Source organism: Capricornis sumatraensis, chromosome 3 (genome assembly GCF_032405125.1).
Source record: "Capricornis sumatraensis isolate serow.1 chromosome 3, serow.2, whole genome shotgun sequence".
In the NCBI taxonomy this organism is placed as follows: Eukaryota; Metazoa; Chordata; class Mammalia; order Artiodactyla; family Bovidae; genus Capricornis; species Capricornis sumatraensis.
Window position 1 is genome coordinate 49,748,960 of NC_091071.1, and position 68,498 is coordinate 49,817,457.

The following is a 68,498-nucleotide window of genomic DNA, read 5'->3' on the forward strand; positions in this document are numbered from 1 at the left end:
AGCCTACATCCCTGGGACAGGCACTGGCCTCCGGGGCAACAAAATGCTGTAGCATCCTTCCAAGCCCCTGGCATGACTTTGGGGAGCCGTGGGGATGGGATCAGTAAACCCAATGCATATTTATTAATTTCGAATAAGTGTCATTGGTCTGTTGGCACAGTTGTCATTGGTAGGTTAACCTTCTTTCCTTTGAATAATGACCATTCATCTTTCTTCTAGCACAGAATAGGAGACCGACCACCCAGGATAGAGTGTTTGGAAAGCCTGGGGTGTGGAGTCAGAGGTCTGGTTCCAGGCCTCTGTGTCTCACTTGTAAAAGGTGAAAAATAATAGCTCTACTTCATAGGGCTGTTGCCAAGGGGGCACTTAACAGAGTGCCAGGCACTCCTCAGCTCTCAGTACGGTTCGGCTGTTGTTATCATAATAATTATCCGCAGATTAGAAGACCCAGCGTCTGGTTAGCAAGTGACTAGGCAAGAGGAACAGTTCCCCGGTGGCGTCTCGAGAACCCCGGTCGAGAAGGGTGAACCTAGAGGCCAAGAAGAGGCCGAGCGTCAAGAAGGGGACCCTCGGTGAGCGCGCTCCTGCGCAGGCTCCCGGATTCCCGGGGCGCTCAGCAATCGCCACCCGCTTTATCTTCGGTTTGTGAAAGGACCTTTCTCCTCCATCTGGCCTCTTTTCCTGGGCCGCGGGAGGTATCTACTGGGTTGAAAGAAGGGCTCGCAGCGGCGTCGGACCCTGGGCGGTCGTACTAGTTCCCGCCCCGGGGCGGTGTCAGCGAAGTGTCCTGGGAGTCCGGCCAGCCGCTGCAGCCGCGGCGACGGTGGGCGCCGCCCCCTCCCCGCCGGCGGACCGGTTCTGGCCCCCGGGGTGGCCCTTTAAAAGGCAGGGTCTCGGCCGGCGGGGGCGGGCGGGGGGCGCTGACCGGCACCCGAGGCCCGGCCCCTCCTCTCTCCCTCCGCCTCCCTCCGTCCGTCCGGCCCTCCCTCGGTCCCCGCGTCGCTCGCTCGCTCGCTCGCTCGCCGGGCGCACGCTCCGCCTCCGCCAGTCGGCTCGGCGGTCTAGTGCGCGGCGTGGAGCGGGAGCCCGGGGCCGGAGCTGGGGGCTGGGAGGTCCGCCCCGCCACCCGGCGAGCCTGAGCCGCAATGGCTGAGATGGGCAGCAAGGGGGTGACGGCGGGGAAGATCGCCAGCAACGTGCAGAAGAAGCTCACCCGGGCGCAGGAGAAGGTGAGGGAGCCCGAGCCCCTGCCCCCGCGCCGTCTGGACACCTGTCCTCTACCCCCGCGCCGGGGGCTGGTCCTCGTCCGCGGCCGGGCGCTGTCACCTCCAGACGAGGGCTGCCGAGGACCTTGGGGGGTCCACAGGCTGCGCCCCGCGGCGCTCTGGGTGTCCCCCCGCGTCCGCGTCCTCCGTCTCTTCACCCCCGGCGGGGGCAGGAGAGGGCGCAGCTGTCTCTTCCCCCTCCCCCCTCCCCTCCACCCGCAGCTCCAGCCGCTTTGTATCTTTGCTGCTTGTCTGCAGCGGAGAGGCGGCCCCGGCTCTCGGGGCGCGAGGTCCAGGCTAACCCCGCCTGGAGGCCGAGGCCGGGAGGCTGGGAGGCGAGGTGGCGCTCCTAGCCCTCCCTGCGGGCGGGGCCGGCGCTAGCCGGGAGGGTGTCGGCCCCTTGTCCCCAGGGCCGCTTAGATCCGGGATTCCCGAGACTGTCCCTCTGCTCGCGAGTGCCGGCGCGGCGGCTCCAGGCCTCTGAGCGTTTCCTGCGCCCGCCGTGCCCTCCTCTCCACCCGCCTCTCCACCTTCTGTCCCCGCGGGCTGAGGGAGCGGTCAGGTTTCCTTTCACCAGGGGTGCCCGCGGCCTGGAAGCTCCGGTCCGGCTCCCGCGGGAGGGGAGAGCTGCGGGCCCCTGGGGAAGTGCCCTCGCCCGAGAAGGGGCTTCGCATTTCCGGCGCCCGTGGTGAGGGTGTCGGCTTTGGCTTTGGGAGCCCGCGGCCGGGTGAGGAGCCAGCCGGAGCCGAGAAGGCGCGGCAGGCCGCCGCAGGAAACACGACCCCTCGGCCTGGAGAGCCCCTGGTCGTAGGCTGGGGGATGGAGCCGGGGCTTCCCGTGGCAACCTGACTGTGCAGGAAATGCAGGGTTTGGGGGCGGGGGTCCGCGCGCGCCGGCTTTCCATCCCCAGCCAGCTCTGGTTTATTGAATTGGATCGCGCCAGTTGCTGACGCCACTTCCCCTGCCGACTCCGACTCTGAAATCTGAGATCGCAGAATCTGTGATCCTACCAGGGTGCCCCCCCCCTCAGCAACCCCCGGCCGGGTCTGTCCCCTCTCCCGCCCGACGCACGGCCGGTGGGAACCCGGAGACCGGCCGGCCTCCCCCCTCCGGGCTGTGGCTGTTTATAAACAATGACTTTTGCAGCTGAGACCTGCGGGCTCCCTAAGGATGCAGCCACGTGATCGTCGTGGGTGGGGGGCGGCGGCGGCCGCTGGAGCTTCCCCCGCGCTTCCCTCAGAGTCTGCCTCTCATCCCCGTGGTCCCGGACTAAGGAGGTGGTGGGTCGAGTAGAGGGAAGGGCCCTCAACCAGACTCCAGATCTGGCCTGCCCCAGCTGTCCTCCTCCCCTCCCCAGGGCGGGCGGAGGGATTAGAGCCCCACAGATAGCTGGCTGGAGGCTGGGACGGCTTCAGTTGCCCAGACTGGGGGGGTGGGGCAGATGCGGCTGCTCTTGCTCCCTCCTTCCCACCCCCCTCCCCCCATGACTGGCTAATCCGTTTAGGTGCCTGGGTCTAAGCCTGCTTCCTGCACCTAAGGGGCTGAGGAAGATGAATGGAAAGCCGAACGAGGCTGAGGCCATTTCCTTGCCTCCGTTCCAGTGATGTCCCAGCCCTCCCTTTGCTCTTGCTGTGTCCCCCTTGCCCTACTTGCCTTGTTTCTGCAGCAGTATCTTTCAGGGATTTCAGGGGTGGCAGGCCTGGGCCGTCCACATCCCTTGCGGGTGTGTGGTGACATGTTTCCACTGACTCCCCTGGAGCTGCTGCCCCTCCGTCTTTAGCCTCTGTTCTGTGGCCTTGGGCCGTTGGCTGACAGCTGCTCAGCTGTAGATACTGGCCTTGGCCAAGGGCTGGCCCTGCCGGGACTGGAGTTGCTTAGTGCTGTGGCTGTTCTCTGCCCCATGGGCTCTGGTTGGGGAGACCCTCCCCTCCAGAAGTCAGAGCGGCAGCACAGGCCACCTGGCTGAGTGGAAAAGTAGCCTCCCCTGTTGGTCCAGGAAGCCGGGTGCCTCAACCCACACCAGTCTCTCCCCTCTGCCCTTCAGCGGCTCAGTCTGTGTCGAAGCCTGGCTGCTGCTGGCCTGGCTGCCTCCTCAGCATCTTCCGGCGGCCTTCAGGACCACATGTAACTCGCAGTGTCAGTGGTCTCATGGGCACCCCGCCCCCCCACCTTGCCTTGGACAATTCCAGTTGTCCTGTTGCCATGTCAGGGTATTTCCTGACCAGGGACAAGCAGGAGCTTGGCTGGAGGGCCTAGGTAACATCCGTGTAGGAAGAAGGGCCCCATCTCTCCTTTTCCTTGCCCTCGATTTCGCCCCATCTCCTCTCAGCCCAGTCCACCAGGATTCAGAAGGGGACTGAGCGGGGGAGGAAAGCTTGCTCACTGGCGCCTTTGGAACCAGCTATCCTATCCCCTAGTCCAGTGAGTCCCTCAGGGGGCTTGCCATTGCTCCTCCACCTGCCAGCCTCCACCGCTGGTCTGGGTGCTCCCTGGGGGTTGGGCAGATCTGTGTGCGTACCCCACATTCACCTGGCCCAGCCAGTGCTGAGTGATGGTTAGGAACAAACAGGGGTGTTTGGGGGCTTGGTGTGGGACCCCTGATGCTGGGTGGGTGATTTGACCAGAGTGCTCCTCAGCCTTCCCTCATTCAGCAAATCCCACCAGGACTTGTGTGGAGTGCCTGGGCCTGACTGGGTCCAGGGTGCCGAGGGGAGCAGGGTGCACGTGGCTCTGGCCAGCAGGGAGCTAATTGTTGCTGTAAGGGCCTGTGGCCTCTGGCCCTGGTGTGAAGCGCTCACAAGACCACACTGGGGGACTCCCTGGGGTCTGCCAGCCCAGCATGGCACTGTCACAGCTCACCTCCCAGCCCCCAGCTGCCTGCAGGGTGCTCAGTACCCTGAGGTCATCTTCCCTTCGCGCATTTGGCTTGTCGGACCCTCTATAAATGACTCTCTCCATTTTTGGGCCTCAGTAGGTGGCTGGGCAGAGTCAAGTTGGGGTGGAGCCTGGGTCAGATGACAGAGAGGATTAGGGATTGGCGGGCTGGGTCTTGGTGGGGACGGGATGGGACAGTTGGGGAGAAGGGACAGCTGGGGTGGGGGTAGAATCTGGCCCGCTTGCCCCTGAGTTCCACTGCTCAGAAGTCCTCATGGGGCGTGTGTGAGGGAGGCCAGCCTGTGCTGGAGGAGCCGGACCCATGAAGGGCGCAGGAAAGGAGACTGTGCACCCCACCACCCCTCACTGCCGGCCCTGAATTGCTGGGAGTGGGGAGGACCAGCTTGGAGGCTTAGGGCCCAGGGCTGTCTGTGGACAGAATAGCACTGGCGGGTCACAGCTGATGCCCCCTAGAGGGAAGGTGCAGTGGCAGTTATCTATAGGAACCCAACACGTGGCCGTGATGGTGCCACGCTCGTTTGGATGGCCAAGGTCTCCCACGCTGTGGCCACGGACCTCCTCAGTAGGGGCCAGGCCTTCTGCTCAGAGTGGCCTTGAGAGGAGCCCGGCCACACGGAAGGGTGGGGGGCAGGGAGCCCGCCCGGGTCTGAGGCCCCAGGCTGCAGCCAGTGACTCTCTTCCCCTGAGATTCCCCGCTGCTCTCCCCGTCGGGGTGCCTCCCGCTCACCCCCGAGTGTCCTCCCTCGTGCCCACCCCCACATCGGCTTTGCCTCCATCTCTCTGCCTCGCTGCTCTTGTCTCTTTCCTCTGATCCTGCACACGCTTTTCTGCACCTCTCTAGGCTCGGATCAGCTTCTCTCTGAACCCGAGTTATTTACGTTGTTGGTTCCTCTTGCCAGTGCTGGAGGGAAGGCTCTCCAGCCAGGCGTCATCTCTGGGTGGGGTGTTTCTGGGGGCTCAGTGGACATTTGGCTGAGGTCCGTGGGTGTGGGGAAGTTGCAAGCATGGCCTCCAAACTTCCTGGGCCCCAACAGGCTGGGTTGGGCTGAGCCCAGGCAGAGCTGAGGCCCTCCTCTGTCGACGCTGTTGGTTCATTCAGGGCCCAAAGCAGGCAGAGGCTGTTTTGCCCAGTTTGGCTCATGGGGCTGCCTGGGGCCTGGGGACGGTGTTGGGGTGGGGGTGGGGGTGGGGGACAGCTGTGGGCCAGGGAGTGTGTGTGGAGTGGAAGAGTGAGCTGCTGGTCACTAATGGAAGGTATGGGGTGTGTCAAGAGGTGGCTGGGGGGTAGATTTGGGCTGGCTTTGCTTGAATCTTGAACGCCGGTGGGATCTGTGAATTCCATGGCTTCTCAGAGAGGCTGAGGCCTTGACTCTTCACCTCTGTCTTCTCAGATGACCCCGCTGGGTCCCCTTCTCACCTCCCCTCTCTGGTGTTGCCCAGGCTCCTGGCCCTCCGCTCAGCTCGGCCCGCACAACTTGTGCCTCTGATCCTCCTGCCTGCCTTAGCCTGGCCTTGCCTGTACTTTTTCCCTGAGGTTCTAGAACCTCTGTGTCCTTCCCCCCTGGGTCTTGGGGTCGGTATGTCCGAGGCAGAGCCCAGGCATGGGCTGGGTAGGCAGACAGCAGTGGCGCAGGGCTCCGGGCTCCTCCGACCAGCTGGGACCTTGGGCAAGTTTCAGGACCCTCCTGAGGCCGGTTTCTTCTGTGTGAGAAGGTGATAACAATGGTCCCCTCCCCACACCTGTTGTGGAGAGGAGGGCCTTGGACAACAGTCAGTCACAGACCAAGTCTCAGTGGGCAGAGCCACACCGTGGCCCGAGCCGCACCGTGGCCCAGAGGCCTGCCTTCCCCCGGCCCTCCTCCTTGCCCTTCTCCCTGCAGTGTCCATTACAGGGCCCTGCAGACAGCTAATCCCTGCTGAGCGCTGGATGGATCAGCCCAGGGTGGAGTGTGTGCATATGTGCATGCCCATGTCTGTGTGTGTGTGTGCAGAGGGGCAGCATGTGATGGGGAAGGGCATCGCACAGTTTTCCGGGTCGGGGTGGGAGTGGGAATCTGAACTCATGTACGTATAAATCCTGTGGCCCTGGGTAAGTGTTCCCCCCGCCCCCAGGCTTCCCTCTGACCATCAGTAAAGTGACCACGGGGTTTACTTCTTCATTTACTCCGAAAACAAATACTAAACACCCACTGTGCGCTAGGCGCTATGTGGCGAGGGGGATACAGGGCTGAACAAAGCCAAGTCCCCACCACCTGGAGCGGATGCTCTCCCCTCCTCCCAGGGGGTAGGCAGTCTCGAAACGAAACGTATGGTGGCAGGTAGATACAGGGCAGGGTAGCCTTTCCACAGTGGAATTTGATGGTTCAGGGCAGTCTTTCCCGAGCACCCCAGGGCCAGTGCTCACATGGTGTAAGGGATTGGTGGGGGTGTGTGTGCGTGCAGGTGTGTGGGTGTGTGCTAAGCCGCTTCACTCATGTCTGACTCTGTGTGACCCCATGGACTGTAGCACTAGGCGCCTCTGTTCATGGGTTTCTCCAGGCAAGAATACTGGAATGGGTTGCAGTGCCCTCCTCCAGGGAATCTTCCTGACTCGGGATTTGAACCTGCGTCTCCTGCAGCTGCTGCATTGCAGGCAGACTCTTTACTGCTGAGCCACCAGGGAAGCCTCTGGTCGTGGAGAAGCTGGGCCAAAGCTTCTGGTCTCCAGGTGAGAGAGCACTTGGGGGACCAGGGCTTCCTGTTGGATGTCACCCTGGTAGGTCACCCATACGTAAGCTCCTTTTTTGGCAAGTCTCCCTTTGGGATTAAAAGTGCAAAGAAAAGGGCACTCATGCTGAAACCACCCTGCAGGGCATTGACGGTGCAGGCCAGGGCAGCTTGGTGGTCGTAAGAAGGGAGGTTGGAGGGGACAATAAAAGGGAAGGGGCAGACACTGAAGACGGCCCAGCCTGTGGAGGACCGTTTGCAAAATTTCCACATCAAGCGGCAGCGCGAGGTAGTGACACAAGGCAGTGACAGCCATTCGGTTTCTAGAGAGCTGGGCTTGAATCCCGCTCCACCAGTTACCTCCCTGGGCAGGCTGCGATGAGCGCTCTGAGCCTCACTTTCCTCACCTGAAGTCAGTGGAGTGAGCCGCAGAGGATGCTGTGAGACTAACTGGACACACAAGCGAGGGGCAGGGCTGGTGGTTCCTGTGCCGGGAGCTGGCTGGCACCCTGGGCTCCTGGGGCCTCCCCAGAGAGGTTGCCAGCTCCCAGAGAGGCAGGGAAGCTGGCTCAGTGCCAAGGGCTGGCAGGGGTCAGGGCTGGGGAATTGAGAGGAGAAAGATAGGCTCTTCCTGCTCCTAGGGAAGCCTTTGTCAAATATTAACTTAAAAATAGCCTGATTTTGTTGCAGACCTGCTGAGTGCCAGGTGGTTGGTGAGAATTCTCATCCCCCTTGCAGCCTGGGAGGTCATCATGATTCCCACTTGGCAGATGAAGAAACTGAGGCTCAGAGCAGTGGTGTCACTTGCCCATGGGCTATTCTGGTCCACTGTCTAAGAGGTTGCGTCTCCCTTGGTGACTAGGCCCTCCGGCTGGGGGAACGCCCGAGACACGCACTGCAAATAAGACGTGGGTCTCCACCCAGGAGGTGGCGCGAGCAGTGTCAGCTGATAGATTTGGGTCCCAAGACCTTCTCCCCCGTTAAATGAGGTCTGAGGCTGCTTGTGTGTCCCCGGGTCCCCACCTGGCATCTAAGTTTATACTTCAGAGTGTGGTCTTTCTGTTTGGACGTATTTGGTAGGCCTTGGGTGCTAGTGGTGGAGAATCTGCCTGCCAGACATAAGAGACATGGGTTTGATCCCTGATTCAGGAAGATCCCCTGGAGAAGGAAATGGCAACCCACTCCAGATTTCCTGCCTGGAGAGTCCCATGGACAGAGGAGCCTGGCGGGCTATGGTCCACAGGGTCACGAAGAGTCAGATATGACTAAAGGGACTTAGGACAGATGGACGAGGTGAGGGGACAGCCTGGGGTTTCGTGGGGCAAGTCTAGGGACAGGAGTTCCTGCAAGGGGGGACAAATAGTGGGGGTGTGTGTGTGTGTTTTCCCAGATATGAAGGCTGTCTACTTTGCTCAATATAAAGGAGCACACTTTATCCTGAGGTTGTACCTACTTTTGTTGATATTTTTGCAGCAGTGTTTCTCTCAAGAAATGATGGTACTACTAGCTGTTTCCTATGTTCTTGGGGAGGAAATAGTCACAGTGTTGATCCCTGCCCCCCCAAGCTGAGAAGATTTTCCTGGGGTGGAATCTAAATGTCTGGGGGCCTCTTGCCCTGGGGCAGTTTGCTGCCTACCCTGTGAACTGGCTGCCAGGAGTTGGGGTGGGTTGGCTGTTCTCCTGGTCCGCGCTTGAAGCTCGGCGGTGTCTCAGCAAGCCCCTGGAACATCTGCTCCGCGCGGCTGGGTGCTGTCTGCTGCAGTCACTACGGTGCCCCCAGCTGTGTGCACAGTAGGCGCTCAGTGCATCCGTGTTGCCTGATGCCTGGATTCTTCAGGGGGATGGAGAAAGGCAGATGGCTGGCAGAGGTCCTGGAGGTCATGGGTTCCGGGTGTGGGTTGGGAGGGGTAGGGGCAGTGTGGCTGCAGGATTTCACGCCTCCAGCGAGCACAAGGGGTGTCAGAGCCCAGGTCTTGGGGTCAGGTTCGGGGGCGGGTGGGTGTATGCTGGCCCTGGCACAGGCCATCCCCAGGGGCCTGGGCATCACACACAGAACTTCCTCCCACAGTAGTCTCAGGGCTGTGAGGATGCTGCCCTGAGCCACGGGTTGCAGGGCTTGGGCCTAGATGCTGGCCTTCTTAGGAGTGGGCTGGGCCCTGCTGGGGAGCCCTCCTTGGCTTTGGGCCAGTTGCCAAAGAGACGTTGGCCTGGGTCATCTCTTCCGATATGAGAAAGCTTTGGGGTGACCGGGGTCTTGGGGCTTACGGACCTGAGGGTCTCTGTGATTTGCCAGCCCCAAGACTCATGGCCGCACTCAGACCCCTCGGCCTCCTGGACCTCACCTTCAGGCCCAGGCTGTGACCCAGGGCCCAGGGCCACCCCAGATGGGGTAGGAGCGAGCCCACAGCTTGGATGGACGGTGGGGGTTGGAGCCTGGTGCTGCGCATGGTGCCCTTGGGCGGGGGCATGTGTGTCCCCCTATGCTGTGCCCAGGGGCTTTCCTGGTGGCTCAGACAGCAATGGATCTGCCTGCAATGCGGGAGACCCAGGTTTGATCCCTGGTTTGGGACAATCCCCTGGAGAAGGGCGTGGCAACTCACTCAAGTATTTCTGCCTGGAGAATCCTATGGACCGAGGAGCCTGGTGGCTACAGTCCATGGGGCTGCAAAGAGTTGGACACGACTGACTGACTGCCATATGCTGTGCCCAAGCCTGTGGTGATGGGCTGGGTCCCTGCTGCTGGCCCTGCTCAGTGGACGAGGGGCTCGGTGGATGGGTGGCGAGTTGGAGACACGCCTGCCTGTGCAGTGTGAAGGCTGCAGCAGGGTGGGAGCTGAGCCCCAGCGGCTGGGGAGTGAGTGGGTGGCAGCCGGCGGCAGGCAGCAGCCACCCGCCGCCGCAGTGCTGGGGGCAGGGACTCGCCACTGTTGTCACTGCCGGGCTGGGCTGGGGCTCTCAGGGCCCCTGCAGGCTGCCCCCCGATCCTGGAGCCCCCGGGCACCTTCCTAGGGACACTCGAGCTGCTCCTTGCTTCAGCTCCTGGCATCCTGTCGCCTCTCTTCCCCTTGCCATTCTCTGGTTCTGAGGGCACTCAGAGGAGGAGAACGGGCCCTGCCCTCAAGGAGCTCCCAGCCCCACACTCCGTGCCCATCGCAGCACTGGGGAGAGCTGGGGGAAGGGCACCGGCACCTTCCATAAGGCCTGGGCAGTCAGGAAAGACGGCTTGGAGGAAGTGGCGTGCCCTCCTGAGGCAGCCAGAATCCAGCTGTGCCCAGGAAGGCAGGGCTGGCGTCCTGGAGTCCTCTACGTCAGGGCTGGGGTCGTGGCCTTCCCGGAAGGCTGCTGTACATCCTGCATCCCCTCCCACTGCATGCAGGCCTGCCCTTCTGTGTTTCAAGGCCCCAGGGTGGCACCGTGGAGGGGATGACGCTGCTAAGCTGGCAGAGCTGGACAGCTGCGAGGGGTCAGTGGGTCAGCTCACCCCCGGGGCCAGGCACCCCGTTGCACTCGCCTTTTGAGACCAGACCAGATGGCCAAATGGAGGCCCCCTTGGTCCTGGATCAGAGCCGGGCTGGGTCCTCAGAGGGTGAGGGGTCATGCCAGCTGGTTGGGATCCTGGCTCTGAGCGCAGATGGCCGGGTGAGGAGTGGACGAGGCTCAGGGCGAGCAGCTGGCTGGTGAGGGGTCTGGGTTCCCACCCAGGCCTGTGCCTGAGGAGCTTTGCAGAGACTATGGAGCCGGAAGGGGGCTGGAGTGAGCGGAGAGCCTTGCCAGCCCTTTTTCCAACAGCTGCTGCTACTTTCTTTGGACCCTTGCTCAGCTCAGCCTCTCCCTGGGACTGCAGCCAACACACTGGAGCCCTGGGCGGGCCGAGGCCTGGCACTGGGCACTGAGGTCAGACCTGGCCCCAGGGGGCGAGGCTGCAGAGACCCCTCTAGGGGACCCCTGTTGCTCCCTCTCCACCCCCATGTGGCCCCCTATCCCCTTATCTGCTCGAGGCAGCACCACCTCTCTCAAGACATGCCGTCCAGCCTATCAACAACTACCTTGGGACCAGATGTAGGTGGTAAGGTGGACGAAGATGGTGACCTGGGTTGGGCCCCTGGCATGTGGGCAAGAGTCAGGGAGAGAGACTGAACAAGGAAAGAGGAAGAAGGAGGTTGATCGCAGGAACTACCCGCCTGCTCTGGGGTCCTGGGCAAGTCATGCCTTCTCTGAGCCCGCCTTTCCACCTCTGTAAATGGGAACGGGGGTTCCTGCCCATGGACTTGTGGTGAGAGTCCAGGAGGAGGTGATATGATCAGGGCTTGCTGGGGGGGAAACGCAGGTTCTGTTCCAGGGAACATCTTGGGGAACCCCTGGGAACCCACAGGTAGGGACTGTTCTGGCTTTTGTGTTTTGAGCTGTTTCTCTTTGCTGATGACCAGATTCTTGAAGTTGAACTGCAGTGCAGTTTCTGTTCCCTTTTTCCCCATATAGTCTGAAAATGCTAAATTGGGAAGGGTGGTATCGTTTCCCACAGGAGGGAAGTCAAAGCGCCCCCTGAGCCAGAGCTTGATTGAGTGGGTTGGGGCAGGGGAGGGCAAATGGTTCCAGGTGGGCTGGGTCGAGGGGCCTCCCATCCCTCATTCACTCATTCATTTGAGGAGTCAGAGGTGCAGCTAAAGGAGGACCAGAGCTTAGAGACCTGGGTGGAAGCCTGGCTTGGCCGCCGAGCCTCAGTTGCTCATCTGGGAACTGGGAAGCATGAAATTCCCCTGGCAGAACAGAGTTCTACTGGGTCCAGCTGGGTTTGGATGATTCTGGAAGGGAGTACAGGTGAGCATCTCTGCGGCATTTCGTGGGTTTACTCAGAGCCCTCCCACCTGCCATTTTTCGTTTGTTCTTTTCAGTGACCAGTGCGGTCGGCACGACTGGATTATGGTACCACTGGGGAGATGAGAACGCTGGAGCTCAAGGAAGCCCTGGCATCCCCCCGCCCCCTGTTCTCCGACTTGGCTCCAGGCTGGCCTTTCCTGGGAGCTACCACCCCCATCCCTGAATGAGGGAGAAGGTGGTTGGATGGTGCTGGAAATAGACTATTGTAGTGCAAATATGAATGCCTAAGTGTTTTCAAATGAAAGCCAGCATGTGGGGGCTACCTTTGTGGGGCAAACACCTGGGGGAAGGGGTGTGTGTGTGTATGTGGGGAGGAGGTTGGGGAGGAGGCTGACACACTGGAGGAGAAGGTGACCCTGCAGAAAAGCCACCTTGGAGCTTTTCACATGGACCCTGGTTCTCCTATGGCTCCACCATGGTGGTGGGGGAACCTGGCTTCACAGAGGAGTCACGGGGACCCCAGAAGGTCAACGTCGGATGTGGACAGGGCTGGCCTGACACAGCGCTCCTTAGGGGGCCTCAGTAGAAAGAGTCCCAGATGCCAACGCTGTGCGGGGAGACGGGGGTGTGTGTGGGGGGGTGGAGAAACAGTTGGGGAGGGTGCGGGATTGGGGATGAGGGCCCAGGGTGGGGGAGGGGAGGGACACTTGAAGAGGAATTAATGGTCAGAAATACAAGTTGAATCTTGATCTAAACTGAGAGACGGAATCTGCAATTAATTGGCTGCATTTGCTGAACCTGGGACAAGATGAAAATGTTTTCCTGAAATATAACTTAAGCCAGGAGTGTGTGTGTGTGTGCCTGTGTGTGCGTGTATCCCCACCATGGACTCTGTGGAGCAGTCTGCTCTGGAAGTGGCCTGGCTGAGCTGGAATGTCACCGTCTTCCCAGGTTTACCAGCCCAGGCCTCCTGCTGGAGGGGACCTTGGGCCTGGAGCAGGCCACCGCTGAGAGGGGTCAGGGCCCTTCCTGTGGGCTGGGGGTGGTGCTGCCCTGGAGCTGGTGGGCCAGCTGGGGGCCGGCCTGGTGCCAGAGCAGGGGCGCTGCCCCGAGGTGTGGGTGCTGGGCTGCCTGGCCTACGGGAGAGCTGAGTCAGCCCCGCAGGAAGCCCGTGGTCAGCAGCGGGCAGAAGCCGGTGCCTGCGTCCTGACTTAAGTCACTGCAGTCTCAGGTCACCCTGTCCTGCTGCGTGCGCTGAGAGACCAGGGCAGGCCTCCCCACAGCCTGCAGCCAGCACAGGGCTCTTCGGAGCCTGGTGGTTGGTGAGGGGCCGGGGTGTGGGGCGGCTCTCAGCGCATGTCGCTTCTGATGCCCTCCTCTCCCCTCCACTGGGGACTTGGGTCACTTACTTGACCTCCTCATTTCGATTTGCTTCTCCATAAAATGGGGTGACAGTGCCCCCTGCTAGGCCCAAGCCTTGGATGGTGGAGTCTGTGACCCTGCACCGAAGTGTGCATAGTAGGCCCTTAGCGCAGTCAGTTGGGGTGAGGGGCTTCTGTGCCCCAGGAACGGGAAAGTCTTAGCAGAGTATCTCTCACAGTGTGGCGGGTGGAAAGCCCACGTTCAGATCCCAGCTCTGCTCCTCCCAAGGCCTTGACCTTGGGCAAGTTACCTGTCCGCTCTGAGCCTCGGTGCTCTTGTGTGTGAGGGTTTAATGGGGGACACGTGCCTCCATTTCACGCCGTAGGACACTGGAGTTTGGGGTGGGGGTGTAAGGTGCCTTAGCGGGCATGGGGCGTTCTGCTTGCGGGTCCTGTTGGACATTCCTGCCCAAGTCCGGACCAGCCTTGGCCCAGCAGTGGCGGAGGTGTGCTGGCTCAGCTTGGGATCCAGATGGTGAGGCCATGGGGGAAGAAGAGAGAGGGAGAGCCAGAGGGGGCCTAGCAGGGGCCAGGTGACACCTGGACCCCTTCCCATTGTGCTCAGCGCCTCCCCCCACCTGACCCGGGCTCCTTGTAGGTAGCAGGAGTCCCTTCCAGCTTTCAGCTGCTCCGTAAGTGTCCAGAGTCATACCATGGCCTGGCCAGGGATCTGCCCCTGGATGTTCACCTCAAGCCATGCCCTGCTCCACTCTTTTCTGTTCTTTGACACTTTCCTGTGATTTTGTCTTTTTTTTTTTTTAATCGGTGACTCTGGCAGCTCAGCTTCCCCTTCCTGTTGAATCGCGTTTCTTTTGGGAAGGAGGGCCCTTGGGGAGGAAAGGGCCAGGTAAGCTGCCTCAGCTCCTCTCAGGGAGGGATGTGGTCTCACCCCGAGGACCTCTCTAGACCGCAAGATAGACTCCAGGGCTGATGCTCGGCCTGTGTCCTGATAAGTCAGAGATGTAGGGGCCCTTTGCGTCCACCTGATCCTCACCTCTCCACTTGGAGAGTAGAGATGGGACCCTGAGTGGTGACTGCCCAGGCTTCTAGCAGCCCCCTCATTGTCCCTTGTGGTCTCAGGCTGGGAGGGAAGGCCCCAGCTCCTGATTTCCTGCGTCTGCTGGGCTGGGAGGACCAGGACCTTCCCCTCAGGCCTCGCCTTGCCCACCATGTTTCTCTGCTCCACCCCAGCCCAAGAATAGCGGTGCAGGCTTGCAGGAGAGAGCCTGGGAAAGCCCTCCTGGTGTCCTGAACAGTCACCGCATCTGCCGGGGCGGGGGCACCGCCCAGCTTCCCATCCCTTCTTGGCCATTCTTGTTTCCTGTGCTCACCTTCACCCTTGCTTGGTCTGTGCTCCCTCCCAGCCCCTTCCCAGCCTTCTTCCAGCTCCCCCACCCCCAACCAGGGGAAAGCAGTGGGCCTGGGCCTGGGCCGGGAGAGGACCACCTTGTTCTGAACCGGCGAGAACCTGAGTCCCCACCCTTTGACCCACCACATCTGCGAAGTGGAGCGTCCTCACAGGTGCTGGGGACTTGGAATCAGTCCACGGGCAGAGGTAGGGGAGCCCCTGGGGCTGCCCCCTGGGCAGCCGGGGGCCTGGGAGTGACCGCGGGACTGAGGGTGGGGAGGGGTGGTGGCCCTTCCCACTGCAGTGTGGTGGGTGGGGTGTGTGCCTGCGCTTTTCCTTGGCAGGACTGGGTGGAACTATTTAAAGCTGACTCTGGGCATCAGCTCCTGTGAATGACACAATAATAAGAAAGCAATACTGTGTTGGGGAAAAAATACCACGGCTTATGTCCTTTAGGTACTTGTTAATCATTCCCGGTTCACAGATGTGGCTATGGACGATTCCGAGTGGTAAAATGAAGGAATAGCCTGGTCGCACATTAGGTTGAACAGACATAGGCAAAGGGCTGAGGGCATTTACAGGACTGAGTGAGTTCATGTACCTGAGGTGAGATCAGGAAAGGCTGCCTGGAGGAGGTGACATGGAGGAGGTGACTTGGCCTGGCATCAGTGGGGAAGAGATTTCTTAATGAATATTGCGGGGGTGCCCGTGGTCCCTCCCGGGTCAGACTTGGCCCCAGGCGGGTGCGTGGAGGCAGGACCTTCCGCTGCCCTCCCCGGGCTCTGGCTCCGTGCTCTGCTGAGCTGGGGGTGGGCTCCTGCTTTGCTGCTGCTCTACAAGGGCTGTCCCCTCACCCAGCCCAGGAAGCAGCTGATGAGGGGTGGTGGGAGCTGGCCGGGCTCGAGGGGTGGATTCCACCCCTCTGCTGATGGCCAGCGTCCTGGCGCCTGCCTGGAGCTGAGAATAGCACCCACACTTGCACGGAGGGGACAGGTGGGCGGGCGGTGGCTCTGGTGGGGGGGCGCGGTGCTGACATCTCTGAACAGGTGGCCTGGAGGGCTGGGCCCAGGGCAGGGCTGCAGCGTCCTCACCCAGCCCCACCCAGCCCCTCCTCAAGCGGCCAGCGGGTGGGCTTGTGGCACTGCTATCCGGGGTGCCCTGGCTGGGAGCCCTCCCTGGCTCCTCTGTAGCGTGGGCTGTGTCCGGGCTCAGTGTGGGAGGTTAGGGATCAGGGCGCCCCAGGGCCGCGCGTGGTGGCTGCTGCAGGGCATCAGAGGCCAGAACTTCCAGCTGCTGTTTGGGCTCAGGAGCAGGGTTATGGTGGTGGGGCTGCTGGCAGGGTCCCGGCAGAGCCGGGGGGGTCAGGGGGAGTCTGCTGAGGGAGGTGGGGCCAGGAGCGGGAGGTAGGGCGCGGTGGGGCGAGTTGTCTCCTTGTAAGCCTGGGTGAGTCATGGGGAGCTCGGGGCACCAGGCACCAGCGCAGAAAGGCATGTGTGGGCTGGGCTGGGGAGGGACAGGGGTTAGAGAGGGCGGACTGGCTTGGGTGGGCACAGTCCTAGGTCACCAGGGGTCAAGGGGCGGCGGGGGGTGGGGGGAGGCCAGCGCCCCGCTCTGTGCTAGACCCTCTGACCTACACAGCCCGAGTTCATCCTCACACTTCCTTGAGGGAGAGGTCTTGGCTCAGTTTTACTGATGAGACTCAGGGCTCCAAAAGATGAAATTCCTTGCGCAGGGATACACAGCCTGGACCTGCTCCTTATGTCTCCCACCCCGCCTTCGACTCTCCACATCAGAAGGGGTCCAGAGGGCCCTCCTTTCTTTCCTTTCTCTTAGTCACCGGCCAGACCAGGCTTGGAGCTGGTTGCCAGGGGTGGGAGCCACTGGGGGGCCGTGGGTGAGGAGGGGGGCCTCAGGAGCCCAGCGGTGGGCCTGCCTTGGCCGCCCGTGCCCACCTCCCTGCCCAACATCTCTGGGGACATCCAGCTAACAGTGACCCGCAGGTTCCTTTCCTCTCATTGCTCACTTTTGCTGTCCCCCTCACTTCTCTCCCTGTCACCCCATCCTTCACCCCTCCTCACCTTGCTCCAGCCTGCTCTGAGGTCTGGGCAGCCTGGGACTTTGAAACTGTGAGTCAGAGCACAGCTCTCCAGACTTCCTCCTCCCCGCTGGAGTCTCGAAGCCCCATGGCCCTGCCCTGGCTGCAAGGCAGTTCATACAGTGCTTACAGCCTCTGCAGCCAGGCTCCCTGGCTGTGTGACCCCGTGGAGTTTTTAAGGCAGTGCCTCAGTTTCCACATCTGCAAAGTGGGGTAATAGTAGTACTTGCTTTGTGAGGTTATAGAGGGGATTGCTTGAGGAATCGTGCAAAGGCCTCAACTCCTGCGTTCCAGGGCATCTTCCTTCTCCGCCCACCCTCCTGTCCTGTTTCACACTCTAGCCTTGCTCTTCCCACCCCAGGGCCTTTGCAAATGCTGTGGCCCCTGCCTGGCATGCTCTCTCTCCTTCATCAGGTCACTTTCCTGAGCCCCACCCTTTCCGTGCCCTGCACTGTTTTTGTTCGATTGCCACTGGACATGCCTCCGTTGGAACACTGACCCCTCCAGGGCAGAGATATTGCTCTGCTCACTGTAGAGCACAGCTGGGCAGCTGGGGGAGGGCATCGCAGACCACCAAGCCTCAGCTCCAGTCCCAGCCCTCGGCGCCTAGGGGCCAAGTCCACTTCCCCTTCTCTGTGAGGGCCAAACCCATGGGGGATGGTGGGGGGTGAGCGGGCAGTGAGAAGTGGGGCAGCCTGGGCCCACCCCGAGAAGCTGGCGAAAAGTTCCTTTGCTGCCCTGGAGTGTGGGTCAGGTGGGGTGAAGGCTGGAAGGGTGGGGTCTGGACGGCAGGGTGGTGCCTGAGTGCTGAAGGAGGTGGCTTTCCCCTCTGGGTGGCCCTGGGCCTTCCAGAAGCCCTCCTATCCTCATGGAGGCCTCTCCTGGAGGTTCTGGGTCTGTTGACATCTAGGAATGCACTCAGCCTGATGGGTGGTCCCAAGGGGAGGAGGCTAGTCATGGCCAAGCCTGGGCCGCTCCTGCCCCCTCTCGGGGCTCTAGGGCACCCCTTGTGGCCTGACCTCCCTCCCCAGGCTCCCACACATGGAAGGGGGCTCCTTTTGCGCCAGTGGGTTTGGGGACCGATGGCTGTGTTCAGATTCTAGATCCTGTTTACTTACCCCGGGACCAGGGATGTTAGGCCTCAAGTTTCCTCATCTGAACACCTCCCTCTCTGAGAGAGTGCTTGGCAGCCTCTGGGGATGCCTGTGGATTAACGACTCCTTCTGCCTCGTGGGTGCCGCCTCACCCCACTGGCCCAGCCCAGCCCCCTCCTGGAACTCCCAACCCCTTCCCCACTTTGGCCCCTGCCCCTCTGCTCCCCTGCCTCTGTTCTCAGCTGTTCCAGCCTCCCCCACCCACCGCAGCCCACCCTAGCTTCCTCTGGGGTCTGGTGGCCTTGCTCTGGCTGCTGGCCACTAGCTTATCTGCTGAACAGGCTGGAATGTCAGGCTTCCTGGGAAGGGGAGCGGGGAGAAAGGAGAGGAGGGCAGGGTTTCTCAGCTGGAATCATTTGGAAACTTCTTACCTGGGGTCAGAGCCCTTCCCTTCCACCTGGCAGTGGGTGTGCAGGAGGAGACCCCCCCATCACCACCCCCTCCCAGTCCCTACCTTTCCCAGGGGCCTAGCTGGGAGGCTGGGAGAGGCTGGTTTTGACCAGACAGTTGTATTTCAAGGCATTGTTGTGGGACTGACATACACTGCAGCCAAGTCTTTATGTACCAGTTAAGGACGTAAAAAAAGAACCCAAACATCACTTTTTACTCTCACCAGTATTTCAAAAGGAAAGGGAAAATCACTAAAAGAGGAAGGATAATTTTAGAGTGACAGTCTCCCAAGAAAGGCCCTTTGGCTTCCTCAGTAGGTCAGCCGTTCTTAACCAGGGGCCCACGGGAAAGGATGATGAATCTCTGTGGACTGGTGTCAGAGGACAACGACTTCCAGAACATGAGGACTTGTGAAAAAAAAAGATTACTGTGGGATGAGGCCTTGGAGATTCAGGGTGGGTGGGACTTGGAAACATTTTTTTTTGTTTTATATTTCATTGCAAAAATCCTTGCAAACTTTGCATTCTGATACACAGTCTTTGTTGCTTATGGCACAAAAGTGGTTTCTTCACCAGTTAAGTCTTTGGAACACAGGTGGGGCAGGAATGTTTGAGTGGGCAGACATGCTGCCTGTCATCCCCGTTTAAGAATCAAAAGTCGAGGGAATTCCCTGGCACTCCCGTGGTTAAGACTGTCACTGCTCTGAGGGGCTGGGTTCGATCCCCGGTTAGGGAACTAAGATACCACAGACTGCGAGCTGCAGCCCCTGGCAGAAAAAAAGAATCATCAGTCGGGTCTGGGCGTTGAAATCCATCCCACTTGTGGTCCTTGTTCTGCCGCTCTTTAGCTGAGCTATCTCTCTGAACCTGTTTTTTCATCTGTAAAATAAGACCCAAAGTCACACCTTTGTGACTGGATGTCCTGGTGATATGAGCCCACCTGTAAGGGGGTGTCAAGGGTGCTGAGCCCCCTCAAGGTGAATCCTTGGTGCAGGCTCCCTGGGGTTGTGCCTTGCAGTGTGGTTTTTTGTGGAGCTTTGAAGGAGGAGCAGCGGCAATCCAAGGGGAGCTTTCACTGGCAGGTGGGTGGCTGAGAGGTGACATCTCATGGTGCGGGGTCCCCTCAAGAGTGTGAGCTGAGCTCAGAGCACTTCCCCAAGAGGAAGGTGGGATGACAGTCACCACCTTCTAGCCACCAGCCTGGGAAGATGGAGGTCCAAGGATGGGGGTGCAGAGGAATCAGGGGAGGGGTCTCTCTCTTGGGGACAGCCTTGTGTGTGTCCTGGATTAGGGAGAAGGATCTGAGTCAGAAGGTCCCCGTCTCCTCTGAGATGCTCTTGCCCAGAGCCGGCCCTTCCCGGGCCATGAGCCCGGCGGGTTCCCCTGGGAGCCTGTTGCTTTCTCTTTCTCTGGTTTTCTCTCCAGCTCCCTTCTGCATTCTGGACTCTTCTTCCGCAATGTCTCCTGGCCTCTACTCAGCTTCTTGCCTGGCTCTGTGGCTTCTGGACGGTTCCTGCCACCTTCCCACTGTGCTTGGAGTCAACCGAAGGGTCATGGGCAGGAGCCGTGTCAGGGAGCGTGTGTGTGTCTGTGCAGACAGGTCGGTGAGCACCAGCGTGTGGACACGTGAGGGTGCAGACGGGCCCACTTGGGGGGCCTACGTTGGGGGACATTCTTGCCTCCTGGGGGTGGAATGCTGTTCCTGGCTTTTGCCCAAGGCCAGCATTTTAACATTTATCTTTCTTAAAAAGTCACTGCCCTTTTGGGAAGTCGACAGGCTGAGTCTGACACCGCAGGAGGGCTGAGGAGTCTTATCGGCCAGGCCTCTTGCTGTGCCTTCTGGAAGCCCTGTGTTCTGGGCTCTGCTCCCGGGCAGAAGAAGCCTGAGCTGCTTCTCCCCACTGCCGTTCACAACTGGGCCAGGGAGGCCAGGCCCCTCAATCTAGCCCCTCTCTGCCCGGTCCCCTCTCAACGCCAGGGCACAGCGACAGCTCCCAGGCTACAAACTGTGTCCCCCTGGCCACCAGATCGCCAGTCTCAGGCGTAAGTACTGTGGCTCTGGTGGCAGAAACATCCAGCATGTCCGTGTGCGTGAGCTCGTGGGCCCTCAGAGGGAGAGGCAGAGTTTTCCTGGTTGGATGACAAGGTGAAGCTGCCCCCCCGGTGCAGTGACTAGCCAGGCTGTGGGCAACAGCTGTACCCCAAGAGTGGCATTCAGTGAAAAGGGCCTCGGAGCCAGGAGCCCTGGGCCCTGTCCTGGCCTGTCCACAGCCTCTTCACTCGAAATGGGGGTGCCAAGGCCTGCTGGAGGAAGAGGCCCAGGGACCCAGACTGCAGCTTAGTGCCCAGAGGGGGTCAGCCAGGCCAGCCGCCTGGGCCAGAGGCCCCTCTGCATCCCCAGGGATCAGTCAGCGGGTGGTGTGGCCTCAACCGTGACCCAGTGACGGACCCAGCGGGCAGCTGCTAGGGCCCTGAGTCCAGCCCACTTGCCACAGCAGACGAGATCTGAGCCACACTTGCTCGGCGACCACAAAGCTACCAGACTCTCCTGGGGTTGAGCGGTGGCCAAATTCCTTCCTTTTCTCATTTCTAAAGTAGGGGTGAGAATACTCAGAGGAGGCCAGGCATAAAAACGGCAAGAAAGGACTAGGACTGAGATGCCCAGAAGCAGTGAGCACACCTCTCCTTGAAGGGAACCCGAGCTTCTTTGGGAAAGGGCTGATTGTAGGCCCAGGGCAGGGACATACCCCCCTGAGCATGGAACATGTCACAGTGTGAGGAAACAAGGACATGCCCAAAGACTAGTGGAGGCACCTCCTCAGGCTCCCACTGGCCAAATTTAGGACAGTTTGAACATCAAAAAGAATAATGATAGTAATAGGCTATAAAACATTGAATGCAAAATGGAGGCAAGAGTCCATAATGATGTCGCTATAAAGACATGACCTGTATAGAACACCAGGTAATATGGAGGAGGGTAGAGGCCCTCAATAACAGTTAGTCCCGGCAGAGATGAGAGATGCGGAGCCTCTCAGACTTTCATTTGCACACAGGGCATAAGGGGTCTTGTCAAAACGCATTGTCAAATCCAACAGTTCCAGGGCAGAGCCTGAAATTCTGCATTTCTGCCAGATGACCAAAGGGCTGTGATGCTGTTGGTTCATGGACCCCACTTTGAGTAGTAGAGTATTAAAGGGACATAAAGGCATCAGGTAAAAAGTTACTGGCTGTAAACATTCATGCAGGGATGATGTATCGACCCTCAGATGACTAGTTAATTACCTAGAGGAAAGTCACCTTAGTCACACCAGAGGTCTGGCAAACACTGCCCAACCTGTGCATGTGGTCAAGCTCAGCGCCGGAAGCAGGAGACGCCCCGAGGTGATGCTGTTGAAGGACACGTTGCCTCTGTAGTATGCTTGCCAAAACGATGTTTAATCTGGACTCAATCACGAGGAAGTGAGCAGATGAACCTAGAGTGTAGGTCATGCTCCACGGGACTGGTTTGCATGCTTAAAAAAATGTCTGTTTGGCACAGGGTCCGATACTCAGTATTTTGTAATAACCTATAAGGAAAAGAATCTGAGAAAGAATATATATATCTCTTACAACTGAATCACTTTGCTGTACACCTGAAACTAACGCAACATTGTAAGTCAACTTGGCTCCAGTAAAAAACTGTCAATACAGTGAAAGAGAACCAAAATGCACAGTGAATAGGTGTGGGGAGTATTCTGGATTGAAGGAGACAGGAGACGCGACGACAACCCAGTGCAGTGCGTATGCCAAGTGAAGGAAGTCGGAAAGGAAGGTGAATGCCGTGTGACATCACCCACATGGGATTTGAAAGAAGGTGCAAACGAACCCACCTGTGAAACAGAAACAGGCTCAGAGAGCAAACTCGTGGCTTCCGAGGGCGAGGGGCACGAGGGGGCGGTCCCCCGGGAGTTCGGGGTTAGCAGACCAACTCTAAGTAAACAATAAGATCCGACTGTATAGCGGAGGGCCATCCCTCAGTGGGTGGAGAATCTGCCTCTCATGGAGGAGCCACGAAAGACGCAGGTTTATCCCTGGGTTGGGACGATTGCCTGGAGAAGGACATGGCAACCCACTCCAGTATTCTTGCCTGGAGAATCCCATGGATGGAGGAGCCTGGTGGGCTACAGTCCACGGGGTCGCACAGAGGCAGACACGACTGAAGAGACTGGTCACGCATCCATGCACGTATAGCACAAGGAACTCTACACAGTATGTCGTGGTAGACCATGATGGAAAAGAGTATGAAAAGGAATATGTGGGTGTATGTATATATATATCGAATCATATATATATATATACACTGAATCATATATATGTTTGTATAACTGAATCACTTTACAGCAGAAACTAACTCAACATTGTAAATCAACCATTCTTGTTGTTCAGTAGCTCAGTCCTGTCCAACTCTTTGCAACCCTATGGACTGCAGCACGCCAGGCTCCTGTCCTTCACCATCTCCCGGAGCTTGTTCAAACTCATGTGCATTGAATCAGTGATGCCGTCCAACCATCTCGTCCTCTGTCGTCTCCTCCTCCTCCTCCCTTCAATCTCTCCCAGCATCAGAGTCTTTTCTAATGAGTCGGCTCTTTGCATCAGGTGGCCAAAGTATTGGAGTTACAGCTTCAGCATCAGTCTTTCAAATGAAAATTCAGGATTGATTTCCTTTAGGATTGAAGCAACTATATTTCAATTCAAAAAGCAGTGTGTGAACCACATTTGGATCCCAGATCAAAAAACAAATAACGCAAACATAAGGGAGATGGAGGGGACAAGTAGGCGTGTTTGCACGTGGACGTGTGCTGGATAATAGTAACAAGAGTAAACACTGGGTGCTCTCTGGCATTACGGGGGTTTAGGAGAATATTCTTATTCTTTGGAAATGTGCCAAAGTAGTTAGGCGTGAAGGACTGGGTTAAAGGTCATGATGTCTGCAGCTCCTTTCCAGGGGTTGGGCTCACATATAAACAAACGAACCAGACTATTTAAATAGAGAGAAAGTAAAGGTGGCCCCTGGTGACAGTTGGTGAGTTGAGGGCAGGACAGATGGCAGTCTATCGTACTATTCTTCCAACTTCTTTTGCAGTTTATAGGGTTTATATTTGAGACTAGAAGTTGGGGAGGGGGCCTATGCAATGTGGCAGTACCTGGTGGGCTGGGGCTTAACGCTCCCTACTCTCTCCTGGCTCTGCTGAGGCCCTGCCCGATTGGCTCCTGGGTTATTGGGAAGCTGGGAGGAGTGTGGGACTGAGTGTCCATCACGGGGGCCAGGTGCCTGGGCACCATATGGGCAGGAGGACCGTGAGGCCAGTTGTGAGCATAGCTCTCGGGCAAGGTGTGTGCGCGGGAGGGTTGAGCAGGTGGGCAGGAGACAGGGGGACCCCTCAGATGTCAGGGAGTGAGCCAGAGACCCTGAGGCCGTGGGCACTTGGGGCGGAGTGTCTTACCCTGGCATGTCTACCAGGGGAGGGGACAGCTCCAGTCACCAGCTGGCCTTTGGTCCAATTCTCATGGCCCCTTCTTGCCTCTTGAGGTGTCTCCCTCCAAATGTATCCCAGCTGTGTGACCCATGGGAAAGGCTAGCCTTCCACCTGCCCACCCATCACCCAGACAGTCTGTGTGTCTGTCCATGCGCCCCTGCCCACCTGGGAGCCTCTGTGAGCCTGTGAGGGCGTGCATCCTGTTGCTGTGGTCCCGACCGCAGGCTTTGTCGGCGGGGGAGGAGGAAGTACGACAGTGACGCCCAGCCGCCCGGCACAGCTCATTCTGCGACCAACCTCGACTGAGGCCGTGGCCTTGGAGTGCCGGGAGATGATGAGGAAGGTGAAGGCCCCCTGGGGTCTCAGCCGCTGGGTGGTGGGTGCTGGGGGAGCTGTCTGTGTGTGTGTGAGAAAGAGTGTGGACGGGGGTGCTGGGCATGCTCTGGATGGCGGGGGGGGTGGTCCTTCATCTCTGCTGGTCGCTAGAAGAGCTTTTCCTGTCTGGCCCAGAGCCTGGGGACTGGGGCTTCCCTCCTGGGCCTCCAGGCTCAGCTCTTTTCCCCAACCTTGGCTTCTAGAAAGTGCTTATTCTTACCTTGTGCCACATGCCCAGATGTGGGCATGTGTTCCCACACAGGTAGGGGGCTGCCATGCTCTGAGGGCAAAGAGGGGTCCCAGAGGGCTCCTGGGGTCAGCCTAGGGTTGAGGGCCTGTGGGCGTGCTCCCCTGCCCTTGCTGGCCCAGCTGGGGTGGCGTGGAGAGGGCCAGGTCTGCTGGGTGCCCCCCACCTCCAGTTTGGGTGGGTTTCTTCCAGTCCGGAGCTTGGGAGAAGCCCTTTGCCTGCTCCTGAGTGTGAGGCCCTAGGTGCCCTGATTTGCCTGTCGTCTGTCCCACGAAGGTAGAGACCGTAGCTGGGAGGAGGGGTGTGTGGGGTCTGTAAAGTGCTGTGCTGGGTGAGCAGTGAGTGATAACTTGCCCCTGTTTCGAAGGACACTAGCCCTGGGCGCCCTTTCTGGGTTTGGTGGCCGGGTGCGTAGCACAGCTGTGTGGAAGCTGTCCCCATGGGTGGCCTGTCCTCTGGCTCACTGGCTGGCCAGGAGCAGAGGAGCGGGCCTGGAAAGACCCCGCAGCCGAGGCCTGTGGGCTGTGGGAGAGGCTGGGGAGGGGCATGCAGGAAGCTGTCCCTGAGCCCTGGTACTCAGAGGTGCTCAGCCGTGTCCTGTGGGCCTCCTGCCCTGCCCCGGGAGGGCCCCCCGGCCCTGAGTCACAGCCCAGCCTCTGACAGGCTGGCCCGCAGATGTTGTCAGGAGGAGGCTCATTCTGCCACCAACTCCCCTCACTCGGCGCTGCTGGGGATTGGTCATACCGAGGTTTTCAGCCCCTCTCGGCCGTGGTTGCACTGAGGATGTGGTGATAGGAGCAGGGCCACCAATAAGGCTTCCTGGACTGCGCTGGGCTGGGGCTGAGCAGCTCCCACCTCGGTGTGGTGGGGCTGTGACCCGTCCCCTGTCACACTGTCCCTTTGTTTATCACGAGGGAGACAAGCGAGACTAGTGTGACTTAGGGGTGTTTGCCTCGCCCCCACGGATCTCTGTAGCCTCAGGCAGGGATCGGGAAGCCTACTGCCTCCAGGCCCCTCCTCACCTGACTCCTGCCCTGCCTCTGATACCTGGCTCAGCCGCCAGGCATCCCCTGAGCCCCGGCGGCCCTCCTGCTGCCCGCAGTGGCTGGCCGAGCCCCACGCAGGGTGGCCCCACGCACGGAGCATGGCCTCTGTGTCCCCCAGGCCTATGGCCAGGGCTCCCCTCTTGGCGTGGCGAGGGCTCTGAGCGTGTGTGTGTCCCAGGTGAGGGCCCTGGTGGCGGCTGGACAGAGCTGCCCTGGGGCCTGTGAGTGTGGGGACAGATCGCGCAGGGCTCAGCAGCTGTTAGGTGGCAGGGCAGGATAGGGTGTGGTCCGGGTGCCCCCGGGGCCAGTGGGAAAGGCCTCTTTCCCAGTGTCTGGGGTGCAGCAGGGGCCGTGCTCTGGAGGGTGGGAAACACGCAGCCGTCGGGGCTGTGGGGCTTCACTGCACCAAGTTTAGTCCCGGCCTCTGTCCTGGGGTGGGTGGTGCCCAGCTTGTTTCTCCCCGTAGCCGCACTGGGAGCTTCCCTGAGGACAGGGCCGCAGGGTGTGTGCCCTCCTCCTCCTTTCTGTGGCGCGAGGCAGGTACAGTGAGGAGGAAACAAGACACACACACTGAGCCTCCCCGTGCCATGGGTACGGTGGTCGCTCCCATGTCACAGGCGGGCACTGAGCTATCAGAGGCGAGGTGAGCAGCTGGCTGGAGCTCACGCAGAGCCGTGCTGGTCACCCCCCTCTGCAGCATCCTGCAGGCCCAGTGGGACCCACTGGAGCCAACTGATTCCTCGAGACCAGGCCTCAGATTCGTGTGAATGCCAGGTCTAACCCCTGATCCCAATGGCTACCTTCGTGGTGAGCTCTCTGCGTGTCAGGTCGAGTGTTCTCCATATAGACCCTCTCATCTTACGTAACAGGAAACTGAGAGACAGTCTCTTTTGTTCTAGGTCGTGCCTCTGACCTCAAAGTTCACAGCTCAGATGAGAGCGTGTTGTGTGTCGGCCCCGGGGTCAGCCCTGTTGGTGAGCTGGGGACACAGGAAGGCTGGACACTGGCCTCGACCCCAGGCTGTGCAGGCTTGGGTGGGGCCAGAGGCAGACCCCCAGGCAATGAGGAGAGCTGGACCCAGGCCCTAAGTAGTAGAGTTGGGGGAGGAGGGGGAGGGCAGCTTCGCAGAGGACGTGTCACCTGAGCGAGGTTTTGAAGGATGAACAGGAGTTGGCTGTGTCCACCTGCCTGCCTGTGTATTTGAGTACATAGTGTGCGTACTTGCCTTCTGTCTGGCATCTTGGGGTGCCATCCATCTGGACTAGGAGGGTGGGTTCATGTCAGGCCCGGCACTCAGCTGTGTAGAGACAGCTCTGAAAGCCCTGTACTTGAGTACCTGTTATAGGCTAGATATGGAGACGTGTTTCACGTAAGCCTTAAGGTGGGTGCTAATGTTCTATTTCTTGACAAGATGCTTGAGATTCAGAGAGACGGTAAGAGTCCCTTTTCTCAGGGTTCTTCTAACTGCCTGTCACTATGGCTGGCCTCTTTCTCGAGGCCTGAAGGTCTTACTGGTGGCTACAGCTGGCTGGTGAACCACACGGCTGTGTTTGATGCCTGGAGCCAGGTGTGGACACCTGGGGCCTTGGCCTCCTCGGCACCCCGACGGCAGGGAGGGGACTGGCAGTTCCTCTGATCGCGAGCGTCTCCGCAGGGAGAAGGAGAGGCAGCGGGTAGGTAGCGTCACCTCCCAGTCCTCCTGCCTGAGGGCCGGCCAGGCTCTGGTCCTGCTCCCTGGGAGCTTCTGGTTTGCTCCGGTGGGCCGTGCTGGCTTTTGGAAGTTCTTTCTTTCCCACCTGGCGGTCCATTTCTCTCCTTGGCGTGGATGGGGGTGAGCCACCTGCCCGTGCTCAGGGTCAAGTGGGCCAGGCACCCCCGAAGCTCCACCCTGTTCCCATGGGGCTGCCAAGGGAAGGGGGAGCCTGGATTGAGGGAAGGGCCCGTCTTCTTGCTCGTGGTTTGGTTTTGCTTTTCTGCTCAGCTCACTGTCACACTTGGCATCCGGTTGCCCTTGCCTGATGGACAGTGTCCTGACAGAGTTACTGGGGGCTGCTCCCCAATGTGCGCCGCTCCCCACCGCCTTTCCTCTCTATCCTTTGCGACCTCTGGTCACCTTGAGTGTCTTGAAATTCCCTGACGATGGACCTCATCTTTCTGGTCCTCCTGCGGCCCGCACTCCTCTCAGTCTGAGCTGCCACTTCTCCCAGGAAGTTTTCCTTGATTACCCAGGCTGGATACGATCTCATGTACTTCCCTCTGTCTTGGGAATGGACCCTTGTCTGATTGATCGGCTTCCCCAGCAGAGATGCCCAGGGCACAGAGCAAGTGCCTGGCAAGAGATGGCCGAATTCATTACATGATGAGAGAGAGGGTCAGAGAGCTGACTGGCCCACTGTGGCTCCTGGGCAGGTGTGGGAGGGGAGCAGGGCAGCGCAGGCCATCCTAGGGTCAGTCGGGGTTCAGGAGGGTCCCGGCTCTGTTTTGAGACTGGGCATTCCTCCGTCCAGGATCCTGACGTGGTGTTCCAACCCCGTCTGAGCTCACCCCTGCTGGGGGCTCACCTGTTTCTCTCCTCCACCTGCCGCCCCTGACCAGAGCCACCTCTTGCTTCTTACTCTTGCTGGTTGGGTCACTCTGTGCTGACCTTCATCTCCACGTTGTCCCTTCTGCTTCCTGTGGACGTGCCTGCCCAGGCCTGTGGAGGGGAGCCTCTGCCCCCCTCTCTCCCTGCACACTTCACCCTCTCTCTGCCTAATCTGTGCCCCATCTCTTAGTTTTCTCTGCTCGTCCCCTGTTGCCCTCACCCATCCTTGCTTCTTGCATTCCCTCTCTCTCTGACCGTAGAGAACTCTGGAGTTGGAGTCAGCGGGAGCTGGGAGCTGGGAGTCTGGGAGAACCTGGTGGGCCAGCCCTTCTGCTCGGGGCTTTCAGGCTCCCTGTCCACCTTCTTCTTTTTCTAGAGCTTTCTCCCTCTCCAGACTCTGGGTCTCTCTCTGCCTTCACCCACTCATCTCCCACCTGTGCCTGCCACGTCCTCTGTTTGACCCCACCAAGAAGGGACAGCTGTGACTCACCGAGGGGAGAGTCAGCCTCTGAGATGTCGGGAATAGGGTGTGTGTCTGTGAGCCCGTGTGTACGTGCTCTTGGGTGCCTCTGTGTGCGTGAATGTGTGTGTGCTAGTGTGAGTGCCAGGGGGTGGGAGGGCGTCTAGATACGGGCTAGAATGGGTCTCAACTGGAAATCTAGGCGGATTGGAAGCTGACTGCTAGTGACCCTCCGCCAGCTCTCTCTCCCCTCCTGGTCCTGGAGTGATTACCTCCCTCTGGGATTCGCTAGCAGTGGGCCCAAGAAATGGAGTCTTGTGGGGAGGTGGGGCCACCCCTGCCAGCCCCCTGGTGTTTGGCTCACTTTTCAGTTGCCAGGTTGGGGTGTAGCAGCCAGGGCTGTGGTGTATTACTAGCTGGGAGGGGCACCCAACCCCTCGTACTCCTGGTTTCCATCACTACAGCAAGCCTGTCCTGCGCACCCCCTCTTAACAGATGGGTGAGCCCTGAGGAGAGGAGGGAGAGATCTCAGTGCTGCCCTTGGGGGTCACAGCAACCACAAGCCCTCTGGTGGTCCCAGTGGCCTGGGCTGGGTGATCCTGGCCGTGGGCCTCCCAGAACCCCGCTGGGGTGGAGAGGAGTCTGTGGTGTTGGTGACCTGGTGCTCTTGGTTTGGCCACTTTCCTTCTCAGTGTAACATTCTTCCCTTCTCCCTCTGCCTTGGAAGGTCCTCCAGAAACTGGGCAAGGCGGATGAGACGAAGGATGAGCAGTTTGAACAGTGTGTTCAGAATTTCAACAAGCAGCTGGTGAGTATGGGTGGCCCTTGGCCTTCGGGAGCTTGTGAAGATGGAACTGTGGCTGCCAGGTGGGAAATGTCAAGAGATGCATTTGTGGAGTAGAGGAGCTTGAGAGGGGATCAGTGCGGGCTGGTGAGTCATGGAAGACTTCTTGGAGGAGGGGGCACTGGCGCTGGCTATGGACTAGGGGAAGGGGGGAGTGTGGGGGTTTACTTTAGGTAAGATGTAAGGTTGGGGCGGGGTGGGAGTGGGAGCGAGCGTCAGATCATGGCCAGATTCTGGACAACCTTGAATGTCCAGGCAGGTGGGCTCTCTAGAAGTGTCCTGTGAGGAGAGTGGCATCTGCAAGGTTTAACACGGGAGCGGAGCAGACTGGGTTTCATTGGGGACCCGCTGAGTGTCGACTGTGCTTGGCCGAGTGGCAGGCTCCAGGCCGGGCCATTTGTAGATGGCTTGCGGATCCCTCTGACACCCCTGTAAGTCAACTGGCACCACTGTTTCCCTTTCATAGATGAAGCAGTTGAGGCTTAGAGAAGTTGGTTAATCTGCCCAAGGCCTTGCAGCTTTGGGAGTGGATTCAGACTCATACTTCTCTGGTTCTAAAAACTGCAAGTGAGTTAAAGAGCACCTGTAGCATTTCGTTTTATAGACGAAGGGCTGGTGACAGAAGGGCCTTAATTATGTGGACAGCCTGGGGGCAGTGGTTATATCCAAGGGAGGACATTCTGACCCCAAAGGGCCCTAAATACCTTGACTGGGGGTTGTACCCGAGACATTCCCCCCTCAGATGTGCTAAGTCTAGAATAAGCCATTTTGCTGACTGTATCTGAAGATAGTAGAAGTTGGGAGTGAAATGACTCTGGTGATTCTCTCCTCCCGGGGAAAGGCCAAGGAAGCAGGGACAGAGAGCTGGGCCATGGCTCTGTGGCTTCTGTAGACCAGTCCCAGTGAGTGAAAGACAGGCATGGAGGCCAGAAGAGGCCACAGGAATGGGCATGGGTGTTGGCAGTGAGGTCAAGATCTAAGCTTTGCTAGGAAAGGGGCTGGTGGGCCTACACTGGGGGCTGGGAGGGACCAGGCCTCTTCCTACTCCTGGTCCACATCTGAGGCCTCAGAAAGCACAGAAGATACCCACCAATGCTTCTGTGGCTGGAAGGGAACCCCTGGGAGAAGGGCCCTCCTTTGAAAAACTCTGATAGCCCACTGGCCCGTGGCTGGGAGCAGCTGGGAGAGGACCGGAGAGCATGATGGTAGGAAGGCTGGGGAGCATGCTGAGAGAGGGCCGGGGAGTATGCTAGGAGAAGGCCGGGAGCATGCTGAGAGAGGGCCGGGGAGCATGCTGGGAGAAGGCCAGGGAGCATGCTGGGAGAAGGCCGGGGAGCATGCTGGGAGAGGGCCGGGGAGCATGCTGGGAGAGGGCCAGGGAGCATGCTGGGAGAAGGCCGGGGAGCATGCTGGGAGAAGGCCGGGGAGCCTTACTGGGAGAGGATCAGAGGGCATGCTGGGATAGGGCAAGTGTGCGTGCTGGGAGAGGGTAGGGGAACATGCTGGGAGAGGGCCCAGGGCCAAGTTGCCCTCACCTGCCAGAGAAGCTCAACTGAGGGGTTCCTCAGAGCAGGATGGGAAGCCCCCATGGCTACTTGTCCCCCGAGGCCAGTAATGGGAGGTGTTTCAAAGCCCATAGCAGAGACTGCTTGTTTGGCTCTGGGTGACCGCTCGCCCCTTGGGCCTCAGTTTTCTCACCTTCAAAGTGGAGGCTTGAAGAAGAACACCGAAGTCCCCTCTAGCTCCCTGGCTTTTGGCAGGCAGTCACTGATCCTTGCCCAGAGCAGCTGGGGAGTGAAGCTAGGGCTAAAGATAGCCAGTGCTTTGGGCTCGCTGGCTGTGGATACGCTGGTCATTTGAGCTGGTGCTCTGGGTGGTGTGGTCAGCTTCTCAGGGGCCGAGGGCAGAAGCAGGAGTGGGCAAATATGAGGTCTCGTTTGAGGTTCAGGGTAACCCTCCCTTAGGAGTTAGGGCAACTGGACAGTTCTGGATTTGGTTGGTGTGTGGGGGTGTCTGGGGCCTGGGGTGAGGTTCAGGATTTAGAAAGGGTCGCTAAGTGAGGATCACTCTTCTCAGGGAAGTGAATTCAGAAAGCTGCAGGGCGTGGGGAGCCCTGGGAAAGGCAAGGTGAAGCTTGGGCATGGGGAGCCCTGCTCTTCATCTGGAAACGCCAAGCCTAGTGGGCCAGCGTGAGTCGGGGCCAGGGATGGCGGGAATTTGGGCTTCAAGGACACGCGTCCCCCAGCTCTTCTTCTGGGGGTGGGCCCTAGGAGAGGAGGTGGGTCGCCTTGCTGCTGCCTGCTTTCACAGGGACCCAGTTTACATAGCCCCTCTGAGCCCACTCAACTTCAGGTTTGGCATCCCTGGCCCTGTCCTCTCTGTGAAGCCCTGGAGGGCTCACTCACACTCTCACCTACCCAAGTGCTTTAAATCCAGCTCAGATTCTTGGGAGCCATTCTGGGTCCTCCAGATGGCCCAGCCTCTTCCTCCTAGGGGACCGCCTGGACCTGGCTCCCCAGGGCTCAGAGTTGCTATTTGTCAATGAGATAGGGCAGGTCTGGTTCCTTCTCATTCTTCAGGGCCCACCCAGGGCTCTCCTCCAAGTGGGCATCCCCGGCTCTCACGTAGAGATCCTCTGGCACTGACTACAGAGGTGCAGGAGTCTGGCTGGAGCCAGAGGGGTCCATGCAGGGAGCGCTTCCCAGGAAGATGGGGGCTGATGTCAGGAAGTTGGGGGACAGCCTTTGGAGGGGTGTGGGGGGTGTGGAGTGCCTGCTGGCCGGCTTGTGGGGCCACACCTGGTGTTAGTCCTGGGCTGCCAGGAGAGCAGGCTGAGGGCAGTGGCTCCAGAACTTTCTCCTTCCCCCAGCTGCTCTGCAAGGCATATGGTTAGAGCTCAGGGATCTCCGGAGAGATGTTTCTCAGAGCCAGGGTGGAGGGTAGCCTGCCGCCAGGGCCGCCTGAGGAAGCAGCTGGCTGGGGGCCCCGGCGGGGGGGACGTCGACATTAGGGACCAGCTGCAGTTGGCACAGGGGAGGCAGGGCTCCGGGCATCCCTTGCACATCTGTGCCCAGTGTGCCTGCTCACAGCATGGCCTTGTTTGGGAAGCACAAGGGGCCCTGGTACAGCCTGAAGCCTGGGCAAGCACAGCAACCCGCCCTGTGGGTGACCCCTTTCTCTGGGTGCCTTGTAGACAGATGTTGGGGGACAGTGGGGAGGGGAGCAAGCTGATGAGGCTTGATGGGAAGAGAAGCTGGGTCTGGAAGATTCTGACATCGGATGAATACAAGAGCATCGCATCATAGGTACACTTAAATCCTCGTCTCTACCACCACCGCACTTAATTGCTAAGACTGGGGAAGCTACATGGGTTGTGGGGTAGACCCTTCCTCTTGCCCCCGTCTCGGGCCCACGCGTGACCCTGATGGGCTTCCAGGGAGGTGTGAGTGCTTGTGGGCTGGCCTTGATTTCCTACTCTAATCAGCATTGAACTTGGACGTTCGGGAGATTCCTACATGGCCAGCGTTGTATACTCCATGGGGACTGAAGGAGTTTGGGAGAGGGTCTCCGTTTTTAGTGTGATGCCCTGCAACCCTCTCTGTGTGGTGTCCCACGGCTGCATTCGTTGTAATGAATAGGCAGCTGCCTGTGTTCCTGGCCCTGTCAAGACCGATTCAGCAAACTGCAGCCCACGTGCCCGGGCCTTGGAGGTCCTCACCAGCTCTGCCTGCACCAGCGTGCCCCTGGGCAAGTCTCGGAGCCTCTCAGCTTCCTTTTCCTCAGGTGGCGCCTGGTATCGAGAGGCTATGTGTGGGATGTTCTGGCCCCAGTGAGGAACTGTTGCCCCAGTTCACTTCAGGGCAGGAGAGGGCTCTGGCCAGGAGGAGGGGCCCTGTTTGCAGGGGAGCAGGAGAGATCTGAGGGTGCTGCGGTGGGCCCATGCCTGGGGCCCGCATCCTGGCCTGCTCTCGGCAGGGGCATTGTTTGACTGACCGGGGTGGAGACCACTTTTGTCTCAGACAGGAGCTCCAGGCTGGCAGGTGGAGCTCTGCAGGGGCACAGGTCTCCTGGGACTACGGCTTGCTGCCGTGGTCTGTTTAGGCCTCCCTCAGAGAGCGGGACTTCCAAACAAGGTGTCCCTGAGGCATGGGCTGCTGGGGGCCCAGGAGGTCAGCCCCAGGCTCAGCCATTCACGGCCCTCCAGAGGGCTGGCTCCCTTGTGTGCCCCTCCGCACTCATCTGGTGCCCAGTGTAGAGCCCACCCCCCGAGGCTGCTCTTCATGGCCACCGTGAAGCCACTTCCGGCGCCTGCGATGTGCCGGGCGCCCTGCAGCTGCTCCGCGCGCATGTGCCTGCGGTCTCCAGGGCCAGGGTCATTTGACCTGGTTGACAGATGAGGAGACTGAGGCTCTGAGGGGTTCAGGAACTTTTTTAGGGTTACATGTCTAGTATGTAGAAGGAAATGGCAACCCACTCCAGTATTCTTGCCTGGAGAATTCCATTGACAGAGGAGCCTGGCGGGCTACAGTCCATGGGGTCGCACAGAGTTGGACACGGCTGAAGTGCCTGAACACACATGTGGCTAGTAAGGGCCAGAGCTGGGTCTCCACAGCCCCACAGCCTGTGTGTGCTTTCTCCTGCATTCCACACGGCTTCTGGAAACTTCAGCATCTCCCTGGCGGGAGTCTCAGACTTTCCTTGCTGGCCTCAAGCAGCTCACCCGTCCTCACACCTGGAGCTCAGCTTTCCTGCTCCTGCCTCGTGCTGATGCCAGAGGGAGTTGGGGCTGCACCTGTGGTTTCACCGCTCTGCTGGCCCTACTGCTGCAGGAAGCCCCTGGGGCTGCCCTCCCAGCTCCGAGGGCCTCACTCCCTGGGCCACTGCCCGCTTCCCCTTTCCCCTGCGTCTTCCCTCTCAACAGGGCCGGTGTCCTGCGAGGCCTGGACACGACCCCACCCTTCTCTGCACTCCTTTCAAAGGCCTCCCCTTCTGAATCTCTGCTCTCCCCACCTGGTCGTCCTCTGTCCATCAGAACCCTCCTGACCCTGTAAAGGCCTGCCCCCGGCCCCCTGTCTCTGGTGGGATGCGCTGGAAGCCAACTGGCCTCAGGCAGAACCCAAGCTTTCAGGACCAGGTGCTGGGTGGTCCCTGTACCCCCATCATCTTCCTGTGCTCATGGTTGCCCGAGGGCAGGCTTGCCACCCGCCGGTCCCATCATACACACAGGCTGTGCTCCAGTGTCTCATCCAGGGTGGAGGGTCCCTGTCTTGCTGCCTTCCTTCTAGGGCTGAGAATAGTGCCTGGGAGAGAAGGTGAATGTCCCTTCAGGCACAGGGCTCCCCGGGTGGGAGCTCAGTGTGTCTGTGGCCAGAGAGGCAGTACCGCTGTACCCCAAACCCAGGGTGTTTTCCTGTGTGGTCTCCTCTAGGCCCCTGATGCTGTGCAGTGGGCAGCCCCTCCGTGGCAGGTGTCCCCAGGGTGTGGGAGGCAGAGGGCAGGTGTGGGCTGTGCTCCAGGCCCTCCCCTTCTCCTCCCCTTACTCTTTGTAGACCGAGGGCACCCGCCTGCAGAAGGACCTCCGGACTTACCTGGCCTCGGTCAAAGGTAAGGGGCAGACCCGGCCTGGATGGGTGGGCTTCCTGGGACACAGAGAGGGGTCTTCCCCTCGTGGAGCTGATGAGTGCAGAGCTGGGAAGGGGAGCAGGGCTGCCAGGTATGTCCACATACCTCCTGGGCCTTCAGGGGTGGGGGCAAGGGTACCCCCTGCCCTCCCACCCCTGCCACCAGCCCTGCCTGCAGCGTGGCCTATCTGCCCACTAGCCATGCATGAGGCCTCCAAGAAGCTGAACGAGTGTCTGCAGGAGGTGTACGAGCCCGACTGGCCTGGCAGGGATGAAGCAAGCAAAATCGCTGAGGTGAGTGTGGGCCCAGCGGCCTTGGTCCTTGCCCTGAGGGGCCTCTGACCTCAACTGGCCGCCCGTCGCACCCTGCACCCTCTGGGAACAGCCCTTCCGGTTCCCACGTGCCGGGTGCCCTTGGGCAAGTCCCCTCCCCTCTCTGGGGGTCATTTTCTCCTCTGACACACTGTCACGCTGAGATGCGTTTCCTGTGGTGTCTGGAGCCATCTCTCCTCTCTGAGTGGTACCGCCCGGCTTAGAAAGCCTCCCTCCCTGGCCCCACCAGCCCTGGGCGTATCTCATCCTCAAGGTCACCTTGTGAAAAGGCAGGACTTGTGACCCCGTTTTATAGATGAGGTTGGGCTTCCCTCATTGCTCAGTTGGTAAAGAATCTGCCTGCGAAGCAGGAGACCCGGGTTCGATTCCTGGGTCGGGAAGACCCCCCGGGGAAGGGAATGGCTACCCACTCCAGTATTTTTGCCTGGAGGATCCCATGGACAGGGGAGCCTGGCAGGCTATAGTCCATGGGGTTGCAAGAGTCTCACATGACTTAGCAACTAAGCCACCACCGCTACCACCATTCTGAGGTTCTGAGGCGCCGCCCAGCTGTGGGCCGACGGCCCCTGGGTCCCCGGGAGGGGGAGCTGGCCCTGCTGCAGCCCAGCACCCCAGGGTGCACGCCTGTGCTCTCGCCTTCTGCAGAACAATGACCTGCTCTGGATGGATTACCACCAGAAGCTGGTGGACCAGGCACTGCTGACCATGGACACGTACCTGGGCCAGTTCCCTGACATCAAGGTGAGCGGTGCTCTGGCCCTCCGCCCTGCTGCGGCCTGGCAGCCTGTGTTGGGGGGCGGGAGTGGGAGAGGGGTGCAGGGGCGTGTGGGCAGCCCAGGGCTGGAGGCAGGCCTCCCCTTCGCCTCCCAGTTCATCCTCCGGAGCTGCTCCCTCTGGGGCTAGCCTTCCAGTCCCCAGGCCTGGGCCTTTCTGAGCTGGAAACCCTGTACCTGTGGGTCTCCGGGCTATGGAAAGAGACCTCGTGGAGCATGTGCGTGTGGGGCCGTGTAACTGTGGAGTGACTCTGGGGCTGATGATGTGTATTAAGGGGCTGGAAGACCTGGGCGTTGTATGCCCTGTATGAGACTCTGTGTGCTTGGAAGGGAAGGTATGTATCATTGTGTGTGTCGCCTCTTATCTGGATGTATCTGTGTGACTGTATGTGTTCAAAACGCCAGCTGCCCTTGCTGTGCCCAGGTGAGTTAGGACTAGTCGGTGTGTCAGGATCTCCACGGAGGCAGCTGGGACCCCAGGTGCTCCCGACACACAGGCCGAGCTGTCTAAAGCTCAGGTAGTGACCGTGGGGCTGGGCCCCATCCTCTGGAGGGGCCACCGTCCGTGCTGGCCCCTGGCCACACAGTGCAAAGGTTCCTGAAGGAGTTTTACAGGGAGGGCAGGAAGGAGGCTGGTGGGGTGGCTCAGGAGGAGAGAAGCCTTGAAGGGGTGAGCTCTTTGCTGCCAGAAATGTTCACACGAGTGTCTCAGGCAACTGTGAGACAGACTTGCTGAGCCTGGGGTCGGTTCAGGGGTCAGCTCAGGGGTCGGTGGCCCTGAGCCCTCCGGGTTCATCCAGGCCCCCTTGCCTGGGTCAGCATCTCAGCATGGGCTCCAGGCCCTGTTCAGCCGCCTCCTCCTTCCATACTTCAGTCACGTATCGCCAAGCGCGGGCGGAAGCTGGTGGACTACGACAGTGCCCGGCACCATTACGAGTCCCTTCAAACCGCCAAAAAGAAGGATGAAGCCAAAATTGCTAAGGTAAGGCTGGCCGTGGTGGCTGCTGGGGGAGAATCTTTGGGAGCCTCCGCAGGGGGCCCTCCTCCTGTGCTCTACCACCCCCTCTGCAGGCTTGTCACTGCGCCCTGGCGGGCAAGGGTCCTTGGCCCCCTTTGCAGAGGGATTCACAGCCGGTGACTAGTTCTGAGTCACAGGTCACAGGGCGAGTGAGTGGGAGCCCTCTTGGGCCTGATGGGTGGGGCCCCCGCCTGGCCCGTCCCCTGGCCCCTCCGCCTGTCCTGAGGCCGCTTTCCAGGATGAGAGCAGGCCTGGCTTGGGTTTCACTGGCCCAGCCCCTCCTGGCCTGGTGTGTTCCGAGTGGAATTCCATCACCGGATCCAACATGAACCTGTCTCAGCTGGAACAAGCCGGGTCGGGTGGGGGTGGGGGGGTGCACCCACATTTCCACTGCAGTGAGCGCCCCCAGGGCAGGACCTGCTTGCTGAGTCCGTCTGCCCTTGCTAACGATTTTCATATTCTGCTTTGCAGCTGGAGTTCACCCACTTCCTCCGGGCTCCCCTTAATTCTCTCAGCCTCAGGGGCCTTTACCTGCTGTGGGGGGCTGGCCCTCTGGAGGGTGGCAGGGCTCCGTCACTGCCCTGGAGACGTTTGGATGTGGTGTTTAATGTCTGTGTCGTTTCTCTCTCCCCATCTCCCTCCTCTCTCTCTACTCTCCTTGGCCTTGACCTCCCCTCCCAACCCCTAGCCTGTCTCGCTGCTTGAGAAAGCCGCCCCCCAGTGGTGCCAAGGCAAACTGCAGGCTCATCTCGTAGCTCAAACTAACCTGCTCCGAAATCAGGTGACACTGGCTTCTAACCTTGCACGTGCTGGCGCCTTCTGGTCTGTTGTCCTGCCCTTGGTGCTGGGTGGTGCTGGGTGCCCGTCTGCCCAGCCCCACGGCAGGGTGGGGGAGGGCTTGACTCTTTCCCCGGTTGGGAGGCAGGGCTGTTTTCAAATGTCTCTGCTGGGAGACCTCCTGCTTCAGAGAGCTGAGGTCGAAAGGAGGATGCGGATGGGGGCAGGGGCTCCGGTTAACCAGGGATGGCCCCTCTCTGTCCTAGCGCCTGGACCTCTGGTCATCCCGGCTCCAACTCTGAAATCCTAGCCTCCAGGAGCCCAGGAAAGCCTCAGACTCTTTGTCCTCTGTGAGGGCTCTTGCAGGGACAGGTGTGGTGTCTTTAACGTGTTGTCCTTCAAACCTCATAAGAACTGTGAGGTTAACCTGGGTTTGCTGAGGAGACAAACCCGTTCAGAGAGGCAGAATCCCCTGCCCAGTTCCCAGAGCTGTTTAGTGATTGAGTTGGGGCTCGCCCACCTCAAGCCCTGGGTAATTCTCCTAGCTCCCTGGACTGGGGGTCCCTGTGGGTGGTCCTGCCACAGTTGGCCAGAGTCATGGTGACCCTTGGACCTATAGGCCCCAGGGTGCCCCTGGGGGGACGCTGAGAAGGCTCTTCAGTCTGGCTGGGATACTGAGACCTGGGGCCAAAAGGACTCGCTCTTTGGGAATTCCACGGAGGGCAAACAGTCTATATCACAGTGGTCCTGGAGGGCTTCCTGGAGGAGGCTCTTTGCACAAAAGTGATACTACTATCCTGGCAATACTTGGGAGTGGGCTGGGTCCTGGTAAGCACCATGAAGCAGTGTCCTGGGAGAGGTAGCCTCATGGTTCTCAGTCAGTGACACTGACTTGACTGTAGCAACACTTTGTGGTCCTGGGAGGGGGCAGGAGACAGGCCCCACTCAGGAGGTTGGGTTTCTATCCAGGTAGCTGCCCCATGTTTTCTGGGCCACTTCTGATTTCATCATCTTCAACTCACACGTATTGAATACCTGTGATGTGGAGAGCGCTGGGTTTAGCATGGGCTCGTGGCCCAATTTCTTATTCACCCTGCTGCCTGATTTCTCTTAGGCCAGAGCTGTGGGCTGACTTTAGAGGCTCTGAGTGACAGCTCCACCTCTTTTGGTTCTGGAGGAGATGGTCTGGATTAGGTCAGCCTGCGGGAGACTGGCCTGGCCCGCCTGTAGAGTTCAGGACTTCGGGCTGGAGGGGGAATAATGGGGCCACTGACCCAGGGCCAGGATTTCTGCATAACGTTCCCTGAAATGGGCTTGGGAGGATGCCAGGTGAACATTTTAGTCCAGTGGGATAAGCTCCTGGGAGACTGTGGGGCCAGGGGTGGTGGCCGTGGCTGATTTGGGGCTCCTGGGATGGGTGTGGTTGGGGATCCAGCTGGGAGGGTCCCATACCCCCCTTCACCCCCCACCCTGGGAGATTGGCAGGAGAGGCCAGGGGATCTCGTCTCTGGATGTTGGACGGCAGATGTTTTGCCTTTTGGCCAAATTGACATTCCCATTTGGATCCAGTTTTCATCTGAGCCTCTCTTCTCTCTTCCTCACCCTGCCTCACCCCTGGCTGGGGGCTGGGGAGCCTTCAGGCCACTGGCTGGCAGGGAGCTGGGGTACTTGGGGCCCTGTGCCGCCCTTGCTGGCTGACTTGACTTTGGAGGGACAGCACCAGCTCCAGAGCCTGTGTTCTCCTGAGCTGGCCAGCTCTGGGTGTTCCCTGGTCTGGTTCCGAGCTGCTCTCCACACGTCACGGTCTCCTCAAAGCTGCCTGCAGGACCCTGGTGACAGGCTGCATGGCAAGGGCGTCACTGTCTCGCTGCTCTCCATGTGTGGAGGCGTGTGGTGGAGCCATGGAGGCTGCAAGGTCTCCCCAGCAAGGGGCAGCTCTCCCCCTGCCTCCTGCCGCCGCTAGTGTTTCTGAAAGAGCCAGAATATGAAGCATGTGACTCAAAGGAAATAAAGGACAGGCCCTGACTTCTAGGAACTCTCAAGCGAAGCCACCCTGCCCTTTGCAGCATTGCTGAGCTCTGTGAACAGGGCTTGGTGTCCAGCTATGAACTGCTGTGCCGTCTGCACCGTTTTATCCATGCTTGTCCACTCGGGGAGTTGGGACCAGCATCGTGGGGACCAGAGGGGTGGTCTCTGTGGGTACGGAAGCCAGGGAGGTCAGTGTCCTGGAGGAGGTGGGACTTGAACCAGCCAGCAGGCACTTGAATGGGAAGTGCACGTGACGTGTGAGGCTCTGGCATTTGGAAGTGTGGGAGTCACTGCTTTGAGGGTGGTAGCCCCCATCAGGCACGGGGGTTCTCAGAGAATTAAGGCAGGGATAATCTGGCTCCTGGCCTGGAGGGCAGGAGGTCTGATCCATTCTAGGTGTGGCCGGAGGCATGCATATTTAGAGACATTTCGTTGATTTCTTATACTCCCTTTAACTTTTAAATGAGATTTTTAAAAAGTTAGATGAGATGCTCATGCTCCGTCTAGCAAGTTCCAACCACCTGAAGGTGATGGAGTCAGGAGCCTAGTGGCCCCTCTCCCCTCCAGTTCCCTAGTCATCCTGGCTGGGCCAGACACAGAAGGAATAGGATGTGACTTGGGCTGATCCTGGTGCCTGAAGCTGCGTGGACAGCTGGGTGGGCTTAAGTGGGACGGGCAGCTCTGGTGTGTTCTGCAGCAGTTTGGCGTTCAGGCCAGCTGGCCTGAGAACATGAGGCTGCTGGAGGGAAGTTTTCTCCTGGGCGAGGCCACCACGTTCCTGGGCTGTGACTCAGACCCCGAATCCAAGTCACCCCCCTGAGTCACCGTTTCCTGCAGCGCTCTCCAGAATGAGCCAGCAGAGCCCTTTCTGGGGCCGGGGTCTGTGACTCACCTCCGCCCTCCGCCCAGCTCCCGCCTTTCTAGGATTCTGCCATGGGGCCTTAGTGCCACCAACTGGTGTGTGTGTGCAGGCATGCAGGGCGCGGGCCGGCCTGGGAGGGGGCACAGGCGCCCTGCCCAGCAGCCCAGCCCCCTCCTCGCCTGCCCTCTCCCCTGCTCTCCGCATGTCCCCAAGCTCCTGCCTCTGTTGGGGAAGTGTCAGAGGAGAGAGGGGTCAGAGGAGAGAGGGGCCAGAGGAGAGGGTCGGAAAGCTTCTGCCATGGAGGTGAAGTCAGCCTGGGGGTGGAGGCCGGCCCTGGGAAAGGGGAAGGGGGAGTCAGAGGGCCGGCATGGGCCAGGGCCAGAGAGCTGGGCAGCAGGCAGACCCTTAGCCTGAGAGGGGCTCCAGTGTGAGGGGACAGGGTCCCAGCTGGCTGGGTCTGGGCCTCGTGGCCGGCCTGGGCCTCAGCCCCCTTGTCCCCTTGGCCGGCGCCTTCTCGTGTGCTCCATTCCTTCCTCGGGTCCCCCCTGGGGCACCTGGACCAGACGGGGGTTCTCTGCTTGGCCGTGGCTGCTGACCGGCCCCTGCCCGGCGTGCCCCGGGGTGCAGGGGAGGAGCTCGGGGAGGTCTGCCCAGGCGTCCACGGCAGGTTCAGCCTGTCTTGCCCGGAGCCCTGGTTCCAGTGTGCTGGGGAGAGTAGGTCTTGGTGGGGGCCTGGCCTAGCCTGGGCTGGCTGGGACTCAGGCCCCGCAGAGGGGAGTGACCCATCCCCCCCCCCAGGCTGAGGAGGAGCTCATCAAAGCGCAGAAGGTGTTTGAGGAGATGAATGTGGATCTTCAGGAGGAGCTGCCATCCCTGTGGAACAGGTAAGGGGCTGGAGGGGGCGGGCAGAGCCTCGGCCACCCTCCGGAGGCTGCGGGGCTGTGCTGCTCTGCTCCACGCCCTCCCGGGGCTGGGGCTGGTGAGGCTCTCCCGGGCTGTCCGCCCTGACCTGCAATCCACCCGGCCCTTCTTCCCTCTGTCCTGCAGCCGTGTGGGTTTCTATGTCAACACATTTCAGAGCATTGCGGGCCTGGAGGAAAACTTCCACAAGGAAATGAGTAAGGTAGGTCCCTTTCCTCCCCTGCAGACCCCACGCCCTCACCCGGGGCCATGCTACACCTGCCGAGGGTCAGGGTCAGAGGCACAGGGTGGCCCGGCTCCCTCTTCCTTGCTGGGGTTAGAGACGCAGGCTACCGCAGCACCCCCTCTCTGAGCCCCTGCCCTTGAGGAACAGGGTCAGGGCCCAGTAGGAGCTGCTGGGTGCTCTGGGAGGCTGCAAGCCAGCCCCACGGGTCTAGCCCTAGCCCCTGCCCTGTTCCCAGTTCTCTGCTCATTGCTTGGGCAGGGCCAATAGCCCTCAAACTGGAGAAATGTTCTCAGGCAGCCTTGGCCCAAGGAGCTCAGTGTTAGAAAATGGTGGTGGTTTCCCAATTTGTAGGCTGAAGATAAATAAATTAGTAAAACTTTTCCAATTAAAAAATTTTAAAATATTCCTTAAGACATGAAAGCAGATTTGCCTTACCTACTGGAATCTGATGTAAGACGGGGTCAGATTAGCTTAAATTCCTATGCTGTTGTCTTTTCATTTTGATGAAAACCGCAGTTAAACTGCAAAGCTGAGGTGTAAAAACTTCATGTTGGCAACTTCCTCCTTCCCTGTGCCGTGGGTGGGCCTGACTGTCCCCAGGGCCCAGAAGAATGAGGCTATAGACCATGGGGGATTCCAGGCCCAGGACAGGAAAAGAGCTTTGGCCACCTTGGGGCCTGTCCTGAGGGACCACCCTGAGCATTGTTTTCTGCCTGATTTTTCCTGTTTCCCCTTTTCCTTCCTACTTTTCCTTCTTCCCTTCAGTATGAGACAACTTGTGAAAAATTAAAAGAAAAAAACAGAGATGTGTTTTGGGAAGAAAATATTTGTAAAGTCAGGAGGAAAATTCAGCTCTGGGCTTCCTAGTGGCTGAAGGAGAGGGAAGTATTTTCAGTAAGCAGAATCACAAGATGCATGGGGTCAGTCCCTCATCTTGCTGGTGCTTTTGGTGAAATCTCTGTCAGCTGTAACGTGGCCTAAAAGCATCTTGGCAAAAGCCTTCAGCAATTAGGATCAACGGTTCATTTGCAAAGTTGGAAAAAAAAAAAAGAACAAGCAAAACACAACAGTACAAGCTTTATGTGGCATTTTAGGAAGTGCCTATGAGCAGAAAGAAGAGAAAGATGGTCCCCGGAGACCGTGACTGCTCAGCAGCGCGGCCCACTTCCTCCTCCTCCTTGGTTTTCTTTCTGGGGTTGGTGTGCTGGCTCCCAGCTCCCACTGATGGAGAGAGGCGAGCCTGTTCTGGTCCAGGCAGAGGCACAGGGCAGGGCTAGGCTAGAAGAGAAGCAGGGATGTCGCTGGGAGGTGGGGCTGGCTGGCGGCCCCCACCCAACCTGCTTGCTGCCCTCCTGCAGCTCAACCAGAACCTCAACGATGTGCTCGTCAGTCTGGAGAGGCAGCACGGGAGCAACACGTTCACAGTCAAGGCTCAGCCGAGGTGTGTGAGTCCCCTGAGGGCGCTGGGGGGCTGAGGGAGGTGTCGGTCGGCTGGGGCAAGGCGTCTTCCTGCAGTCCCCTGTGGGTTGGGCCTTTCTGGCTTGGCCTCCCTGTGCTCAGGGGAGCAGGCGAAGGCGCCCCTTCTCCTTGGCTGTGCCCCATCTGAGAAGGAGCGACCCTGGGCAGTCTGTGGCTCCCCCAGGGCAGGCCTGGCTTCCTCCGCTGTGGAGCCCGGAAGCGGTGCCTCCACTGCTTTGCAGGCAGGGCTGGGACTGAAGGATTCAGGGGATCCTCGGAGCGGGGAGCCCCCTTCCACCCCTCACTGCACGGAGGAGAGCCCTGCTTCCTGAGGGGTAAACCTCGAGGGAGGAGGGGATGCGCCTGGTCCGCAGCCCCCGGGAAACCACAGCGAGCCTGGGGCTTCCCTTCATCTCTGTCCTTGAGGTGCCGTGCGTCACAGCATGGGGTGGAGCTGCGGTGCGCCTCGCTCTCCTTATCGACCACGCAGGGTGGTTGCATCGGGTTCTTGGGGTAACTGGGGAGGAGGAAGGCAGTCAGTATTCCGTGACTGCCACTGCCCCACTTCTCCCTGAAAATAGTGCGGGAGCAGCCCACAGGCTGCCCTGCAGGAAATGAAGGCCCCAGGGCGTCGGTTTCACAGGTCACCTTCCTGCCTGGAGATCAAGGCGGCACACACAGGGTGGTTGAGGAGGGGGGCCGTGCAGGCAGTGGGGGCCAGGCTGCCCTTGGGAAACAGCTGGTCTGAGAGGAAAGGACGGGCTGCGGAGGAGGCTCGTGAGCCTCCTTTACTCCAGAGGGGCCCCCAGGGCAGCCCAGTGGCCTTTTCCCAGGGCCCCATGCTGGTCCGCTGACCCGGCTCCTTCCCGGGTCCTGAGCTCCTGTGGCTGGACCCCGGGCAGGGAGGACTGCTGGCGCTGTCCCGCCAAGAGCCACCCCCCAGGTTCTGCTTCAGGGGCCATCTGCTGCTCGTTCTGCCAACACCGCCTCGGGGCGCCTGGCCAGATGCCAATGCCTTGGCCCTGGACAGCAGGGATCGTGAACAGGCCTGGGGCCTCTTCACCCCCAGGGAGTCGGGGGTGCTTCAGCCCTTAGTCCTCCTCCGAGCACAGAGGGGCTGCCGGCGAGGGAAGGGGTCAGGCCAGTCCCACATCCTCATTCCCCCAAATGAAGGCCTCCACGTCCCATCCACCCCAACAGAAAGAAAACTAAACTGTTCTCCCGGCTGCGCAGAAAGAAGAACAGGTACCAGTAGGGAGTGCTGTGCTGTGGGGGCCTCTGAGGACAGCCCCCAGACCCCCCATGCATGCGCCTGGCCCAGCCGAGGGCGCCACTAACCCCTAACCTGCCTTCCCTCGTGTGGTGTGTGTTGGGGTGGCAGAGGGCAGAGAGGTGTCGGTGGGCATCAGCGGTGGCGGGGAGGGTGGGCAGACCACCTGAGCACGTTCCTCTCGGGCTGCAGCCCGAACAGGAGTGCAGGATCCGCTGGAAGGGAGGCCTGGGAGGCTCGGGGAGAGAGTCGCTGCAGCATGCCAAGTTGTAGGAATTCTGTGTGCCTGTGTGCGTGTTCATATCCTGGGTGTATATGCAGTCATTAAGGAGGCAAAGACCCCCCAGGCAGGCGACAGGGTGCCTAGTTTCTGTCTGTCCTTCTGGACTTGCCCCATCCAACACTGTGTCCATCCACCCCATGTGTCCAGGGAGCACTTAAAATGTAGCCTGTGTGACTGAGGAGCTGCATTTTTATTTCATATAAACATAAAATATGGGCTTCCCTGATAGCTCAGTTGGTAAAGAATCCACCTGCAATGCAGGAGGCCCCGGTTTGATTCCTGGGTTGGGAAGATCCCCTGGAGAAGGGATAGGCTACCGAAGTATTCTTGGGCTTCCCTTGTGGCTCAGCTGGTAAAGAATCACCTGCAATTCCAGAGACCCTGGTTCGATTCCTGGACCAGGAAGTCCCCCTGGAGAAGGGATAGGCTACCCACTCCAGTATTCTTGGGCTTCCCTTGTGGCTCAGCTGGTAAAGAATCTGCCTGCAATGCAGAAGATCTGGGTTCGACCCCTGGGTTGGGAAGATCCTCTAGAGAAGAGAAAGGCTACCCACTCCTGTATTCTGGCCTGGAGAATCCCATGGACTCTATAGTCCATGGGGTCGCAAAGAGTCAGACACGGCTGAGCGACTTTCGCTTTCACTTTTCAATCATAAATGTGAGCAGACCCCTGTAGGTCAGTCTCGGTCAGCACTGTTCTAGAGTCTCTCCAGGCAAGTACAACATACATTTTTATTTATGCCCGCTTTGCGCCCAAGTGGTGGGCTGTGCATGCCGTTTGTCCTTGTCAGTACTGAGACTTGACATGGCTTCTCCCTCTTCATCCAGGCTCTGAGACACCCCCTTTATCTAGCCCCTCTGCCTGTGGCCTCTGCTGGTCACCCAGGATACCTGGGAGAACCCGCAGGAGCAAGAGCTCGGAGCCAGCCCCTCTGGTGTGGTGGGCAGCCGGGCCCTGGAGGTGGGGCTGGCTGGGGTGAGGGGCGGATGGCAGGCAGCCCGGCCCAGAGGCCCCTGGGGCCAGGCTGAGGAGCAGGCTCGCCCTGAGCACAGGGGCTGCTGCGTGCCGTGTCGGATGACACTCTCTTTGCTTCTACGATGTTTGGCTTTCTCCTGCTGTGGGCTCAGCGCCCCTGCACGAGGCTGGGGATCCCGCCTGGCGATGCCTCCCGGGGACCCGCCCTGCTCCTCCAGCTGGGGTGGGGTTGTCACTGTGCCCAGGGCAGGCCCTGCTGCAGACGTCTGCGTGTCCCCAGTGCTCATGCCTGTGTTGCCTCATTTCCACCTGTTCTCGTGCACACTCACACATGGACGCGTGGGGACACGCACTCAAGCACACACGGGTGTCATATTTTCACAGTGAGTCTGTGGACACACGAGCACCCTCAGTCTCCCAGGATCTACATGGACACACACACTTGTGCACGCACATTTCCATACGCGGGTCCCCGGGGCATTGGTGGGTGCACACAGCCTGTCACACACACACACGTTTCCTCTCTCTCTCGGACACCTCCACCTCCCTCCATCGGGCTCTCTCTCCCTCCTCTCTCTGCAGTGACAGTGCGCCTGCAAAAGGGAACAAGAGCCCCTCACCGCCGCCTGACGGCTCTCCTGCTGCCACGCCCGAGATCAGAGTCAACCATGAGCCCGAGCCGGCTGGCGCAGCCACCCCCGGGGCTGCCCTCCCCAAGTCCCCGTCTCAGGTAGGTGCCTGTCTTGGTGGCCTGTCCCCTTCCTTGCTTCTTCCTGCTCTGCCGTCATCCCGGCTCCTTCCAGTCCCTGTCCCTGTGGGCCCAGGCTCCTCTCTGTGGTCCCGGCCCCTCCCGGGGGCCTCTGTGACAGTCTGCCCCCACCCTGCTGCAGCACCCCTTCTTCCCTCTCCCTGGCCTCTGGGCTGCTGAACTCTCTTTCTTTCTTGCGGAGACACAGGCTCCAGGGCCCTCAGCCCCCAGAGCATCCGGGTCTGCCGAGGTGGCTGCCTCTTCCTCTGCCGCACCTCCTTTCTTGCGGGGGTAGGGGGCACCCAGGACCCTGAAAGGGCCGGCGAGAGGAGGGGCTCGGTGAGGGCCCTCCCCCAACCCAGTTTCTTCCAGGTTTCTGCGGCGTCCCCAGGAGCCGGAAAGGGAGAAAGGAGGAGTGGGGTCCACTGTGCAGCCCCATCTGAGCCCTGACGGGCTGACTGCCGCCCCCCTCCTCCCCCCCCCGCAACCTGCAACCAGCCACTAGGCTCCCGGCCGCGCAGGCCCGCTTCACAGCTGATTAGGAGAGCGATGCTAAGAGGGTGATGAGAGCCCACACTTGGACACTTACTCTGGGCCGCACCCCGCGCCAGCCTTTCTGTATCTTCATCCATTGTCCTCACACTAGCCTGTGAGGTGGATACTCTTATCGCCTCAACTTGACGAGTGAGGAAACCCAGGCTTGGTGGGCAGGTGTGTGGCCCTCGGCGGGGCCCTGGCTACATGCTGCCTCCACGGCGGCCTCCTGAGTCTGGACTGCAGCTCCTCCGGGGGCGGGGGCAGGAGGCTGGGCAGAGGGCAGGGGGCCTGGGTGCCGGCTCTCTCGCAGCGCCTGTTCCTCTCCTCGGCTTCCCCACCAAGGGCAGCGAGAGCCGGACCCTCCGACGCGGCCCCTGGCAGCCTGGCAGGCCCGTCCTGCCTTCTTTTCTGCTTTGCTCTCTCCCTTTCTCCTGTCATTCACTGCCTTGCCCTCCGACCCGCCTCTCTCTCTGCAGGCTTCCTGACCGCCGGGCCTCGGCTGCTCCCGGGGCCCTTGTGGTCTCTGTGTCGGAGTTCTGGGGGCAGTGACTTTCCTCGTCTGTGTTCCTCGGTTGCTGGCGGGGCCGTGGCCGGGAGCTGACTAACCGTGGCTTTGTCTCTGTCTGTCTCCCCCACCCCCACGCTCCGCCGCGCCTTTCCACGCGGCCCCCTCACCTGCTGCCGACCCACAGCTTCGGAAAGGCCCACCAGTCCCTCCGCCTCCCAAACACACCCCGTCCAAGGAGGTCAAGCAGGAGCAGATCCTCAGCTTGTTTGACGACACGTTTGTCCCCGAGATCAGCGTGACCACCCCTTCCCAGGTCAGCCGCGGCCACCGCGGCCCAGCTCTCCGCCTTCTCTTGCTCTTTCGGGGTGTGCATGGCCTTCCCCTCCATCCCATGCCCTGTGCCTCCGCCTCAGGAGCCAGGAGGCCGACTGCAGGGATTGGTTCTGAGCCTCCTTCTCGCACATCCGCCCACTCCCCCGCCCATCATTCTTCATTTCTCTCTGAGCATGTGGCTAATGGAGGGACACAGGCAAATGGTCCTCATAGAGACGGCTGACTCAACAGTGGCCTCCAGTGTCCGTTGACATTGTGGCCCAGAGGGGTGGGCGGCTCAGAGGACCTGGGCCAATCAGGGAAGACTTCCTGGAGCAGGTGAAGTTTGCCAAGTGGCTATGAGCAGACGCAGTGTGTAGCCAGAGGCGGCCGCTCGTATGTAGGCTGGGAGGAGTGGGAGGCAGGCTCAGGAAGGGCATGAGGTCAGCGTCAGGTGAGGAGGCCACTGGACCAGTGCACAGCTCAGGAGCCCTCCAAGGCACCAAGACTCCAGCTTCCAGAAGTGCCGTCACCGCACGGGGGTGCGGCGGTGGCCGAGTCACAGACCAGGGAGGCTGCTGTAGCCGGCCTCGGAGGCGTGCAACGCCCATTCCCAGAAGGCGAAGGGAGGGCGGAGCAGGGAAGGTCGCTGTGGTGGCAGAGGAGGCGGGCTGCCCGCGGTCAGATCAGCTCACAGAGGCCGCAGTGCACCGACCTCTCTGAGCCTGGCTTCCAGGCCTCCCTGTCTGTGCCGTGCTCACCTTTTGTGTAGGCCAGCCAGTCCCAAGCTGCGCTGGGCCCCGCGTTGCGGTGCTCCTGTGGGCTTTCCCTGCCAGGGGTCTTCCTCTGCACAAGCTCAGAGGCCTGGAGGGGAGGGGCAGGACAGGAGGGTGTGCATGTGGCCAAAGAGGCCTTTGGGAGCACAGGACAGCGTTTCCTGCTACAAGGGGCCGTGGCCGAGTGGGCTTCAAGCCCCCGCAGGAGGACTTCGGATTAAGCTTGGAACTTTCGGTACAGATGGCTGGGGGCAGGCGGGTGATGCCCTGGCTTGGGGACCTGGGAGGGAGCCCCTCTGCAGAGCGTAGCTGAGGCTGGCTCAAGGTGCTCCTGGGCTCTTGGGGAAACCACGACCTCTGGGCAGATGGCAGCTGGGGTGCTTACCGCCTGGAGCCTGCCTCCGCCTCAGGGGCACTTAAGGGTTGGTAGACGCTGCACAGGGAGTGCAGCCAGCCGCTGACCCTCTGGCCCGGCTCAGTGTTCAGTCCTCCCTGGGAGGGGTTGTTCCCACTGAACCGGTGAGGAACTGCGGGCCTCAGCTGCAGCCTGGCGGTCTGCCCTGCCCTGCTCCCTGCATGCCTCTCCTGCTGTCTCTCTGCCCACTCCTGGGAGCTGAGGCCCTGCCTGGTGGGTTGGGCAGTGCCCCCATGGGTTCTGTTACCTGGGGCGGGGGTGGACTGGTCCGTCCATGACGCTGTGCTGACAGGGCTGCTCTGCTGGCCAGGGCTGAGTAGCCTGTGTCCCTACGCTCAGGGGACAGCTCCCGGCCTGAGTGGGGGGAGGCTGAACTGCTGGGAGGTGGGGCAGAGGACGCAGCCTGCCCTCGGCCTGGTGACCCTGTCCACTTGGAATCTGAGGGGCCCTCTGTCTGGGCTTGGCTGACTTCTGAGAGAGGGTGTGCGGTGGGGCGACCTTGGGGAGAGAAATGCTACCTGTCCCTGGCTGGAGGGCACTCAGAGCTCAGCCTCCACAGTCCTGGACTGATGCCGGAGAGACAGTGTTGACCTTCCTCCCGGGCTCACTGGACAGGGCTTGACCTAAAGGGGAGTCTGTGGCTGGGGGTGACCACGGGGCGGGAGTGAGTCCGCTCGGTCTGGGGTTTCTGAGCTCAGCCCCTTGTCTCCTGAGCTGTGGGTTGGCAACTCCAGTCCTTCTCAGGACCCTGGTCTTGGCCTCCCTGGACAGGCCACAGCTCAGCTGGGAAGGCCCTCCAGGAGTGCCCTGCCCATGCTCCCAGGTCTTGGGCCCTTCTAAATGGAGGATCTCGGGTGCCTTGGGCTGGAGGGCGAGTCCTATCAGTTCTGGGCACCATCAAAGGGGTAGGGAGGGAGCTGGCTGCCCTGGGCTTGTGGGACTGTGGCCCTTTCAGCTCTGCTTTAGGGATAGCACCCTGGGCCAAGGCAGGGCAGGCAGAGTACTCCCGGTCCTGGGGAAGCCCCTTATATGAGACGGGGATGCAGTTGAGCAAGCCATCCTCGTAGGAAGGCGGTGTGTCCACTGGACTGGGGCCAGCTCTGGGAAGATGTCTTCCGTGGTCGTCTGGCCCCGCTTACTAAGCTGCTGGCTTCTCACAGTGTGGGTAGTGCCACCGTGCTGCGGTCTCCTGGGGACCGTGCCTGCTCCAAGCACATCCCTGGGCTGTGCTCAGCCCTGCTGAAGGGACTGTGGGTGGCTGGAGAGGACCCTGCACTGTGAACACGGTGCTCCCGTGTTGGGGACCCCCGTGTTTACGATGGGACTCCCGGGCACTGTGTGCTGGCTCGGTCGGCCCTGAACTGGCTGGGGGTAGTGGTCACTGGGGGACCACCTGTCCATCTGGGACAGCCCGTGCCTGTGTAAAGCTCCTCTGAGCCAGAGGGGCTGCGTGGTCTTGTCCAGGCCGGAGTGTGGCTGGGCCACTGCTGGAAGGAGCACGAGATCAGGGGAGTTGTTGGGCGTGCGCACTGGGACATCTCCTCAGCCTGTGGGCATTGGTCTGGGGGTAGCTGCCCAGCTGAGGGCGAGCTGGCCCCAGGTGTGTCCTTGTGAGGGTGGGCTGGTGCCAGGGGTGTGGGACGGGCCTGTCCTTGTGTCGGTGGCTGTGTCTGGGAGAGGAGCCTGCTGTGCGCGCCCCGGCTGAGCGCTTGCTGCCCATCACTAACTGCCTTCCTCTCTGCCGCTGCTGCCAAGTTTGAGGCCCCGGGGCCTTTCTCGGAGCAGGCCAGTCTGCTGGACCTGGACTTTGACCCCCTCCCGCCTGTGGCAAGCCCTGTGAAAGCGCCCACGCCCTCCGGTCAGGTTGGTGCGAGCCCACCACCGCCCATGGGCCCACTGGCCTCTGGGCACCGGGGCCTGGGTTCACGTCTGCCCACCAACCTCCTTTGGGGGTTTTGGGGTCCCTGGGCTCTCCTCCCACTCACCGCCCTTCCCCTGGAGTCCTGGTCCCCGCTCTTGTCACCTCCCTTGGTCCTGACAACAGGTCAGTAAGAGGCCCCTCAGGAGGTCAGCTGCGTACCCGCCTGGCAGCTCACACAGTCCGTCCGCCTGGGCGCCCCGTTCCTCTCCCGGCGGCAGCCCTGGGTGTGGGCGCGCCCTGGCCTGTGGCCACTGTCTCCCTGAAGGTGTCCAGGACTCGGTCCTCTGGAGGCCTCAGAGCCTAGCGCTGCTCTGCCCCACACCTACCGGCTCGAGGGCCCTAGGGTGGGCCTGGGGTGGGGTCCCTGGGGACTGCTTGCCTGCCTGTCTCTAACCTCCGTGCTAACTGTCCTTCTCCCCTCTCTGCGCTCAGTCGATTCCATGGGACCTCTGGGAGGTAAGCTGTGCTGGCTCTGTGCCCGCCCCGCAGCGGAGCCGCTGCGCCGCGTGCGGCCCCGTGCCGCCTCGTGCCGCACTGTTCACAGGTGCACGCGCACGCACGGCCGCGCCGCCCGCCTTAGGGACCCTGCGCCTTCAGCCAGGCCCTTTGGGAAAGGGCCCCTCAGTTCAGCCTCTGAAGAGTTCCCCAGGGTGCAGCCCAGTTTTCAGGGGCTGTGAATGGCCCTAGATAGTCACCAGCTGGTCCCCAGGGTGGATGGGGTGTCCCCGTACTGGGCCCAGGACTGGGGTGCAGGGGGTCTCGGGGTGGAGGGGTTTTCTGTCAGCAGAGGCCCCACAGGGCAGTGGGACTAGCGAGCTGGTGGGACACAGGAGAGAGGGGAGGCGACTCGAGGAGCAGGACAGGCGGCCTGAGGCCGGACGGGGCCCGCCGTCACCTGGGGGCTCAGGGACGGAGGCTCGGGGGGCAGGGGATGCCCTGCAGCCGGCGATGGAGCTCCTGCAGGAGCAGGAGGGGCTGGCGTGAAGGTGCCGGCAGCCCAGGCCCGGGGCTCGCGAAGCTCCGCTGGAGGAGGCCCGCGGAAGTCTGGCGCCGGCGGGCAGTGCCGCTTGCCTGGCAGGGGCTGCGGTCCTGCGGCACATCCACACCTCCCTGCCCTCTGGGCACTCAGCTGGCCCACGCTGGCCGCTCACCGCCTTCTTCTCTTGTCTCCCACCCCGCCTGACACCCGCCACCCCTGCCGGCCCCGGCCCTCCCTCCCCGTTCCCCCCGCTGGCCCGTCACTAGCCCACAGAGAGTCCAGCCGGCAGCCTGCCTTCCAAGGAGCCCAGCGCTGCCGAGGGCACCTTTGCTGTGGCCTGGCCCAGCCAGACGGCCGAGCCGGGGCCTGCCCAAGTAAGTGCCTTGTCAGCGCCCCTCCTCTCCCCTGCCTCTTGGGGGTGTGGCATGGAGGAAGAGGCCGGAGGAAGGGACACAGGAGGGACCACAGTGGGACTGAGGGTGAGCCTTTAGCGAGGAGGCCCCTGGACAGGGCTTGTCTGTCACTGGTGCTGGAGGGGCGCAGATCCGGTCAGCCCCTCGTCTGCTGGCCAGCACCAGCCTCCTAGCTCAGGCCCCCCGCGGAGGGAAGGAGGTGTGTTGAGATGGCCTCCTGGTTTACAGTGGGCACTTTCCAGAATTCTCCTTTCATCTTCAGCCTAACCTAGACATTTCCTCCTGGGGGCCAGGAGGGTTGAGTGATTGCTCCCAGAACTCAGACATGGCCAAGTCTCAGGGCAGACCCAGGTCGGCCTGACTGCAGCCAGGCAGCGTCCACGGTGCCCTGCCTGGGCCTTCACCATGGGGGCCACCTATGAGGGGCCAGTGGGGCTGGGCAGGTGGGAAGAAGGAAGCCGAGGCTCGACCAGGGTTTGGGCTTAGAAGGCAGAGCCTGTGAGGGGGCCCAGGGGCTTGTGCTGGGCTTCTCAGCAGCTCGTCACTTGGGGTCCGGGGTCTGTGTGCCTGCCAGCGCCTTCTCCAGCTGCTTCCCATGCCCAGGGCCTTTCCTTCAGGGGCTCCCTGTACTGGACAGAGGCACTGGCCCTCTGCAACGTCTCCTTGTTCTGGCCGGCACGCCCTGTCTTGCGTCTGACCCCATGTGGCATTTATGTTGCAGCCAGCGGAGGCCTCGGAGGCGGCTGGAGCCCAGGAGCCTGGGGAGACGACTGCAAGTGAAGCAGCCTCCGTAAGATGCCAGGGACCCAGGCCCTGTGATTCCTCCCTGCCGCTCGCGGCTCCCTAGCCCGTGTCTTGCTCTGTGCTGGTCCAGGTCACAGTTCCTGTCGAGGAACCTGGAGGCCCGCTGGTCTGGCGTCAGGCGCAGACACCCCCCTCCTCTGCCGGCGCGGCCCGCCCTCCGGGACCCCCTCCCCGCCGTCACTGACTTGCTCTCCTCCCCCGCCAGAGCTCTCTCCCCGCGGTGGTCGTGGAGACCTTCTCAGCAACTGTGAATGGCACGGTGGAGAGCGGCAGCGGGGCAGGACGTCTGGACCTGCCCCCGGGGTTCATGTTCAAGGTGAGTCTGGCCTGCTGACCTGCAATCTCCTTGGGCCCTCGGCTATGGGGGTGGCCCGCACCCATCCCACGCATCCCCCCCGCCACCCCGTTCCCCAGTTGTGAGGTGGTGCCCCAGCCCTGTTCCTGCTGTGTTCGCTTGCTCCCGGCGCCCATGGGACTGCAGAGGGGACAAAGGTTGCCGAGGGAGGGGGTGTCAGCTCTCCCCCACCCTCTGCAGGTGCAGGCCCAACACGACTACACGGCCACTGACACGGACGAGCTGCAGCTCAAGGCTGGGGATGTGGTGCTGGTGATCCCCTTCCAGAACCCGGAGGAGCAGGTGAGGCTGGCTCTGTGGGAGGCACGGCGGCCAGCAGGGGGCAGCAGAGCCCCGCCAGCCAACCTGTGGCCTCTGCCCACCACCGAGCATCTCCTTCCCTTCCAGCCCCCCTGGGCTGTTCACCCGCTTCTTCCCACCTCGGTCTCTCGCCTCCTGCTTCCTCCTCTCCTCAGGCTCCGTCTGCCTTCCTCTGGGCTCTCTGCATCTCAGTTCCTTCGTCATCTTCTCCCTTCCCTGCCCCTCCGCGGTCACCCTCCTCCAGGACAGGACCCCTGGCTGCCTCTCCATGGGCCTCCCCCACCCCCCAGCCTGCGCTGCAGCCTCCCGCTGCCCCTGCCCCGTCCACAAGGACCGCACACGTCCCTGCCCACAGGGAGAGACCCCTGAGTCTCCAGCCCTGTCCCCAGCTGGTTCTCACCCCGAAGCATCCCAGACCCTTCTCCTGCGGCCTTGCTTTCTTAGTGAACGTCCTCAGAGTAAGTCCCACCGATCCTGGGAGGCTCAGTGTGGGACAGAACTGCCCCCGCTAGGTTCCGGGCAGGCTGCTTAGTTCAGATTGCCGTTGCCCCTCAGAGGAGCCCTTGATTGTGGGGCATTGATGGTGCGTGGGGGTGCCCATGTGGGTATTCAGGTGGCAGCTATGGTGCGGAGCAGACCTGGCGGGACTCCTGAGCTTTTAGTCATCAACACGTCTGTGTGATCTAGTTATCAGAGTGACTGAGTCGGGGAGGAGGGCCAGCTGTGGAGTGAGGCCAACCTGGCTGGGGCGTCCTGGGCTGGAACTTGAGGCTACTAGGTACTTTTTGAGCCCACCGTGGGCTGGGAGGTTTGAATAAGAAGGCTTTCCTGGGCCTGGTGCTGAATTAGTTACTTCTCCTAAAGCCCCAGGTCTCCGCTGATCTCCCTGGTGGGCCAGCCCTGGGCTGGGTGGGGTTCTCAAGAGCAGAGTCCTGGTCCCCCAGCACACAGCGAGAGCCGTCTGTGATGGGTAGACGCGGCTCACGTAGGACCCACGTCGGGTGTAGGACAAGGCAGGTAACCATGTGCGTAGGTCCCAGGGATGGCCCAGCTGCAGGGGCAGCAGTGGGCTTGGCTTCAGGCAGGGTGTGTGGCCACCGCAGCCCCAGGGTCAAGGCTTGTCAGGGCTTGAATGGATGATCCCTGTGAGGGGTCAGGACTAAGGCAAAGGTCAGGTTCAGCTTGGAGGGCTTGGTGGAACACCTCAGGTCGCTCTGGAAGCTTTTAAGCAGTCAATGCACTGTTTGTAGAAGGCTGGGAGGACAGCTGATCGCTCCGTCCTCTGTGGGCACCAGCCAGTGAGAAGCTCTTTGGTGGGGACTGAGGGAGTTGTTTAGAGATGTTTGGACCAGTGCAACAGTCAAGCCGTCTTTCTGCAGTGAGGAGGACTCACCAAACAACAAAGGGTTAAATCTGCCTGCTGAAGGCTGGGATGGCTCCTGGGGGTAGGGGGTGTCAGTTTGGGTCCTGAGAGGAAAAGCAGGAAGTGCTGCTTGGCAGAGGCGTCCTAAGGCGGGTCTGACAGCCTAGGAGAAATGAGCCGGCTGAAGGAGGGCCCAGCCTGTAGGTGTGAGTGCCCTCCTCCCCATGCAACCTTGCTCGCTTCCCCTTAGGATGAAGGCTGGCTCATGGGCGTGAAGGAGAGTGACTGGAACCAGCACAAGGAGCTGGAGAAATGCCGGGGCGTCTTCCCCGAGAACTTTACCGAGCGAGTACAGTGAGAGTGCAGCTGGCGGAGCTCTGGGCGCGTGAAGAACAGCACCTTCTCCCGAAAAATGTGTGTTTTCTTTCTTTTTTTGTTTTTGTTTTTAAATTTTTGAGAAGTAAAGGGAAATTGAGAGGAGAGACCTAAGCCAGGAGGTGTTCTCCCAAAGATGAGGTTGTTTTCCAAAGAGCCTGGTTTCGGCGAGTCCGGCAGAGTCACCAGTGTTCCTGAAGCTGCTGTGTTCCCTAGTTGAGCTCCTGGCCGCCTCCCCCGCCCTTGCCCACGGGGTGTCACCGCCGCCACAGCGTGTGTACCTGGCCACGGGGCGGGGCCTGGGGGCCACCGAGCCACCACGCTTGCCTGAAGCTTGGGCCGTGCCGCCTGGGCCAGGGTCTCCTTTCCTGGCAGCTGCCGTGGGTGGGTTCCAGAGTCTCCAGAGACTTCGGGCCCAGTCACCAGCCTGGCCCGGCCCAGCCCTGCAGGTGTCTGTGTGCTGTTTGAAAATAAATCTTAGTGTTCAAAACAAAACGAAACCAACAGAAACTGACAGAAGCGCTCAGAAAGTGTGTGTTTATTTTCTTTCCCCTCCATTTCCGTCCGCCACGTGGGCTTCCCTTGTGGCTCAGCTGGTGAAGAATCCACCTGCAGTGCGGGAGACCTGGGTTTGATCGCTGGGTTGGGAAGATCCCCTGGAGAAGGGAAAGGCTACCCACTCCAGTGTTCTGGCCTAGAGAATTCCATGGACTGTATAGTCCATGGGGTCACAAAGAGTCGGACACGACTGAGCAACTTTCACTTTCCGTCTGGCATGCAGTGGAGCTGTGATTATCTGTGCTTTTGTCCTGGGACGGCCCACCCGGCAGGCCCTATGTTTTGCACAGCCCCCCACCGGCGTGTGACCTCCACTTCCTTTTGAGTTCCCCTGGGCTTCGGCCCCATTCACTGATGTTTTCACTGGTGGTTGGCTGGGGTACAGGGCATGGGGACCAGCTGACAGGAAGGGCAGATAAGGGTGCCAAGGAGGCTGTTGGGTGCTGTCCTTAGTAACATTATTTAACAGGGAGAACTCAGGAGGCAGTCCCAGGACTGCATTTCACAGATGTGGTATCAGGCTCAAGGAGGGGTGGGGATAAACCTGGACTGTTGGCCCCCAGGCGCAAGAAGGCCTGGGCGTGGTGGGCAGCCTTCCCTCTCTCCCCACCTGCCTGCCTTTCCAGCAGCAGGGCCTGCGCTGCATGTAGCCTGGGCCTCCAGCGCCATTGGGGCACCTGGGCTACACACACAGCAGCGGCCTGGGTCCTTTCTGGGGGTCATGGAGTTGTGCTCTTGGGCCCGGGGGCCAGCCTGGGCTTCCACTGGCAGGGATTTATGTCTGCATAGATGGGTTCTATGGGAAAAGCAGGTGAAGGGGGTGCCTGTCAGAAGCTTAGTTTTATTTTTGGGTAAAACTCCTGAGCTTTGTTTCGGGCGGCAGCATTGTCACTGCTGGAGGTCTGCCTTGTCCTGTGGCCGACAGTGTTGGCTCTGTCAGCCAGGATTCCTGGGAGCAGAGCAGTGAGGAAAGGGGGCGTGGGGAGCTCATTTCTAGGTGTCCCTGTTAGAAAACTTAGCTTTTCCCTCCCTCCCTCCCTCCCTCCCTCCCTTCCTTCCTTCTTTCCACATTGCCAGGGTAATTTTCTTGCCCAAGGCCACACAGCTCATTGGTGGTGGAATCAAGCTTGAAGCCCAGACCTAGCAATCTCCACTGAGCTTCCAAAAACCTGGGGTGCTGTGCCCTGGGGTAGGTGGGGGATCTGCCTCCAAGGTGCCAACATGAGAGTCTTCACTTTTATGTCGTGATGAGAAATTTTTATTCAGTAGGAAATATTCACATTAGGTTCCTCACAAGATGTGTCAGCTGGTGGGGTACTGTGCCTGGAAGAGCCCTGCTCTGTCAGGTGGGGCCTGCAGGGAGCATCTTGTGGGAGGGGGTGGGAGCTGGCTCTGCAGAGAGAGCTCCAGGGGTAGGACCTGGTAACTGAGTAAGCAGCAGGTTAGAGGTCTGAGCTGCACTGAGTGTCTGGGAGCTGGTGCATCTCCAGGTGTGTGTCAGTCCAAGAGAGCTAAGAGTCTGCAGGTTACTCTTGTTGGCCTTCTCTCTCCATTCCCAGGGCCACAGATGTCCCTGGCCCATCTCAGGGCCTCCCCTAGCCACACTTCCCTCCAGCCAGCTGCCAGGCCTTCCACAGTGACTTGGACACTGTCCAGCTTACTGGCCCCCTTCTCTTCATTCTTGGCTGGATTTGGTAACCACGCTGGCCTTACTCCCCTTGGTTCCACTGGCCTGCAGAGCCTTGGCCCTGCCCCTGGAACTTTTAAGTATTCACACCTCTAGCCTCCCCCACCACTAACACCAGGCTCTAACTATGCAGGGATGTTGTGACTGAACTTCGGGTTTGTTGGCTCAGCAAGCCTCGACTGGCTGTCTTCAGTGTCTGAGGTGGGTGGGCACTTGGGCTGCAGCTCAGGCCCTCTGAGATGCTCTTGGGGGAACTTCCTTCCCTGAAACCCCCAGCAAATCTCCTTGTCACATTGGCCTGAATTGGGTCAGGTCCCCAGTGCTGAACCAGGGGTGGGACCTCTGGGGTGGACCACTTCCATGGCCTGGATATGGAAATGGGACTGGGCTAGGGGAGACAGGACACTTGAATAAAAATCTGGATATAGCTTCCAAGAAGAGGGATGGATTTGGGGAGCTCAAACCACTGACTGTGCGCTCTGTGATGGCTTCCCCTGAGACCCAGGAAATGTGCCTGGATGGAGACCACAGGTGTGTGTGTGAATGTGTGTGTGTGAGAATGTGTGTGTATGAATGTGTGTAAATCTGTGTGACTCTGTGTGTGTATGAATGTGTGTGAGTGTGCATGTGAATGTTGTGAATGTGTGTGTGTATGTGTGAATGTGTGTAAATCTGTGTGTGACTGTGTGAATGTGTGTGTATGGATGTGTGTGTGTGTGTGAATGTGTGTGAGTGTACGTGTGAGTGTTGTGAATGTGTGTGTATGTGTGAATGTGAATGTGTGAATGTGTGTGTAAATCTGTGTGTGACTGTGTGAATGTGTGTGTGTGAATGTGTGTAAGTCTGTGACTGAATGTGTGGGTGTGTGTATGGATGTATGTGTGTGTGAATGTGTGTGTGCGTGTGAGTGTTATGAATGTGTGTATGTGTGTGAGCATGTGTGAATGTGTGTGTGAATGTGTGTAAATCTGTGTGTGACTCTGAATGTGTGTGTGTGAGTGTGTGTGTGAATGTGTGTGAGTGTGTGTATGTGTGTGTTTGTGTGAGAGAGTTATTGACACTTGGGAGATCCTGGCTTTTATTCACCCCATCCAATCTGTCTCGGGCGGATCTCAATGAGGTCAGCATGTGACTGGCAAACACAACCCATGAAAGGCTGTTCTTCGTATTCAAGGTGTAATGTTCACCTGACCCTCCCCTGCAGCCCCAGAGATAGGACCTGTCCCGCCACTGGAGACAGTGGGTACTGTGACCTTCGCCAGCCATTTGGAGACTTGAGGCTGGGGGTCTGCACCACCTGGCTTCACATGGGAGGGGGCATCTTTGTTGGAGGTCCCTGGGAGCTGAGGCACCTGAGGCCCACTTCAGACGGAAGCAGGTGGAAGCGTAGGTGAGTCTAGGGGGTCAGATCAGTGGGATTGGAGGGGCCTGGAGCCCAGGAGAGAGGCCAGACTGAGGGGCAAGGGGTGGAGATGGGCCAGGGACGAGAAGAGGGCACCTGGGAGAGGGGAGAGCCCTGGGGCGGGGCTGTCCAACCACAGCATCCAGTGGAGGGGGGATGAGGAGGTGTTGGGAATGGGATGCTGAGGAGTTGGGAAATGCCTTCCTGTAAGAAGGAATGTCTGTTTAGGTCTTGTGCCCCCTTTTTTTTTTTTGAAGGGGCTATTTGTTGTTTTGATACTGAGCTGCATGAGCTGTTTGTATATTTTGGAGATTAATCCTTTGTCAGTTGCTTCATTTGCAAATATTTTCCCCCATTCTGGGGGTTGTCTTTTTGTCTTGTTTATGGTTTCCTCTGCTCTGCAGAAGCTCTTAAATTTAACTAGGTCCCTATTAGCAGGGCAGAAATAGAGACGCAGACGTAGAGTGGGCCTGTGGACTTGGGGTGGGGGGAAGAGGGGGTGAGGTGAATTGAGAGATTAGGATTGACATATATGCACTACTGCTGCTGCTAGGTCGCTTCAGTTGTGTCCGACCCTGTGTGACCCCATAGATGGCAGCCCACCAGGCGTCCTCGTCGCTGGGATTCTCTGGCAAGAACACTGGAGTAGGTTGCCATTTCCTTCTCCAATGCGTGAAAGTGAAGTTGCTCAGTCGTGTCTGACTCTTAGCAACCCCGTGGCCTGCAGCCTACCAGGCTCCTCCGTCCATGGGGTTTGCCAGGCAAGATTACTGGAGTGGGGTGCCATTGCCTTCTCCATATATATACACTAGTATCTTAAAACAGACAGTGGGAAGCTGCTGTATGGCACAGCTTGGTGCTCTGGGATGACCTGGATGAGAGGGATGTGGGGGAGGGAGGTGCTAGAGGGATATGTGTAGACATCTGGCTGATTCACTTCCTTGTACAGCAGAAACTAATGCAACACTGTAAAGCAATTTTACTCCAGTTAAAAAAAAAAAGAAAGCTTCTGGCTGGTGAGGCCGGAGACGATGGAAAGAGCAGGCAAGAGGGCCTGGCCTGGCCTTGGATCCCTGGGGTTCCCGGGAGCGACCGCTGTGGGCCTGCCTGAGAGCACAGGTGGGCCACTGCTGCCTCTCCAGGCCTGGCTCTGGCTGTGCAGACGCTCCAATCACTGAGGAAGGCCCTTCTCAGTAAAACTGGCAAGGGTAACTAACAGTGAGCCCGGAAGCCGCCTTCCTGGACACCCCTGATTAGAGATGAACATCCTGACTGCTGGCAGGGAGAAGTGGGGAAGAGGCCTCCCTGGCACCTGGCCGGCCAAGGTCAGCTCACCCTGGGCAGATATGGATGCCAGGCCTTGGAGTCTCAGGGTGGGCAGAGGCTCTGTCAACTCACATCTGTGTGCCTTGCCTTGTGTGAACTGCTGGGGTGACGAGGAAAGGGGCCCAGCTCTTCCCACAAGGAGGTGATAAACCCGTGGTGGGTCAAGGTTCACACACAAAGACCATCAGAGAGCCAAGGCAGTGGGATTCCTCTTTTGGAAGCCTGATAGGATGATTCTTACTCTGGCTATAGGATGATAGCCTGATTCTTACTCTGGTGGGTCTACGGGGCAGAATGGGCTGGGAAGCTTATAGAAGGTCATCCTTCATTGTGAGCTGGCAAACCCAACTCTGTACCGAAACTCAGGTGTGGATGTCTAACTGCCCATCTTCTCGATGGCCATGCATCTCTAAACTGGGCTGGGCCAACCCCAGACGCTGCAGGGTCCTCCCCCGATACTCAGCTGCTCTTCCTCCCCAACTGAACTCTGAATGTGTTCAGGGTACCAGTCAACTCCCCTGAAGTCACTCAGTGTTCCTCACAGCTATGGGTGGCCTTTCAACATAGTTTTGGCCAACAAGATGAGGGAGGGCATCTTTTCTCCCCAAAGTCAAAGCCTTCTTAAGAGAAGGACGCTTGGGAATTCCCTGGTGGGCCAGTGGTTAGAATTTGGCAATCTTACTGGGCTCAATCCCTGGTCAGGGAACGAGGGTCCTGCAAGCTACAGGCACAGCCGGAAAAAAAAAAAAAAAAGAATTAGAGAAGGGCCCTTGCCTCTCTCCTTGCTTGGAATGAAGCAAGCCCATCACGTTGGTGGGGTTTCTGTTACTAGAATGGTGTTGGTGGCTTGGTGCTCCTATGTCTGTGACCAAGTCCTCTGCAGGCATCTTAAAGAGCCCTAAACCCCTTTCCTCCCTACCCTGCCCCCAGTTCAGGCCTGTCGCCTCCTCCTGCAGGAATGTGACAGGTAGCGTCCTGGCCCAAGCAGACCAGGGCTGCCAGTGCGATTTTTCAGGAGCTCGTTTCTGATCAAATCACTCTCCTGTTTAAAGTCCCTGGTGGTCTCCATTTTTCCCACATACCCAATCCCTCACCCAGGCCCTTAGGGTCTGGTTCCTGGCTATCTCTCCATCCCATCTTCTTCAGCTCCCTGCTTTGAATTTGCTGTCCCTGGAACACAGGCCTCTCCGGCTGTTGACTCCGCTCTGCTCTGCTGTGCCCTAGTGTCCTGCAGAGATGTGCTGTCCCCCTCCACTGCCGCTGAGCCTGTAGCATCTGCGTGTCTAGTCCTAGGTGCTGGCTGCCTCCTCTGACCTTCGCCCCCCGCCCCCCCACACTGGTCCATCTGTGTCAGGGCCCTTGGCGCTTGCACCATGAGTAGGGGTGGAACTGTCCTCTCCTCTGCCCGAGGCTTCGCCTGAGGTCTAGGCTGGGGCGTTCAGAGTGCTGGGCTTCCCCACTCTCGGCTCAGTGCCTGCCAAGCGCCTGCCAGGTCTGCTATTGCAGAAGCCACAGCCCATCGTCTAGTAAACCTGGAATGGATGAGCCATACTCTCACCCCCTGGCCCGGCCACCTGCTTCATTTTTGCCTGTTTTGATCTGTGGTTTTTAAAACTCCAGAGCAGGCTGGTGATCCTCTTGGCCACACTTCCCCGTGGCCTTGATCACCCTGCCTGAGGTGTCTCAGCACTCGGTGGGCTCTGACCCAGCCATGGCTGTCTTCCGTCCATGTCAGCCTGTGTCCTAACGTGAGTGATGCCTGGCACCTGGGGCGATGGAAGCAACTCCGATCTGCTCAGACCCCTCAGGGGATCTCCCCTCTTCTGCTTAAAGGCTTTGAAGCCAGCTTCTCCATATTTAAGTCAGAAGATTGTGATAAAATTTCTGAACCCCACCAGTCCATCCTAAAGGAAATCAACCCTGAATATTCATTGGAAGGACTGATGCTGAAGCTGAAGCTCCAATACTTTGGCCACCTGATGTTAAGAACTGAGTCACTGGAAAAGACCCTGATGCTGGGAAAGATTGAAAGCAGGAGAAGGGGATGACAGAGGATGAGATGGTTGGATGGCATCACCCACTCAAAGGACATGAGTTTGAGTAAGCTCCGGGAGTTGGTGAAGGACAGGGAAGCCTGGCATGCTGCAGTCCATGAGGTCACAGAAAGTCAGACCAACTTAACAAATGACCAACAGCAAAAACAAAGCCAGCCGCCTGCAGAGCTCCACGCTCCTCAGATGGTCTCCTCTGGAAGGCTGGCTTCCCCTCTTTGACACCCCCCTTTCATCTGCTAATCTTTCTCTATTTTGTTCACAAGGATTTCTTGAGAGTTCATGAGATCCTTAGGCAAAGATTGACTTTTATGTGTCCATAATTTTTTCAGCCAACAGTTCATCCAAGTGAACATTTATCTTTGAAAATAGGGCGTTTTGCAGAATCAGACTCACGGATGCAGAGAACAGACCTGTGGTTTTGCCAGGGGGGAGGGGGAGGAAGGATGGATTGGGAGGTTGGGATTAGCAGATGCAAGCTCTAATATATAGAAAAGATCAACAGCAAGGTCCTACTGTAGAGCACAGGGAGCTATATTCAGTATTCTGTGATAAACCATGAAGGAAAATAATGTAGAAAGGAATGTGTATATGTATAATGAACCTCTGCTATACACTAGAAACTAACGCACATTGCGGACAACCGTACTGCAGCGAAAAGAAAACTAGTGTATTTGGCGTGTGTGTCCTTATTCCAACAAAAGACTACACTTGTTCAGCACGTTCTGGGATTTCCTCCCGGGGAGCATGTTCAGACCACAGAAGCATGAGTGGAAGTTTTCTGTGTTGAAAGATGGTCCTCTTCTGTCGGGGAATTTCGGGTTTTGTGTGATAGGGAGAAGACAGTTTCCAGCAGAAAAGTCGTCTACAGTCAGCAATTGGAAAGGATTCAACTAAGAGAAAGCAAAACGTTCCTCCGAATGAGGAAAAAGGTCCCTTGTTGGAAAAAGCAACTTTAGATCATGTTTGGTTTGCTTGGGTCTAACCACAGTTTCTCCCCCTCACTCACAGGCTGAAGGAAAGAGACAAAGAGGTGAATTGTTCTGCACAAGGAAGTACTTTTGCTCTGCTTGTGGGGGAGGGGGATGGGGGTGGGGCTTTCAGGAGGGGATGGTGGAGAGAGGGTGGGGAGGGGTCTGCAGGGAGAGGGGCCTGAGGATGGAGGGCAGTCAGGCCCAAGAACCAGCGGCAAGAACATTCTTGGCAGTGAATCCTGCATCTGTGAGACACTGAAAACTAGCATTCAGTTTGTTTCTAACTCTGTGTGTGCTCTCAGTCGTGTCTGCTCTTGCCACCCCAACGGACTGCAGCTCCTCGGTCCATGGAATTTCCCAAGCAGGAATACTGGAATAGGTTGGCGTTTCCTCCTTTAGGGGGTCTCCCTGATCCAGGAATCAAACCGGCATCTCCTTTGTCTTCTGCATTGGCAGGCAGATTCTTTTTTTATTTTTATTTTTTTAAATTTTTTTACTTTAAAGTACATAGCTATTCGTTTAGCTGTGTGGGGTCTTTTTTTTTTTTTACAATACTGTATTGGTTTTGCCATACAGCAACATGAATCCGCCATGGGTGTACATAAGTTCCCACTCCTGAACCCCCCTCCCACCTCCCTCCCCATACCATCCCTCTAGGTTATCCAAGTGCACCAGCCCCAAGCATCCTGCAGATTCTCTACCACTGAGCCACCTTGGAAGTCCTTCTAGTTCTGTGTGCTGGGCTGAAAATCCTGCCTTTCATTCTGAACCTTTTGTGTGTCAAGTCTGCTTTGAGAAAATCCAGGAACAAGAGATCCTGAGAACAGTGCTTGGAGGAAAGGGCCCTCTCCCCTCAAGTCCTCAGCCCTGTGAAGGTGAGGCAGGGTCTGAAATGCTCAAAATATGTAGGAAGGAACAGAGGGCCATTCCACTTGGGAGCAAAGGAAAGGATGGTTCCAGAAGGGGCAGGGGCCCAGGGCATTGACAAGGCAGATGTCTGGGTGGCATTCAGGCCCCCACAAGCTGGTGCCAGGCTGTTCCCAGCCTGGCTCTGGGCTCCAAGCCTGTGGCCTTGATGGAAGGACATTGCCTTGGGCCTCAGATTGTTTCCTGTGAAATAATGATGACAATACTTAATTGGCAGGGTTGTTGCATGAAATAAGAAGTGTTATAGAATATTTTTTAAGAGGTAAAATCATATCAGTTCAGTTCAGTTCAGTCACTCAGTCGTGTCCGACTCTTTGCGACCCCATGAATCACAGCACGCCAGGCCTCCCTGTCCATCACCAACTCCCGGAGTTCACTCAGATTCACGTCCATCGAGTCCGTGATGCCATCCAGCCATCTCATCCTCTGTCATTCCCTTCTCCTCCTGCCCCCAGTCCCTCCCAGCATCAGAGTCTTTTCCAATGAGTCAACTCTTCATATCAAACAAATAAAAAGCAACACAGTTTATGTAATCAGTTAATAAGGAACTGGTGAGATGCTACCAGGTAGCTTCAGTGGGCACTAAATTCACAGAGATTCAGTCTCTCCTGGACAAAATTCTCGTGCCCTGGGACCAGGAATCACATGTATCTCTGTTTGTCCTATACAAGCTGAGTCAGTCTCCCCAGAACAGCAGCCACAGTCAGCCACAGGCATGCAACCCCTTACAAGCAGACAACCCCCTGGGTGACACCCATAATTCCATCAGTAATTATTTCTTTGTGCAATAAAGTTTCTGGCAATTTTGTAAATGGTCTTGTCTTCTCCTCTAGGACCAGAATCATCACCCCCAGCTCCCCTTGATCACAAAACTACGGCCTCATTCAGTTTGACCTGATTATTTATATAGGTGCAGTAAGAAAGTTTGTTAATTTACAGGCCTCCTTAAGTTTGTCCTGTGCCATCTCCAAGGCCCTGGAATTAGCTTCTGTGGGAAGTCTTCACAATGAGTCTCAGCCTGGATTTTTTTTTTTCCATTGAAGTATCGTTGATTTATAATTCTGTGCTAATTACTGTTGTACGGCAGAGTGGTTCAGGTATACGTTCATACATGCTTTTTTGTATCATTTTGCCATTGTGGTTTATCATAGGATATTGAGTATAGTTCCCTGTGCTCTACAGTAGGACCTGATTCTTTGTCCATTCTACATGTAACTGTTTGCATCTGCTAACCCCAAACCTCTGACTCATCCCTCCCCATACCTCTCTCCCCCTTGGCAACGACCAGTCTGTTCTCTGTGTCTGTGAGTCTGCTTCTGTTTCATAGATAAGTCTATTGCATTGTATTTCAGATTCCATGGATAAGTGATATCATATTTGTCTTTCTCCTTCTGACTTGCTTCACTTGGTGCACAAACCTCTAGCTCCATCCTTGTTGCTACAAGCTGCATTATGTCATTCTTTTTTATGGCTGAGTGGTATTCTAAAACCACAGGAAACTAACCAAACTGATCACAAGGATCACAGCCTTGTCTAACTCAATGAAACTATGAGCCATGCCCTGTAGGGCCACACAAGTTGGACGGGTCATGGTGGAGTGTTCTGACAAAACATGGTCCACTGGAGAAGGGAATGATACACCACTTCAGTATTCTTGCCTTGAGAACCCCATGAACAGTATGAAAAGGCAAAATGATATGACAATGAAAGATGAACTCCCCAGGCAAGTAGGTGCCCAATATGCTGTTGGAGAAGAGCAGAGCAATAGCTCCAGCAAGAACGAAGGGGCTGAGCCAAAGCAGAAACAGCACCCAGCTGTGGATGTGTCTGGTGGTGAAGGTAAAGTCCAATGCAGTAAAGAACAATATTGCATAGGAACCTGGAATGTTGCACCCACGAATCAAGGCAAATTGAAAGTGGTTGAACAGGAGATAGCAAGAGTGAACATCGACATTTTAGGAATCAGTGAACTAAAATAGACTGGATTGGGTGAATTTAATTCAGATGACCATTGTATCTACTACTGTGGGCAAGAATCCCTTAGAGGAAATGGACTAGCCCTCACAGTCAACAAAAGAGTCCAAAATTAAGTACTTGGGTGCAATCTCAAAAATGACAGAATGGTCTCGATTCATTTCCAAGGCAAGCCATTCAGTATCACAGAAATCCAACCCTATGCCCCAACCACTATTGCTGAAGAAGATGAAGCTGAATGTTTCTATGATGACCTACAAGACCTTCTAGAACTAACACCCAAAAAAGATGTTCTTTTCATCACAGGGGACTGGAATGCAAAAGTAGGAAGTCAAGAGATACCTGGAGTAATGGGCAAGTTTGGCCTTGGAGTACAAAATGAAGCCGGGCAAAGGCTAAAGAGTTTCATCGAGAGAACACATTGGATATAGCAAATGCCCTTTTCCAACAACACAAGAGACAACTCTACACATGGAAATCACCAGACAGTCAATACCAAAATCAGATTGATTTTGTTCTTTGCAGCCGAAGATGGAGAATACAGTCAGCAAATACAAGACTGGGAGCTGACTGTGGCTCAGATCATGAACTCCTTATTGCAAAATTCAGACTTAAATTGAAGAAAGTAGGGAAATATACTAGCCCATTCAGGTATCACCTAAATCAAATCCCTTACAATTATACAATGAAAGTGCCGAATAGATTCAAGGGATTGGATCTGATAAACAGAGTCCTTGAAGTACTATGGATAGAGGTTTGTAACATTGTACAGGAGGCGGTGATCAAAACCATTCCCAAGGAAAAAAAGTGAAAAAAGGCAACATGGTTGTCTGAGGAGGTCTTACAAATAGCTGAGAAGAGAAAAGTGAAAGGCAAAGGAGAAAAGGAAAGATACACCCATCTGAATGCAGAGTTCCAAAGAATAGCAAGGAGAGATAAGAAAACCTTTCTAAGTGAACAATGCAAAGAAATAGAGGAAAACAGTAGAATGGGAAAGCTTAGAGAGGGTTTCCACAATAAAGTATAGAAATGGTATGGGCCTAACAGAAGCAGAAGATATTAAGAAGTGGCAACAATACACAGAACTATACAAAAAAGATCTTCATGACCCAGATAACCACGATGGTGTGATCACTCACTTAGAGCCAGACATCCTGGAGTGTGAAGTCAAGTGGCCCTTAGGAAGCATCATTAAGAGCAAAGCTAGTGGAGGTGATGGAATTCCAGTTGAGCTCTTTCAAATCCTAAAAGATCATGCTGTGAAAGTGCTGCACTCAATATGCCAGCTAATTTGGAAAACTCAGCAATGGCCACAGGACTGGAAAAGGTCAGTTTTCATTTCAATCCCAAAGAAAGGCAATGCCAAAGAATGTTCAAACTACCGCACAATTGCACTCATCTCACATACTAGCAAAGCAGTGCTCAAAATTCTCCAAGCTAGGTTTCAACAGTATATAAACCATGAACTTCCAAATGTTCAAGCTGGATTTAGAAAAGGTAGAAGAACCAGAGATCAAATTGCCAATATCCACTAGATCATAGAAAAAGCAAGAGAATTCCAGAAAAGCAACTACTTCTGCCTCACTGCCTATGCTAAAAATTTTAACTATGTGGATCACAACAAACTGGAAAATTCTTAAAAAGATGGGAATACCAGACTATCTGACCTGCCTCCTGTGAAACCTGTATGCAGGTCAAGAAGCAACAGTTAGAACTGGACATGGAACAAGGAACTGGTTCCAAATAGGAAAAGGAGTACATCAATCTGTATGTTGTTACCCTGCTTGTTTAACTTATATAAAGAGTGCATCATGAGAAACACTGGACTGGAAGAAACACAAGCTGGAATCAAGACTGCCGGGAGGAATATCAATAACCTCAGATACAGGTATCAATGCTCTCTGATACAATAATATCAGATACACAGATGGCACCACCCTTATGGCAGAAAGCAAAGAGGAACTAAAAAGCCTCTTGATGAAGGTGAAAGAGGAGAGTGAAAAAGTTGGCTTAAAACTCAGCATTCAAAAAACTAAGACCATGGCCTCTGGTCCCATCACTTCCTGGCAGATAGATGGAGAAAC

The 68,498-nt window shown here is 58.5% G+C and overlaps 1 protein-coding gene across 15 annotated transcripts; it reads left to right on the plus strand.

The window, feature by feature from the left end:
• Positions 1-1,071: 1,071 nt before the first annotated feature.
• BIN1 (bridging integrator 1) lies at positions 1,072-56,001 on the plus strand. 15 transcript variants are annotated; one of them, XM_068968218.1, is made up of 19 exons: positions 1,072-1,229; positions 29,047-29,127; positions 34,713-34,767; positions 34,984-35,078; positions 35,763-35,858; positions 36,765-36,872; positions 37,597-37,689; positions 41,374-41,459; positions 41,623-41,698; positions 43,081-43,163; positions 46,292-46,439; positions 47,687-47,815; positions 50,761-50,868; positions 51,359-51,382; positions 52,172-52,279; positions 53,040-53,108; positions 53,328-53,438; positions 53,658-53,759; positions 55,391-56,001. In XM_068968218.1, exons 1-19 carry the CDS (start codon positions 1,146-1,148, stop codon positions 55,496-55,498), a joined length of 1,764 nt encoding a protein of 587 aa, XP_068824319.1. In that variant the 5' UTR covers positions 1,072-1,145; the 3' UTR covers positions 55,499-56,001. The 15 variants fall into 15 exon arrangements, with proteins under 15 accessions (XP_068824319.1, XP_068824321.1, XP_068824320.1 ...); XM_068968220.1 differs by lacking the exon at positions 47,687-47,815; XM_068968219.1 differs by lacking the exon at positions 37,597-37,689.
• Positions 56,002-68,498: the final 12,497 nt, after the last annotated feature.

Bases quoted from the DNA above. Each gene is read 5' to 3' on its own strand.
- BIN1 (XM_068968218.1), top strand. From the start codon at position 1,146: ATGGCTGAGATGGGCAGCAAGGGGGTGACGGCGGGGAAGATCGCCAGC. The intron at 1,230-29,046 runs GTGAGGGAGCCC...CTGCCTTGGAAG, and splicing joins TCACCCGGGCGCAGGAGAAG to GTCCTCCAGAAACTGGGCAA. The intron at 37,690-41,373 runs GTGACACTGGCT...CCCCCCCCCCAG, and splicing joins CTAACCTGCTCCGAAATCAG to GCTGAGGAGGAGCTCATCAA.